The sequence below is a fragment of the Thermobia domestica genome, chromosome 3, assembly GCF_964235325.1.
Source record: "Thermobia domestica chromosome 3, izTheDome1.hap1.1, whole genome shotgun sequence".
NCBI classification, from domain to species: Eukaryota; Metazoa; Arthropoda; class Insecta; order Zygentoma; family Lepismatidae; genus Thermobia; species Thermobia domestica.
Window position 1 is genome coordinate 38,712,939 of NC_137456.1, and position 67,511 is coordinate 38,780,449.

The 67,511-nt window shown below is 36.0% G+C and overlaps 1 protein-coding gene across 1 annotated transcript; it reads left to right on the forward strand.

Moving 5' to 3' along the window:
• The first annotated feature begins 213 nt into the window (after positions 1–213).
• Positions 214–28,359, forward strand: LOC145681751 (ketimine reductase mu-crystallin). Its single transcript, XM_081753360.1, has 2 exons — positions 214–489; positions 28,185–28,359. The coding sequence occupies exons 1-2, from the start codon at positions 314–316 to the stop codon at positions 28,357–28,359; spliced, it is 351 nt and encodes a 116-aa protein (XP_081609486.1). The 5' UTR covers positions 214–313.
• Positions 28,360–67,511: the final 39,152 nt, after the last annotated feature.

Below are 67,511 nucleotides of genomic sequence, written 5' to 3' on the forward strand. Positions count from 1 at the left end.
GAACAAGCAATTCTAAATGCTATACTGCTTATTTTAAGCTAAAACATATGCTTTGTGTTGCGTTGAGGCATACCCTTACGGAACGATAGGCCTAAGGATTCAAATAAGAATCACAAAAATGAAATTATTGTTGAACGAACTATTCCAGAGATCATGACTGTATTTAATTCGGTAGCTGACAACTTACTGCAACCGTATCATTTGGCTACAGTACAAACATGATTCATTCAATGGAATCACTGGTGAAATAGTAGTCTTGCCGGTGATTCCATTCAATAGACTTTGAACTGTATAATTTTATCAGTTTTGCAGCATGGAAGGTGAAACTAGCAGGCCACTTTACTTATCTGACAATGTGGTTGCTGAGCTTTTGGATTGGGATAAATTAGTGTCTGGAATGGAGAGAGCTTTATCTACTGTATCTAAGGGGCCCATGGGAGGAGTAATACAGCCACCTAGAACAATAATGGAACTTCCATTTAGAAAAGGGTAAGAATATATCTAAGGCATTAATTGTTTGGTTTTATTACTGGGATTTATAATGTTCCTTCATTGAAAATATATGAGTCAGAGCCAATTTTTAAAGCGGGATCCGAATCATTAATTGAGTTCGAGTGACAAGTTCCTTTCAGGGGTGTATCCAGAACTTGAGCGGATAGGTCTAGGGTTGCCAACTCTGGAAAATAAAATTACCGGTATCCCCTCAAAATTCCCTGAAGTATCTCTTTGGACTCATTCATGAGAAGGAAACGTAATATCGTGGACAAAAGTGCAGTAGCACTTGTATTCTACATATCCTTAGTATATTCACTAATAAGCTTAATAGATACATTGTAATAAAAATAAACTGAAGTCGGTATTGATCATTTTGTTGTATTTGCCAGTAACTCACTACTTTAAAATTATCGAAACAAAAGTATATTAATCCTTACATGGCAATTTTGGATTTACAAAATGAAATTTACTCTTTAAACTTATACTTCAAAATACGAAATTCAAAAAATGATATATATACAGGATGTTAATGAACTATACCGACGAGTGATTCCTCTCATCAAAATAAGAGAAAATGTTCATATGGACCTATAGCGAAAAGTGCGTAGTTTCAGAGCTAGGGCTGTCCAAAATTGCGAAAAAGCCAAATTTTAAAAGGCCCTATTTCGAATTCGAGACTGTGGATGGTGGTTCTTATCAGTGTAAAGGAAGCCACGCATACATATAGGACCGTACTGCAATCCAGTAGCCCACCGGAAAGATTACTTTCTAGGGAGCCCACTCACATGTACGTACTGCCCCCTCACCTGACAATAAAAGGGAATCCCGGAGTATCACTGCGATCGAGTTTTCATTTTTTGATTCAGACTCCGTAACCAAGGGGGTCTCAAAATATTAAAAAAATTACTGAAAACATTTTCACCATAAAGAGTAAAAAATATGACATGAGTCACTCGTATATAATTCATGGACCCTTTTGAACATGATGAGAGAGGACCCATCATAGACGTGTTTTCCTGCTCCAGGGCCTCCAATGATCATAATCCGACTCTGTATATTTCCTAAACGGGAAACAAGTGCTGTAAAACGTTTCAAGTTATGGAATCATTTGAGATTTAATTTAGTTGAATATTTCAATATTAGCAAAATTATAAAGCAGAGTGGGAAATCAGGAACCTTTCAAGTGTTGAACTACAAAAAATGTGAAAGATTGTTTTCGCAACATTATGGGCTTGCAACACTAGTCTTAAATTAACTGATTTGCATTGCCGGTAATCGTCCTCCGTTTCGTTTACTCTCATGTGCAAGGAGTGCATGACGTGTGTGCCTTTTTTGTACATATCCTGCTACTTGCAACACAAGACGGAGGGCCCAGGGAAATTTCCCGGTTTCCCGCCTGGCCAGTACGGCCCTGCATACATAATCCAAAAGTGCATATTTCATCAACTGTCAATAGGTGTAGAGGGTATTCCCTACAGGGTGTAATTCTCAGATATGTTTTCAATATAGTTTTCAAATATACCCTGATTTCAAGAAGGGTCCAAAGTAGCCAGGAGGTAAACCTTGACAACAATCTACATCCAATGCTTCGGAGGGAAGTCGGAAGAGTTAGGAACCGACAGCTCCATGTTTTTTGTGTGTGTGTGGTGTTTGTGTGTGTGTGTGTGTGTGTGTGTGTAAACGTGTGATGATATGTATTTCGTCACGGTATATTTCACGATTTCTTCACTTATAAACCAGAAAGAAAACATCGCACCAAGCGTTTTTGCGAGTACCAGAAACCCTGCTGCTGACGACCCTTAACACTTCCGACATCACGCCAAAGGATTCTGTGTTCACTGCTATCAAGGCTTACTCTTTGCCTACTTTGGACCAATCATAAAGTCAGAGCATATCTCAAAATTCAGTTGATGGTATGTCTCTGAATTTCACCCTGCAGGGAATAATCTGTACACCCGTTGCACATTAATGAGATATGCACTTTTGGATTGCGTATGCATGACTTCCTTTATGCTGGTAAGGACCATCATCCACAGTCTCTCGAATTCCGAATAGGGCCTTTTGAAATGTCTTTTTCGAAATTTTGGAAGCCTTAGCTCTGAAACTATGCACTTTTCACCATAGGTCCATATGAACTTTTTCTCCTATTTTGATGTGAGGAATCACTCTTAAAGTTTGTCGGTATAGTTCATTAACACCCGATATATATATATATATATATAATGGTGCTATTCAGCCGGTTCGCGAGAACCGGTTGTTAAAATATTTCGAGTTCGCAGAACCGTTTACCCAAACACACACACACGTAAGAAGACCTAGCCAAAAGTGAAAGAAAGAAGCCAAACAAATTTTTGAAAACACCTCTTTATTTTCCCGCTCGCTTGCATTGTTGTGAAAGCAAGCAACTTTGAATTTATTTTAATTCAATGGGCAGACAGAAATTTGAATACTAATTCCGGAATTTCGTCCGGAATATTGAGACTTGTGAGTGTAATGAATCTGATACGTATATAATGTTTATTACGTGTGCTACCTATTTGTTTTTGTATGATTCCGATATCTTCATCAGTTCCGGAGATATGTATCCTCGAAGCAATGTATACGAAATATTGGTCTTTTTATCAATATCTCGAACGATTGCTTGTCATGACCCATACTGTCATTCCTCAAAACATGGCCCATTCCTGGTGGGACACCATATATATCTATATCTATCTATCTATCTATATATATATATATATATATATATATATATATATATATATATATATATATATATATATATATATATATATATATATATATATATATATATACAAGGCATATTCCAAAAGTCCGTTTGATGATTTAAAAAAACATACTCGTACGGAACGGTATTTATTGCCAGAAATAGATGCCTACGGACGGAGCTACTTCAGTTTCCACATAATCACCATGTCGTTCCAAACACTTTTCGTAACGTTGCATCATCTTCCGTAAACCCTTTGAATGGAAGTTTGTCGCCTGGGATTGGAACCAGTTGCCAACGACAGTCTTGAGATTCTCGTCGTCTTCAAACCGTTGTCCATCAAGCCACCGTTTCAAATGCAAGAAGAGGAAGTAATCGTTCGGGGCAAGGTCGGTACTGTATGGAAGGTAGGGATGGGCAAAACCGTTTATATATATATATATATATATATATAAACGGGAAACTGGTTTCTAGAAAAACCAAAACCCGAAAAACCGACATTTCGGTTTTCTCCAAAACCGGTTCAATTTCTTACCGAAACCAGTTTCGGTGAAAACTTTTGGAAAACATAAATCTATTTCTGTGGAAACAGATTCGGTTTCCGGAGAACAACGAAACACTATTCTGGTCAGAAATAGAACAAATTTTGGAGAAAACCGGAACCGGTTTTGAAGAAAACCGAATCCGATAAAAAACCGAACCGGTTTTGAAGAAAACCGATAACAGGTTTCAAAGAAAACTGAAACCGGTTTTGAAAAAAAACAAAACCGGTTAACTGAACTGACGACGGCAGCGGTATGAGGACGTGCATTGTCGTGAACGAGGGTGATTTCGGACGATAAGTTGCCCGCGGCTTTGATTTTGAATCGCAGTACACGTTACTGTAACTGTTGTTCCACGTTCCAAGAAATCAACCAACAGGATGCCCTTGTCTTCCCAAAAGACGGTAGCCATCAGTTTGTGACTCGAGTGCGGCGATTACATAAACCTTTTTGGTTTGGGGGAACCTGAATGGCGCCACTGCATGTATTGTTGTTTGGATTTGGCGTTGGTGTATGAGATCCACGTCTCGTCGCCCGTCACAATGTGGGAAAACAAATCTGTCGTCGATAGCGATCTACCTGTTGTCGATAGCGATCCAAATCTGTCGGGCACTGCACATTCGTTGCTTTTTGTGCTGGTCCATTAGCATTTTCGACATCCACCTTGCACTCAACTTGTGATATCCAAGCGTTTCTGTGAAAATCCTGTAGATGGTGGTTCGTGCAATGTGGGAAAAGTCATGAGCCAGACCACTGATTGTTAATTGCCGATCACTTCGCAGTTTTTGGTTCACTTGCCCCATAAGGTCATCCGTCTGAACACTAGGCCTGCGATCCGGTCTTTATATTGCACGTTGGTGCGACCATTTTGAAACTCGCGACACCATTTGCGAACCTTTCCTGCACTCATTACTGTAGGTTCATAAACTAAGCACAATTCCCGATGAATATCAGCAGCAGAAGTTCCTTTTGCAAACAAAAATCATATCACACCGCGCACTTCTCAACTAGCAGGAGGAACAATTCTTGCGGCCATTGCGATCTGCCATCCACGACTGCCAAACTCCTATTGACTCAAGACAACCACTGAGTGGCTTCGCCAATAGTCTGTCATTGGTGTTGCATGCTTGAAATTGTGTTCCAGCCTATCTCCATTTCACTATACGTCGACGGCCTTTGTTTCTAGAATACGCCTCGTGTATATATATATACATATATTAGGGATGGCCAATTCCGGAATTTTTACTTTCCGGAATCCGGAAAGTAAAATCGGAAAATTTCGGAATTCGGAAAATTTCCGGAATTTGAAAAAATACGGATTTCGGAAAAATTCTGGAATTCAGAAAAATTCCGGATTTCGGAAAAAATCCGGAATTCGGAAAAATTTTTTCTTTTTGTAATCCTAAGAATTTTGTTCAAATGCAAACGAACAAATTTCCTTTTTGTAATCCTAAGATTGTATGATGCAAGTTAAGCTGAAACTTACATCCTAAAGTATACACTACTCAATCTTCCCATGGTTAATGAGATGTAGTCCAAAAGTACGATGTACTCCTAATATTTAATTTTTGTTTTACTGTGATATTGTCCAGAGGTAAGACATATATCACACTGAGATGAACAACTTGACATAATGAAGATGTTATCATACGTAGTTTTCCAGAAAATCGTGAGAAATGAATTTTTATGAAGTTAAAATATGCGTCGCTTGTTGCCAGTGTGATGCAATTGATAACTTTTATGCTGGAACAGTCTTATTATTATTATTATTATTATTATTATTATTATTATTATTATTATTATTATTATTATTATTATTATTATTAATCGTTTATGTACTGTAAAAGAAAAATATGAACCGTTAAGTAGTAGATTTTATCTGTTGTTTATTGATATCTTCTAACAGTAATAACAAATTGCTTGTAAATACGCACTGATTATCAAGGACAATGGCATATTAATGTAAGGACTACTCTGCAGACTAGCAATAAACAATAAACAATAACAGATAAACAATAGTTGCAAAAAAAAGTAACTAACTTGGGCACGTCAGAGGACATCCACATTGCGCATTATTTCGCGAGAATATAGAGACGCATTGAGACTCTAGCAAAGAGCGTGGTGTTATTATTACTCAAAGGGCCGTACGATGGAGGCATTAACGTTAATGTTAATGGCACTAATGAGCACTTACTTGCTCTAACGGTTAACCTCATTTTTGAGATGATTCTTAGAAGTGGGCGTGTTGGCATGCAGTTAGAAGACTTATATCCATTATTTAAAAAGCACACGTTATCTGTGGAGTACTAACGATTTGCGTCACTATCGAACACTAACGTAGCACTAGCGACGTTTAAAGTCGAAATTGGGGTCTGACATAAGTGGCTTGTCAACTTCACGGACATTATATTTTCCTTGAATGAGAGAAATTTGCGCCCTACCACAAAAATAGGGGAAAATGCGCTCGCAATATATTTGCACTGGGATGTTTGCGCCCTACCCCAAAAAGAGGGGAAAATGCGCCGGCTATATATTTGCACTGGGATGTTAGCGCCCTACAATTCAACTTATTTTTGTATTGTGTAAAGTAACTTCCACTCACACTTGAACTAGGCTTGCCTCTCATCGTCTCAGTGAGTTACTCCATTCGTTATAATATTTCGACCAAATGAAAAAAATACAATTTTAGTTCACTAAAGGGCAATCCATACAAATACATTTTTTCATTATACTACAAAATTTACAATAAAAGTATAAATGACTGATATATTATTATTTTTTAATATAATCAAAGAGTATAATTTAATCTACAAAAGGCTGTTTGGCTGTACCCAGATATCTCTGTTCACAATCCTTGCGAGTTGTTTGGCTTTTCAGGACACAAAATATAGAAAAGAAAATGTAAAGTGAATGTAAAATCAGGTCAGTAATATTATCAAGAAAACTATGTACAGTGTGTTTACTTGCTGGGATTACACTTCAAACACACAATTGCGTTCAGTCGTTCTTTCAGAAAAAACGTTCCGGGGGGCACACTTAGTATTCCGGAGGGGGGTCACTGCTGGTACTATTCTATTTATTATTATATTATAGACGTATTATTTTGGTCTTCTCCGAGGGGGCACTCTAAGAGCTCTGGGGAGGCCAGTGTTCCCCCAAAATCATCTCTGGAAGAAGTAGTGATTACGTTGATCTGTTGTGTTCTTTTGGCTTATATTGAAGTTTATTCTCCCCTTATATAGCCACAATGAAAATAAATCACAAATGGCATGGTTGTGGGGGGAGGATTGTTTATGCTGTAATGTCAGCCCCTCCGAGCAAATGCGTAAGCTCGAATAGGTTCTTTTATTTCACAGGGCTCAAACTTCCCGGTGGAGGTACACCGCAGGCGCAATTTTCCCTGTTCATCAGGTAGGGCGCAAATTTCCCAGGCGCAAAATTCTCGACACCGTTCGAATGACCTCGGAATACTATATCTTTTTCAATACTTTTTTATATTCTTTTACTCGAGATTTCTTCATAGCTTCTTATTAAAATACTTACTAACATATCCTCATTTTATTGTCCTAACCAATCAATATGGGTATGTTGTCAGTAAAATATTTAGATTGATCGAGCCCCTGGTGTGTAACCACAGTATTTCATATCATCCTCCCCATTATAAATCTTGGCTAAACGAACCAATATATGTTGCCAATAAAATAGTTTAGAATGATTGAGCCCAGGGGCGGATCCAGGGGGGCGATCGCCCCCCCTCCCAGCATAGGAAACTTTCTTATTTTATATATATAAATAAAACGCATCTCAAAGTTTGGAGCCCTTAAAAGTAGCAGTATGACAACCCACCGCCCCACAGAAGTCGGTCCTGGATCCGCCCCTGATTGAGCCCCTGGTAAATAATCACAGTATTTAGTGACAGACCCCCCTTCCTATTACCATATTCTAGCTACGTGCCTGACTCAGCTAATTCTCTACATTCTTTACCAAGCACAGATTTTCTAAAGCGGAAAATGCTCTCTAAATACCTAAGCTCATTATTTTCAGCAGATGCACAAGTTGGGTAACATTCTATCTACATGAATGTTATATATGTCGATTACTGGAAACCGCTTCTCGCTATCTATTACCATATTTACTATATAATGATTAACTTTAAAACCGGAAATGGTTGGTTTGTACCGCTTCCGGTTTGAGTATTACATTCATCACGGAACTCGATTCTTAACTATTGACTCTGTACATCATGGCCAAAATTGATGGTAATCCATCAGATAGTTCTTGAGACTGTTTGTTTCACTGACGGACAGAATGAATATATGGCTATAGAGTTTTGATAAACTAAATTCGTTAATGAGTGATGATGGAACAAATATAAGAAAGGGAACCAAGAGTACCACCGGGAAAATTTTCGAACACAAAATTAGCCATCGAAAACCCACATGTCCTGGGTTAGAATACCATAGATGAAAACTCGACCACTGAGTCACCAATCACCAGCTTATTAGTTTTATTAATTATTATATTAATATAAATTAATGAATGCCTGCTTATGTTAATTATTGAACAATTACATTGTATACTTCGTAAAGTCAAAAATTATAAATTTGTATTTACTGTATATAGGTATGTTGACAATAAGCGAATGTTATTAGAATATTTGTTGAGATTTCTTTTCCTTCACTGTCTTTCGTCTGGTTAAAAAGTAGTTTGCAGTGCTTTGGAACAGCTGCAGGTGGGAACGCGATAATGTTTGAGACATACCGGCGACTTTTTTGTGTGTGAAAATAAGATCTTCCTCATAAAGCAGTAAATAACTGCAGTAGCAATTCTCTACGTAAGTGATAAAGACATATCCAACTACAAGAAACTAATACAGTATATATATTCATTATTGTTTTTCTTTTAACACCTACTAGCTAGGGATGGCCAATTCCAGAATTTTTACTTTCCGGAATCCGGAAAGTAAAATCGGAAAATTTCCTGATTTCGGAAAAATTCCGATTTTTTTCTAAATTCCGGATTTTTCCGAATGTCGGAATTTTTCCGAATTCCGGAAAGTAAATTTTCCGACTCCGGAAAACAAAATTTCCGGAATCCGGAAAATTTTGGCCATCCCTAATATATATATATATATATATATATATATATATATATATATATATATATATATATATATATATATATTAGGGATGGCCAAAATTTTCCGGAAAGGAAACTTTCTTATTTTATATATATAAATAAAACCCATCCCAAAGTTTGGAGCCCTTAAAAGTAGCAGTATGATAACCCACCGCCCCCTCAGAAGACGGTCCTGGATCCGCCCCTATATAGGGGCGGACAAAAAATCTAAAAGCACTTCATACAAGACACGTAAGTTTGGCCCTCCACTGTACAACACGTGTTGCGGTTGCCGATTGTTTTTCGTTTTCATTGTGTCATGTGGACCTTCCTCTTCCGTCAGCAGTAACCAGTTCACCTGTGAGTGTCGTGGTGTGAATAGGTGCGGTAAAATGGGCGACCTGACAGACTTCCAAAGAGGCATGACCGTTGGTGCCTGTCTGGTTGGAGCTTCAGTGGCAACAGTGGCGAATATTGTGGGGGTATCGTAAGGCACTGTGTCCAAATGTCACGAGGGTATACACAATTCATGGGCATACGACGTCTGCAAAGCACAACAATTGTCGAAAGACAATCCTGTCAGATAGGGACCGGAGGGGTTTAAACCGAATTGTAGCAGCTAAAAAGAAGACCACTGCAATGAAAATTACGTCTGAAGTCAATTCCGACCTACAGAATCTGGTTTCATCCGCTATCGCCAAACCCCTGGTCACAGCAGTAAATGCGAAGAGGCGTATCCAGTGGTACAAGAACCACAAGGCGTGGACTCACGAGCAGTGGAAACACGTTATGTGTTTCGATGAATCGACCTTCACCTTGTTTCCAACAACCGGTCGTGTTTATGTATGGAGAACACCGTCGCAGGCCTATAATACAGACTGTCTGCTCCCAATTATAAAGCATGGGGGTGGTTCTGTTATAGTATGGGCAGTGATATCGTGGTTTTCTGCAGGTCCCATCATAGCCCTTCATGGAATAATGAATGCTATGACGTATGAGGCCATTTTGGGGGACTAGGTTCTACCATGGCCCAAATATTGTTCCCTAATGGTAATGGCATCTACCAAGATGATTTCACGCTACAAAAACGGTGAAATCATGGTTTGAAGAGCATGACCAGGACCTATCACACTTCCCCTGGATCCCACAATCACCCATCTGAACATCATTGAACCATTGTGGTCTGAGTTAGAAAGGCGTGTTCGGTCTCATTACCCTCCACCAGCATTCCTTATGGTACTGGAGCATGTTTTGGAATACATTGGTACAAAATTCCACACACCACGATTCAGGAGCTGTATACGTCGATTCCACGTCGAATCCAAGCTGTTTTGGACGCAAAAGGAGGCCCCACACCATACTAGGTATGATTTTCCCACTTTTGCAAACGTTTTAGATTTTTTGTCTAACCCCTATATATATATATATATATATATATATATATATATATATATATATATATATATATATATATATATATATACCGTAAACTTGGTATACTTTGGCCCGTTTTTTAATTTCCAAAGTTCCCATTCTAATATCTCCGAAGATTAAGGAGGTAATTTAATGTCATTTCCCCTTGTTAAAATGCAGTCCTTTGGCTGTCTTTTGAAAGCAGTGAACACTCAGTGTGACCAAAAATGATGATTATAGTTCCAATTTTTTTGATGCCATGCAAGACTTTTCATGATTGGGGTAACTTTAGCCCATTTGTCAAAATGACTAATTAATACACGACAGGGGCGGATCCAGCGGGAAAACCCATCCCAGAGTTTGGAGCTCTTAAAAGTAGCTCTAAGTAGCAGTATTAGAACTCACCGCCCCCGCCCCAGAAGTCCGTCCTGGATCCGCCCCTGATACATGAACATATTGTAGCACTGCATTTAAGAAGCAGAAAAGAAGAACAGGGTATTATAAACATATTGGTGAAATTATTAATGCTTTTACTTAATTTCAATCGAACGAGAAATATCGTCTCATGAAAATATTTGTATTCTACTTGGGTGAAACGAGGAGATAATGACAAGAAGTCCTCGAAAGTCAACCAGGAGATTGAGTCAAAAGGTTCATGCGAGTGAGAGAAGTTGCAGACGTGTTTTAAGAGGACTGAAGTTAAAACCGTACCGGATAATTGTTGTGCAAGAACTGAAGGAGACTGACCTGCAGAAGAGGGTGCATTTCTGTTCATGGCTGTTGAGCAATGTTGCCAGTGGTTTCTTGGATCCACTAATGCTCATCATGAGTGACGAGGCGTGGTTCCACCTGTCTGGGTACGTAAATTCCCAAAACAACCGGTATTGGTCGACAGAAAATCCACACGCAATCCACCAGGTACCCTTGCATGATGAGAAGATTGGTGTTTGGTGTGCCATTTCCGCCACACGCGTTATTGGGCCCATATTCTTTGAGACGACAGTGAACAGTGACGTGTATATGGGAATCCTGGAGGAGTTTTATACACACTTGACCGAAGAGGAGCGTCAGTTATGTTACTTTCAGCAGGACGGTGCAACATGCCACACATCAGCTGCATCATTGTCCCTTGTGCATGAGATGTTTACACCAGAGAGGACAATCAGCAAAGGCTTGTGGCCTCCTCGGTCACCAGACTTGTCCACGTGTGACTTTTACTTATGGGGACTGTTAAAGGGAAGAGTATACGAAACAAATCCACACACAATTGAAGAACTCAAGACCAGGATCCAGGATGTCACCAATAGCATTACAACACAAGAACTGACAAGGGTATGAATCTCCTCAATCGTGCTCACATGTGTGTTGAAGTGGGCGGAGGACACTTTCAGCACCTGCTGTGAAGGTGAGTAGTCATATTCAATACATTACATTTCATTTATGTGTTGTAGTTAATCATATTCAATACATTACATTTCAATTTTATGTGTTCACTTTACGGGCCGGTTTTACGTGCCGCACCCTGTACTTACTTATGCATTCAGGATATGTCACTTTAATGCAATGAACAAAAGTTGTGGAACTTCAAATATGATAAATATTTACCTGCTATCAACTGCTAGCATTTTGCTTCCCACGTTCTGGAAACAAATCACTAGCGCCAATATGCATGTGTTCTCAACGTTGTAATACTTTGATCCACAACTTTTCTTAGTGATAGGAACTATAATAACCATGTAGAAAGAAATCAAATCTTTCTCTTCCTTTGGGCCAAAGTTGCCTTTAAAGAGCCAAAGTATACTCAGTTTACGGTGTATATACAGTGGCGGATACAGGATATGATCAAGGGAGGGGCTAAACTATAGTTTGCCGCTTTAGTGTAAAGCAGGATTGAAGCCCATTTTATCCAGTGTATACCTGAGCGTCAAAGAGGGGCTATAGCCCTCCTTAGATCCGCCCATATTTATATATATCGTTTAATATATGATACAACGGAAATGTATAATTGTAAAGGCAGTGCTGAAGAATTTCGATGTTCAATGTTTTATTCTGGATTACATATTTCAAAATACCGGTCATAAAGGGCTGGTACCGGTCAGCGGCCTTAATCAAAATAACAGCAATAATTCCGCCCAGGCCTGTGAAATACCGGACAGTTAGGAATCCTACACAGATCTGGAAAATGAAAATGAAATGAAATCTTTTAGTTTCACTTCCCACGTTTATGCCCTTTAGACTAAGGGAGACGGAAGATTAAAGCAACTGAATGATGATGGAAGAATTGGTGGAATGACAATATGGGAGGAAATGGGAGTATCCCGAGAAAATCCATTGACATGATATCCACCACAAACTTACTTGGCCGAAGGTCGAATCCGGAACCTCAATCATCAGATGTAAACACAGATCTTGGAATAGAGGAATTTTTTTATATATCTCTGAGGATAAATGTCTTAAAGTAGCCACACCTTGTAGCTTCTAAACTAATTAAAAGTTGAAATTTTGTAGCAAGAAAATAACGAGAGATGGAAATAGTTTGAGATACTCGGCAATGCCACAGATTAAAGAACTATCAAATATAACCTATAATATAACATATCTCTTCGCAGCAGTGACGACGCCAGCTTTAAGTTCATAGGGGGGGCAAAGGAGGGGAAGATACATTTTCGGGGAGCGGCTATTTGCCATACCAAAAATGAGATTTATTACGTTTGACTTATTTTACATTACATTGTGTGTTTCGTTGCTGTTTTTATATTAGACCTATATGATTATAAATTAAACTTATTTCAAGCAAAATTTGTAACTAATAAATAAGTAACGTCTGCACATGAAATATTTTTCAATAAAACTTTTGAAGCCTAAACATAAATTGAATTACTTTTGCGTATGCTACAAGTAACGCATTCGTCTAGCAGAGAGAGAGAGAGAGGAGGGAAAGAATTTACGAGGAGAATGGTGAAAATGTCGTGGTCCAATCCAGAAGAAGTGTAGGTACTAGGTAGAAAAATGAAACCGTAGTTTAGAAAAGCATATCTCTGTATGTGCAAATACAAATTTTCATATTAATAATGAAATTCTTATTGTTTCTCAGGTCTCTAAAGTGATTATGTGTGCCCAAACAGATAATTTCACGAACATCCATATCCTAACTGTTATAACATTTTTGTTCCACCATGGAAAGTCACCGAAGTAAATTAATTAGGAAATCAGTGAAATACCACGGAACTCTCCTCCGCATATACAGTGGTGAAGAAGTGAGTGGCTTAGTTTAAACGTGGCGATTTCTCAACAAATTATGCTTTACATCCAGGATGATTAAAAGCAATGACTCTTCCCGAAATCATGGATGCAATTTGTGACATTATTCTTGAAAATTGCAGCACTTCAGCCAGTGGTGGATATAGCCCGGGGCCGGAGGGCCTAGGCCACTTCAGTTTTTGAATGACAAAAATAATTTAAGCTACTATTTATAGTTTTTCAAGTGTATAGTAAACTCACGATATACTTATTATAGTCTGAGGTCTGACTGCACCCCGCTTTCTCAGTTCAGGGCATTTCTTTGGAACTCGTCGGTAGCATAATTCAGAATGGCTTGGGTATGCGCAAGTTCTCGGCATAATGGATTCCCAAAATATCTGTCAGGAAAATAAAAGAGTGACGGCATTAAGAGAAGTCTTATTGCAATTTGACCGTAATGCTGATCAATTTCGCTCACGAATAGTAACCATAGATGAAATACGGTTGTATCACTATGATCCTGAATCGAAACAACAGTCAATGGAGTAGTAGCACTCATTTCTCCATCGCCCCAAGAAGTTCAAGACACAGAAGTAGGTTGAGAAACTGTTTGCAACATTCTTCTGGGATAAGTATGGAGTAGTAGTCATAGACTACCTCCGCAACGGTCAGATATTTAATCCAGAATCTCTACATTACATACAAAACTGAAAGAAAAATTGAAAGTTCAACGCCGCGGAAAATGAAAAGAAAGAAATTCTGTTCCTTCAGGAGAATACACCTGTCCATCAAGCCCCTGCGAACACAACTCACATTGCATAATCTAGGATTTCAATGCCTAGATCATCATTCTTATTCCGCAGATTTAGCTCCGTCTAACTATTACATGTACTTATTTTCCAAACTTAAATAACATTTGAAAGGACGCCATTTTAGATCTGATAGGGGTAGTGCTACGAACAGTGGTGCGAGGAAATCTTCAGATTTTTTAACTTTTCTGCAAAAACTGGAGCACTGTACAAGGTAGTATATTGACTCTCGGGGAAAGTGTAGAAGAAGTAAAACTTCACCATTCCACGTGCACTCCTTCTGGGTTGGGGTACGAATTTTTCAGCAGTTCCTAGGCAATATGGTAGACGTCACGTCAGTACTTTGAAACAAAATAAGTAAGGGAGCACTAGTATATATCAATTACTAACGAAAGATCAGCACTCTGACAATACGTTTTATTGGGAATCAATTTAATTCCACAAATTTATTATTATCATTTGCAGGAAGGGAAAACACAACTCTTTTTATCCCCTTCAAAAAATTAAGCCCTGCAAACTAAGCTGTTGTAAGCACATCCTCTGAATATTGAAAGCCGAGAATAATGTTTCAGAAAAAAGAAGTATAGAACCTTTAAATAAAACAAAATATGAAACTGAAAACTTCAAACCTGGATAAATACAAACAAGTTACGTAACTGGTTTACGTAACTGGTAACTGATTATTCACTACATACAGTAATTACAATACCGCACGAAAGGCTAATTACATTTAATGTTTCTGAAGAACTTGCTCGTACACTAAATTACACTGACCTTGTAAGTCACACTTAAAACTTATAGGCCTAAGAGAAAATATAAAATAAAATATGTATGACAAACAATTACGTATAGATGAACTTCTGTAAAAACACTGACTTCACACAACGTCCACGGGCACACTATTGTTTGTTTATCGCTAGCGTTATATTAAGACAAAATGTAAAAAGCTTTTAAGGGCCGCGTTCGGATTATCGACGTCCTACTGTATATACAATGTATTTCGCTAACGGAAAAATACTTAAAGCAACAAGATTTTATTCTACTTTTTAGTTTACTGATTTCTGGTAAAATCCCTCTTTATTCTTTGTATATTTTTCGAATAACTCAAAAAGAGAGATGATCTTATTTACATATACACACATATACCGCATAAGTGAGTAAATTTGAGCAGCGAGAAATATATTAAAGGGTTGAGTATGTGAAACTTCCGTTAGTTATTATTACCGACTAACAGAATACCCGTTCTTCGCACGTGGAGAATACGTTTCATTTTGGACACAAAGGGAACTAAAACTGTCACCAATGAACTTATGGAGCCCCAAAACTATGAATTCGACATTAATATCCGTAATTTGCAATTATCTTTACATGTCACCCTTCCCCCTTAGAGTACTAATGGGACTAAATTTGGATGTAAACAGCCGGATGTGTCATTGTTTATCTCAGCGACCCCGAAGACTATCGATTCGACACTAATGTCTGTCATTTTCCCCTCTCCCCTTCCTTCAAGTTGCACCTTCAAAGTGAAATAATAATTAAAAAAACATCCCGAACCTCATCTATGTTGAAAATTTTATCGAGATCGGTAAAATTTTCAAAAATTTTGAAGCCATTAATAAAAAATAATTTATTCGGAAATACTAGCAAAAACCGGAAAATATAATTTAAAAACTATTTCTTCGTTTGATGCTAGTAATCTTACTTGCTGTAACATGTTTGCAGCATTATACAATGTATTTTGCTAAAGGGGAAAAATAGTTAAAGCAACAGGTTTTAATTTTACTTTTTTAGTTTTCGGATTTCTGGTAAAATTCTCCCTCTTTATTATTTGTATGTTTTTCGAATAACTCAAAAAGAGATATGAGAGCAAGACAAGTGAGTAAATTTGAGCAGCAACAAATATACTAAAGGGTTGAATATGTGAATATTAAAAGGTTCGTTATTATTACAGACTAGCCGAATAGCTTGCACGGGGAGAATACGTTTCATTTTGGACATAAAGGGCACCAAAACTGTCACCAATGAACTTATCGAGCCCCAAAACTATTAATTCGACACTAATGTCGGTAATTTTCAATTACCTTTACCTATTCCCGTCCCGTCTTAGGAGTAGAGGAAGTTTGGGTATTATGGAACAGTCGGGTAATATGGAATACCTCATTATCTCGCCTGTGATGTGTTGCTTTCAAGCGGAGAGGAAAGAAACTACTGCCTCACGTCCCCATGATGCTCTACAGTCAGTCTCCTTGTGATTACGACATTCGTTGTGTTGGTAGACATGAAAATCTGATTTCATATTCGTGAAAACTTTTACAGGTAAGGATTTTACAACCTGTATTTTCCTATTGAAATGTAATTGAACAACAATTCTTTGTTCACTATGACGTTGGATATACAGAATGGTACTTTGATAAGCGCCATTATCCTATACATTTTCGAATGCGTTTAACAGTTCTTTTGTTTTCAATTTGGCGTGGAGGGCAATATGGAATGCCCCAAGAAAAGCATGGTATTCCGTATTCCGTATGGTATTCCGATTACAAAAACATCTGTCGGTATTGGGCAATTGAACATACATTTATGATGACAATGCTAAGTGCATTTTTTAATTTTTCACAGCAAATTTTTTGATGGTACAAGAGGTGAGCTTGGGTCCAGCGTTTATCATGTTTAATGTGAGCGCACAATGACTGTGCCGATCCTGAAGGAGGGTATTATATTTATGACTTTTGCAAGTAATCACATTCAGTGATGACTTGGCATTCAGAATTTTCATATATTGTCACCGTTTTTTTTTTTTTTGTTTAACAGAAAACTATTTTCTTTTTTATATGGCATTTGTATTCCATATTACCCGACTATTTCATATTACCCTCCAAAGTGGTTTCTTTACAAGTTATAAATTTTGCTCAGCCCTGTAACGAAACTTCTTTATCAACATACGCATAAATAAAGCCGAACATATAAAGCGTATACTAGTTTTCCTTTTTGTTTCAATGTACAATTATTAATCGAGTTACAAGCGAAACAAAAATGGTTCCATAATACCCGAACTTCCTCTACTAATGGGACTGAATTTGTGGATTTAAACGGTATCTTCTGTTCATTTCAGGGACCCCGAAAAGTATGGATTCGACCGCCATTTTCGATCATGTATATACCTATATCTATCTTCCTTTCTCTCTCTCTGATTAGACCCTAAAAAGTTGGAAAGTTGGTTGCATACCTTTCAGGGTAATAATAATAATAATAATAATAATAATAATAATAATAATAATAATAATAATAATAATAATAATAATAATAATAAATAATGAGCAACAATATATAGCACAATTAGCTCCCAATGTTCAGACTTCAAACCCTACACTTTTGAGTAGAACAGCATTTTCATAAAAGATAATTGAAATATAAGCACGTACGCAGCAATTTTTGGGATGAAAAGTGAAATGAAATCTTTAAGTTTTACGTCCCACGGTTATGCTGGTTAGGCTAAAGGAGACGGTGATAATGAGAAATGAATGAAGAAAGTGGAAGGAAACGGGAGAATCCCGAGAAAACCCACGAGCGCGATGTTTGTCTACAACAAAGTCCACACGGCGCTAGCTGGGATCGAACCAGCGACCCCAAGCACCGGAGATGAACGCTATACCACTGAGACACCGCGCCCCCTATTTATTTCGGAAGGGTCAAAGGTATTCGGGTGGGTCAAGTTCAATTTGAGGATAAATTTTATTAAAATTTGTAAATTTGGCCCTAAAATTAGACTAAATTTGAACAAAAATCCGGATTTCGGAGGGTCCGGACCCAAAAATTCACCCCCTGCGTTCGTCCCTGTTGAAATATCTACGTTTTATAGCCTATTCCAGACAGCAACGTAAATTACGAAAAGACAGCATAATATTTTAAAACATGATTCATAGGATAAGAAATGTACTCACATGGTCCTTGGCAATTTTAGAAAAGCGACTATATTTTTTGTCATATCTGGAGATAACTACTCGACGTTCCTCTACACACTACACACTTATACTTACTTTTAAGATTCAATTAGAATTTTCATAATTCGAACATATTTACAGCTTTCTTGTCTACCACACTACGGAACAAATCCAACCACCAACTAAATGAAAGATACTTCATTGCAGAAAATTCGTCCCACGACGTTTTAGTGTCCCCGAAACCGAAGCCGCTTGCAAAATGTTCAGATTCACAGGATCTCTTGAGCTGCTGTGGTCGGAACTTCAATCTTTTCCTCTTGTAATTGAGCACAAACTCGAGAACGTGACGAGTTGAAGTTGCTTCTCAATGAGAAATGTTTCGATATCCAAAGAAGGTTCTGCCAAAGCATACAAAGAAACAATAGCACGATGTGGTCCTTCGGTAGGCTACACATCCCGTAAGAAGCTCAATCCTAAATTGTAAAATTGGTAGGAGGAAAGGGTAGTTTGGACTACACCCACGGCCAAAACAAAAGACTCGTGGCCGGCTTGTATAGATAATTGAATGCTGCATCTTGAATGCACATTTCCATTTACTGAATGTCCATTTGTGAAAGAGAGAGAGAAAGTCAGATTTTTGCTCGCCGTCCACTTTTGCCTTATTGCTTTATTTATCTCAGGAATTCAACCCTCAACTTTCCATCTCTAATGGCCATTGAATTAGCGACAGACAAAATTGTTGGGAGACATCAGTCTTTTCAGGAAAAAAATCTGGTCGGTTCAGAGCCTTTATGGTTTATATTACTGTGCAAAAAAGGAATGAACAAAGGGAAGCTCGAACACGTACCAGCGAGAGAAAGATCCCTGAATATTATTAACTAGCTTCAAGAAGGAACAAAGATTCGCAGCTCTTTCTCCTGAAAGAAAAAAGGAAAACGAAAAGAAACGAACAAACAAACAAAAAACTCTGATTTTCAATAAATCTATACATATACTATTTGGTATTTTCTCTTCTCCCTTTCCCTCAAGTTGCACCTTCAAACTAAAATGATAAAAACCATCCCGAACCTCATCTATGTTGAAAATTTTATCGAGGTCGGTCTGATGATTCAAGACTTATTAAGTTAGAAACATAGTCACTTTCATTTTGATTGTAATAGATAATCTGTTGCACTAGAAAACATGTATTTGTTTACATACAGGATTTTACACATAAAGTTTAAATAATAGTAATTATATGTTTTAGTGCATGAGTATTAGTGAAATTTGCCTACTATTCTTTCTCTTAAGAAGTAATTTGGTTAAAATTAACAAAATTTCACCAGACCAAAAAGCATATTGAGAACTCAGTTTTATTCAAGAGACCTATTTGTTGCAACAGAACACTTCATGATGGTAGGCTTGTATGTAACTGTAATTAATGCATGTAACTGTATGTAACTGTAACTATAACTTCTGTAATTAATGCACATCCACAAATAAAGGGCATAACATAAATAAGTGCAGACTATTATTTTTCAACTAGATGAACCTGCGCTCTCTACACAGCGCATCATTCACATATGAGCATGAATCTCCTTGTCATTCCCCATATCTGTACATGTCCCTTCACAGATACAAGTGAAGAACACCTTCATAAAAATCGGCAAGGGGTATCATAAAGGGGAAAGTTTTTCGACTATTTTTTTCAATATCTCGCACCGTTTGCAAGATTTGAGCCGATTTGTGGTTGGAATTTCTAATTTATATATGACCAGTGTTTTTTTTTTCTTTTTGCATGCATTATGTAATAAGTAAATAAATTACACACACAATTAATTATGTCAGTTATATACGGAGTTCATTAAAAAAATCTCTCCAAACAATGAAGATTCATCTTAGACTGGAGAAATGGTTATCCTTCGTTTTCTTATAATTTGGCTATTATCATGATACAAACACCTGAGAGATATACATCCTCTATATACAACTATGTGATGTTGGAATATATAACTCGTAGGGTATGAAGCTTTACTTTTAAAAAATTTCAGTACTTCCAGTGTACCCCTAAAAATTTAATAAAGAGCTAATGGCCATATGTTTTTTAAATATTTCAGTAAATTAGAACTGGACAATTTACACAAAATTTGGAATCGACCAATGAAAATGGCACGTTTCTAGCGCTTGTCGGTTCAATATCTCATTGTCGAAACGACTGGAGACAAACATAAACTTTTCTTTGGGGACAAACATATACGCGTAAATCTAGTATTTTAATTCAGATAAAAATTGGAATAGTTTTATTTTCGAGTGCTATATTTTAATATTCGCGTTTAAAAAAAAAAGAATCATTACTAGTAAAATTAACCTAATACAAACATTTTTTATTTTTTCAATGTTTCCAATTTTTTCGGAAAGAAATCGAAAAAACGGTTTTTTACCAACAGGTTCAAAATTTCCGGAAATTTTACAACACTAGTTCAGACACACTTGTACTTAGCCCAGCATTAAACTCTGATGTTAGTTCCGACGCAGTTCGTTGCCTGTCCTGTTTTACCAGTCTGCTCAGCCTACAATGTCCGACATATGTATTGAGGTGGGGGGCACCCAACACCTCGACGTTTGGACGTCGTTTCTCCTTGGTTTCACCACTTGTTGAAGAAACTCACCACAGCACTCCCCGAAGACTTGACAAGTCCTGCAGTTTCCGAAATTCTCGTGCCGAGTGTTTCTGAATGAGTACTTTCTTCAAAATAGTATTAAAAATTATAGAAAGATTTTCGAGACATTCGAGTCGAGTCGAGATTTTTACGAGCTGTCTCGACTCGAAAATTCGAGTCGAGAAATACGTTTGTCTCGACTTGTCTCGAATTTACCAAAGTGTTTCTCGACTCGAATTCGAGTCGAGATTCGATACATGTCTCGACTCGTGCGCATCCCTATAAGCTAGTTAAATTTTATTACTTAATTATTTAATCGTATCCGTTTCAAATTGCAAACCAGTTGAGAATGCTCCAAGAGCATTGCCAGAACGAACTTAAAATAAATGGAGAGATGGAGCGGGAAGGATAACTGTCATTGTTCCTAGATGTAAGTCTTTTTTATCCGCACCTTCTCTTTCTCGCAAAAAATAGCAAAATATCATCTCTCTGTGACTTACAGTTCTCGAGATATGGCTGCTTAGCTATCTAGAAATTCGAACTTTTTTTGGTCAATATCTGGGGAACGATGGCCAGTTGGCCAGTAGACAATTAATTAGTAGCCAGCGGTTACTATTTAGTACCAAAATGTTCAGCATCCTCTTAGTATTGGTCAATACCAATATGATCTCTGTGTGACTTATGGTTCCCGAGATTTGGGAAAATAAACACACTGCTGAACAAGACTGCACTTATTTAATATAAAAACACATTTACACGTGACGTTTCGATCTTCTAGCCAAGATCCTCATCAGACGTACACTTTTTTTTTTTTTTTTTTTTTTTTTTTTTTTTTTTTTGAACAAGACTGCACTTATTTAATATAAAAACACATTTACACGTGACGTTTCGATCTTCTAGCCAAGATCCTCATCAGACGTACACTGAGTGATACAAAAAATTACTCAAGTATATATACACAATTCATCTCCCTATCTGCTCTCTCATTGGCCCGTTCATACAGCCAATCAGAAGCGTGGAAATCTATCTGAACTGACCAATGGGACAACATTTTACAAGAAAGAAACAACAAGGAGCAAGCAACCATTGAATACATTAATTCATATACATATTTCTGTATTTATCAATAATATTTCTCCATTCTTTATTAATGGTGATACCTTTGGTCCAATTCATTAAGTTTACATCCCCTTCCTTTTCTATCCACCAGGCCTCTTTCCACTTTCTCGGCCACAATCTTTTTTCCCGTTCTAGTACAATAACTTCTTCCCAGTTAACATCATGTCCCTTTTCTTTTACATGTTTAAAGATTGCGTTAGTTTCCCTGCCATATTTCACATCACTTTTATGTTGTTTAATTCTTTCTTTCAATAATTTCCCCGTCTCACCAATATATTTCATATCGCAATCCTTACAATTTATACAATAAATGACACCTTTCTGATCTCTCTTTTCTTTTTTCTTCCCTTTGCTTTTGACCATGTCCAACAACGTTCTGCTACCTTTTCTATACACTTTGACCCCTTGCTTTCTTAACATCTTCTTTAAAATCTCGGTATCTTCTCCTAACCCTATAATGCCTTTCCATACCCCCTCATTGTCCTCCCCACTTTTACATTTCCCCGAGACCACAGATGCTTTAACGATATCCCGTTTACTATAACCATTCTCATAGAGCTGTCTTTTAAAGATTTCCACATTCTCTTCTACATTTTTGTTACAAATTTTGGAAATTCTTTCTAACATATTTCTTATGAAATTAACTTTTGTACTTCTATCTACATCACTTCTCTTATTACAATAAATACCAGCACTACATTCTTTTTGATACCATTGAGTCTTAATGCTCTTCCCTTCCTTACTCATTAAAATGTCAAGATAACATAATACACCTCCCTGCTCTGTCTCTAGTTCTAATTCTATTCCCTTCTCCTTATCTTCAATACTGCCAACGAACTCTCTCAACTCTTCTTTTGATCCTTCCCATATCCCAAAACAATCATCAACGTATCTACATAAAAATCGAATCTTTTCTTTCCCCTTTTCTATCACATCCTTCTCCCACACATTCATAATGATATCAGACAATACCGGACTTATCTTAGATCCTATACTTAAACCATCCTTAATCTTATATATGTCATTCTTAACTTTACAGAAACCAAACTCCCATATTAAGTTGAGGGCTTTTCTAACTTTCTCCCATTTCCAGCCTTTAACACATTCTCCCCCCATAACTCTCTTAATCGTATCAAGTATAGCACTTCTCTTTAGACTAGGGAACATGGCTTTAACATCTAAACTAAACAAAATACAATCATTATTAATTTCAGCATTACTGGTGTAGTTTATTACTTCTCTGTAGTCTTTAATTGCCAAAGTCTTTTGTCTGTCTCTTACCCACTCTAACACTGGTTTCAATTCACTTTCTAGCGGTTCCAAATAATTATTCCTACAGTCCATAACTGGCCTAAGCTTTACTTCCTTTTTGTGTATTTTTGGAAAACCCTTTAACACGGGCACTCTTCCATCTTCATTCATCCATTTCTTAAGTCCCTTCCTTTTACATTCTTCTTTTAATTCTTCTATAATTTCTTCTTTCTTCTTGTCAACTAATTCATATTGTCCATCCACCAAATCCTTCACCTTGTCCTCATACCACGTTTTATTCATTACCACTGTCGCCCCTCCTTTGTCAGCTCTCTCTACCACTATGTCATTCCTTTTCCTAATGCTATCATATCCTCTTCTTTCTTCTTTTGTCAAATTCGAAGATCTTCTATGGATTTCTTTCTTTACCAAAACCATTGCCTTCCTTCTTAACCTATCTCTGTCCTCTTCTTCTTTAACTTCGTTCAACGCTTCTTCTACAGAATAGACTATGTCATCAACCCTGCTCGTTCCGTCTTTCACTTTAAATTTACAACCCAATGAAAGAAAAGATTTCTCTTCTTCTGACACTTGCACTTCCCCTATCACCACTACCCTTTCTTTGGTCTTCTCCTCGCTTATGCCCAACGCTATTAATTTGTTTCTAAGTCTTTCTTCCACTTTGCCACTAAAACACATTTCCCATTCTCTTAAATATTGCACTAACCAGTCTCTTACAAAAATAGATGCCAAATCTACACATTCTACTTCTAATTTCTGTGTAAAAGCCTTACTCACGTTTAGTCTCTTCTTCAAACCAGCTGTCAAGCTCCTCACGTTCTCCATCTCTGTTCTCCTTATAAGCGTCCTTAACCTCACTGACTGTCCTTTTATGTTACTCCTTTGGATTCTCAAACTCCTCGGTATTACTTTCTTCTCCATACACTTCTGCAAAAAACCCACTTGCTGCTCCATGTTGATTTCTCTCCTTCTTCTGTTCTTCCACTTCTCAACAGCCCTTTTCAGCTTCGGGCCCATTTCAAACTGACACACAAACATAGTCAACGTCTTGCGAATGAAATCAGAAAAATAAACACACTGCTGAACAAGACTGCACTTATTTAATATAAAAACACATATAAAAACACATGAGTGTACGTCTGATGAGGATCTTGGCTAGAAGATCGAAACGTCACGTGTAAATGTGTTTTTATATTAAATAAGTGCAGTCTTGTTCAGCAGTGTGTTTATTTTTCTGATTTCATTCGCAAGACGTTGACTATGTTTGTGTGTCAGTTCCCGAGATTTGGCTTCTTAAATCTCCCGAAAATGGAACTATCTTTTGGCCAATATCACGGAAACGGTAAGTCAGAGAGATGTTGGTGTTAATCAATACCTAATAGAATGTTAAACATTTTCGTGCCGGTATTATTTGATGGCCACTATTTGGTACCAAATATTTACTATCCTCTTAGGTATTGATCAACATCAATATTATCTCTCTAAAACTTATGGTTCCCCAGCTATGGCTCCTTCAATATCTAGAAATTGGCCATTTTTGGCCAATATCACGGGAACGGTACGTCTAGAGAGATTATATTGGTGTTAATCAATACCTAAGAGTATTGTAAACATTTTGGTACCAATAACAATTGGTGACCAGTGCCCAACTGACGATTGACCAAACCAGTGGCCAGTTGGACAGTGGCGACTGTTTACCAAAATATTTGCCATCCTTTTAGATATTGATCAACACCAATATGATTACTCTATGACTTACGGTTCTCCAGATATGGCTCCTTAAATCTCTGGAAATCGGCCATTTTTAGCCAATATCTCGGGAACGATAAGAGTGACGCGAAAAATTCAATCACTTTCTCTGATAGTTTGTGATGCTCTATCGAATGCAGGGTTCAAAATTGAAAAAATCGCAAATAACAGACAGACAGACAGACAGGCAGACACACAACATAGAGAATTCAGTAACGAACTTTTTAAAGTTTGTTGATAACTAGGTATGTATGCTAATGAATAAGTAACCGATTGATTTTACAGAATTGATTGGAAGGGGAGTGTAACAATTTTGTGGTAGATCGCTCATCGTTGGTGCGAAGGATACCTCCTTTGATTTCCGCTCATGGGAGTTTGTGATGAACAATATCATGTCCGTGGTTTTCTCTGGGTTTTTCTACTTTCTTTAAGTACTCTCTTTGCACTAATTACTTCATAATTCAGTTTCATTAATTCATCCATCTCCTTTGGCCTAAGGGCAATACCATGGAACTTAAAACAAGAAATTTTATTCAATTTACAGAATCGATTGAGAAAAAATTCAATTTAAGAAATAGATTGAGTGGTGCCGGCAATATCAATTGTTTTTCACTTCTTGAACAACTTGATTTCTTTGTGTTGTCAAGTTATAAAGCTAACTTAAATAATTCTGTATGTAAGACAGAGGCGGCTCGAGGGAAGTCACATCGGTATATTTTTTCGCTTGCAACTCAAGGAAGGAAATGTGTAAATTATTGTATACAACAATTAGTACATTAGACAACTTTTATATCTTTAGTTTTAAACGATAAACCTTGGATCTTTAGCAATGTCACGTCACTCACGAGACGCCTCTGGTAAGTCACATACGATTGTATATACGATGGCAAATTTTTCCTGTAACCTTTGCATCTAATATCAGAATTTAAAGAATGTCTTCAAAGTAAAACAACTATAATACATCATTGGAGGCTCCAAAATCGAGGAATCAAAAAATCAACCGATTTTCAAAATTATTTTCGGTTTCAAAACCAATTTTCGATTGTTTTTCAAAATCGATTTTAAGTTTTCAAATACGAAGATCAGTTTCGGTTTTTAAAATCAATTTTCGTTCTTTTTTCAAAACCGATTTTTAGTTTCAGTTTTTAAAATCGATTTATAACTTTACTTATCGAAACAAAATTTGATTTTTTTCTATCTACACTGTGCAAACATTATTTAAGGTAAATATGAACGGAAATGCCCGGTTTAAAGGACTAGGAACCTTATTCTGAACCAGTATTCGCGAATATTGCGGCGCGTAACGCAACATAAGGCTTGCAAAAATCAGTTATGACTGCTAAGTCAATTATCGCAAACTAAAATTAAAACTTTGCGTTGCGTTGACGTTAACCGTAATGAAATATAACCGAGAAACTTCTGCTTCTCGTGAATATTCCGTTTTTCCTTTACTGGTCCCACAATTACCTACTAGAGATGGGAAAAAATCGGAAATTCAGATATTTATTTTCTGTAACTTTTTTTAAAAAAAAACTTTCTTACGAATTTCAAAGAAAACCTACATTTCGGAAAATTGCTATTTTATAAACAATTCGAATATAAAATTATATTTACTCTTCAGTTTTTTTTAACTTTCTTACGAATTTCAAAGAAAATCTACATTTCGGAAAATTGCTATTTTATAAACAATTCGAATATAAAATTATATTTACTCTTCAGTATAGCTGGGCGAACTAAAATTTATAATTAGATCTCCTATTTGTTTTTTTCTAATAAACTAAGACAATATACGTGGCTTGAATAACCGAAGTTATTAAATTTGTATTAGAAAATTCTCATTCTTGCAATGAAGTGCTAAATTAAATAATTAAAAAGTAGCAAACGTAATCGTTACGGCAGCGTAAAATTCTTTCTAAGTTGACAAGTATCGTTGAGTAGCTTTAGATCTGTGGAATGGGGAGAGGAAAGAAAAATTTTAAGAAGGGGCTTTGTTGCGCAATAAAACATCCTTGGCCTTATGGAGAGTCGTTCTGACGCTTGATTAGTACCGTACTAAAGAGTTCGTTGTTTCCTGCAGTAGTCAGGTCTTTAGACCTAGTATGACGCTAATCATACGTCAAAACGATTCTGCATAAGGCCCCTTCTGTCTTAAGAGATCAATTAATACGAAGTATATAATGACAAATAGTCTCATTTTTTAAGTTTACATTTTATTTCAAATAATAAAGTATTTTGAGAATTTATTTAACGGCTAATAAGAAAGGCCAAAAATGACAAAAAACTATTTAAGGCTATAAGCATTTCGTAGATCTGTATGGCTAAGTGCCTCTCCAAATATGCTAGATTTAGCCAAAATATGCCAAATTGGCATCACTGATTCCAGGGCTAATGCATCAGCTTGCAATGCCATACTTCTGACCTCTTTAGGCCGGTATAGGCTACATAATACCACAAAATCATAAGAAACGAAAAGCTGAATGTCCATTTATCATAATTTATTACCAAAGTGACCTAGTTTTGTCAGAAAACGGCTTAGCTTCCCCTCCCCCATCATCTTAGAAGGGCTCTATTTTGATCTCAATATGTTGTTAAATCTCCCTTAGGAAACCCGACGTTTCCCTGTAGATCTAACCTTATTACCGGAGACTGGGCATAGAATCGACAGTAAAAGGACCATGCTCACTTCGACACGTTGGAAATAAAGCGTCTCAGTGGGCTTCCATATTGGAAGATCTCAGCTTACTTTTCGAAAATTAGATAACTAGCGAAAACACTGAACTAACACAAGGGACTCTTTTCTGCCCTTAGGTATATGTGTGTTCAAGCTCTGGTAACAAATTCATATCTATATAGTTTCATAGCATTAGCAGAGAAATAATCATTTTGTTACGGCCTATTACTTTTCATCCAAATGGTGAAAGAAAAGTAAAGTCCGATTTACAAATAATAATAATAATAATAATAATAATAATAATAATAATAATAATAATAATAATAATAATAATAATAATAATAATAATAATAATAATAATAACTGTGTATGTTGTTATCACTTCATAGTAGATCAATGATTATTTTTTATATAAAAATAAGAAGTTTTTTTTTAATTTTTTCTCCAGGATTATATTAACAATGCCAGCGTACAGTGATACAGAAAAAGCACTGGCCTGTAAATTAGCCACATCCTTTCCCGGAAATAAGGGCCGTGGACTACCATCTATTATGGCGACAATTCTACTGTTTGACGAAGAAACTGGAAAAATATTGGTTGTACGTACTCATTCTATTTCATGATTTTTTAAAATCTTATTTAGAAGTAAAGTTTTTAACTATAAACATGTTAAACTTCTAAATTATGCTATGCTGAAGTATCAGAAATCTTATGGGATGGCTATGTCTGTCTTTCTGTTGACAGGTATCAGAGCGAAAACAGTAAGAGATATTCAGGAAGACTATTTTTTAGTTTTTAATCGATTCAGTGTTTAAGAATAGGTTGTATCTTATCTGTTAACTACAGTGTTTCTTTCAGACATAATGTTCCGGGGGGGTGGGCACACTTAGTATTCCGGAGGGCACTGCTGGTACTATTCTATTTATTATTATAAATGTGTCATTTTGGTCTTTTCGGGGGGCCTCTCAGAGCTTCCGTCGGGGAACAGTGCGCCCCAAAAAACGTGTCTGGAAGAAACACTGGTTAACCATCTATTCAAACCGGAAGTAGGAGAAATTAATCATTTTTGATTTCATAGAACAAAAACGGTAAAAGAAAGCAACAAGTGTTTTTCTTTTAAAATCGATTCAGTGTCTGGAGAAGATATACCATCTTCACCCGCATCTCTCTGATGAAACCGAAAGTGGTTCAAATTTATTAGTACTTCCGGTTTCAAATTCGAGCTCCATTGAGCCAAAACAGTAAGAGGTAATGGTCTTTAATATGAATTCAGTATCCGAGGAATAGGATTTGTTTTTAATCTTATCACCCTATTGCAACCAGAAGTTATAGACGAGCTACTCAATTTCAGTATTGAATTTGCATGGTTTGGAAGTCTATCGGAGTTCCATATTGTGAAATGGAAATCGTTTGGTCAGGGTTTGTACGCATGTTAGAAAACATAGATTTTTTTTTCAGCTACTGGAAATGTCATGAAGTTTCAATTTTTCAAGAGGTTAAGGATGGTACATAGTGGCTCAATAGTAGTCGGTGTGGTTTTGTCGAATGCTCTGAAGCGTTCTCTAACAGCACAAGATGTGCTAGGCATGTGCCATTTAGGTATCCCAGCTACTTTTTACGTACTCGACACTTGGCACATATGATATTCATGTGTTAAGTATGTACTTCAGCTACTTACAGTTTTAGGTACTTGTTATACTTAATTGATATTTGCAACTATATACCACAAATATAGCATTTATATACCTGGCTCAGTTTCGCGTTCTAACAGTCATTTGTTTTTATGTCGTTACTTGGGACATATGTACGTTCTTTTGGTACACTCATGTCCAAAATGATTTTTCATATCTATAACTGTCTTCTTGTAAAAATATAGTTTGATCATGATTTTGCAGGGTAATTTAATACTGATATTATGTGTATAATCGGGAAATGCATATTTTCGGTAAATTTCATAGGAAAAGAATCATAAATACGAAAATTAGAATGAGTAAAACAAAATGTTGCTAAATGGACAAAAAAGTTTTATTTTCTTTTTATTGTCCCTATTTACTGCTCCTTTGACATGAATTTTGTCACATACATGTCTCTGCCGATTATACACATACTAATATTATAAAAAATACCGGGCGAAATCGTTATCAAATTATATTCCTAGATCAACATATTTATAGACATGCGATAATAATTTTGGACATGAGTGTACATACTGATTCAGACACTCTAACAGCACAGGATGTGCTAGACATTTAGGTGTTCTAAATTCATCTTCCACATTTGATGCACTGTTGCTTCTTTTTCTAAGACTAATTTTAGACGGAAGCATTTATCGTAGCATTTCTCGTAGCAGATGTTCTGCCAAAAATCTCGTATAATATTCTATGGTATCAAAAGTACATCGTGCTTTTACACTTTAGCATTTTGATAAGCATCTTGTCGTAACGTAGCAAACACATCACTGGAGAAGAGCGCAATTGTGACTCCGAAACTAAAGCGTGAGGTAGCTAAAGCTATAGTGGTTGTAAGAACAGTTTTCGCCGGTTATATTAAAAAATGAAAACCACAAAGATGGATGTGGGCAAAAGCATCCCTATTTCAACTCATTTTTCTTTACTACAATTCAATTTCCCACACAAAACAAAGAGCATCGATATTTGACACTAAATCTTTCGCTTCCTTTTAACAACACGGCGATACAATCGGACCAGAAATGCTACGAAATAGAGCAGGTTCTATCGACCAGAAATGCCATGGCATGGGAAATGCTATAGCATTTGCTACTTTACACGGTAGGATATCGATGATACGATTTTTGCTACGATAAATGCTCTCGTCTAAAACTAGCCTAAGAGATTGTGTACTAGAAGCAACAAACGCATCAACTTTATTAGATGGCAACTGTCGCTGATCATTTGAAAGTAAATGTGGAAGAAAGTAGACACTCGTCATTTTGTTATAAGATTACATGGCGAGCAGATTTTATCTGATCCCAAACGGCTAATCAGAGTGCGGTTAAAGGAGCACTCTGATTAGCCAAATTCAAAAGACCTTAACAATTCATCCCTCTACAAGCGACTAGAGACCTGCACGGGCCGGGCTCAGCCCGAGGCCCGAAGCCCGGCCCGGCCCGCGGGCCGGGCTTGGGCGGGCCGACTCTGTTATGTCTTTGAGCCGGGCCGGGCTTGGGCGGGCCGACACTGATTTCTCTTCAGGTCGGGCCGGGCTGAGGCCGATTAATTGCAATTCTTTAGTAATTATTGACTTTCGTTAAACGATAATTGGAATAAATCTAAACATTGAAGAAGTGTGCCCGTGAAAAATGTTACAAAGAATGCAATAGTTATTTACAGTTTGTGTTACTTAGCGGCTCCACTTTCACTATAGAGGATTGCAGGCATTGCGCGGTAAATTGAGCTCTGACCTTGATTTTTACTGGACCCAAAACATGACAAGAAGGGGTGGGAAAGTTTTGCTTGTCGCTAAAATATTGCCATCGTCACTTTATGCTAAAATCAATTAAGTTAGATTTTTGTTACAGGAAATGGAGTTTTTGTTCTCTTGATGACAGGCAAAGTTCTAGGAGGCAATGGTACCATTCAGGAGGCAAGCGTCAGGTTGTAAACCAGAGTTTAGAAAATGTTTCTGAGGGTTAGGTCAAGTTTAATACTAAATTTTGAGAAAGATTGGGGCTCGAGCTAATTTTTTTAAAATTTATCGGGCCGGGCCGGGCTTAGGCCAAGAATTTTAAAGAACTTATCGGGCCGAAAATCTCCAAAACTTTTCGGGCCCGGGCTGGGCCGGGCCTAGATACATTCGAGCTGGATTGGGCTCGGGCCGAAAAATTCGGCCCGTGCAGGTCTCTACAAGCGACATTCTCTTCATCGCCTCCGTGGCGAAGTCGGAAGAGCACGCGGCTAGTCATTCAAAGGTTGGTATACTTCTGTAAAATATATATATATATTTTTAGACTCACCTTAATGTAAATACATTACGCATATTGGCAATTTAACAAATTTGGAGGAGTAATTTTGTGGTTCATTGACGCTTACGGCATGAGAATCATACCTGGAACATACTAGGCACGTTCCCCAGGTACTACCATGAGCAAAATAAATGACGCGTCTCTTTATTTTGAAGTTTTTTGAAAATATCTCCGTTTTCTTTATATGTTCGAAATTTCGGAAGGTTTCCCCAGCAGGACAGGTTAATAACAAACCCGTTTTTAATATTTGTGTTAGATATTAGCTTAAAATAAAGAAATTAGAAGCAAAAAACATTAAATCGACAGAAATCTCGAGAATTACCAACTCTGCTAAAGTGGGAAATTTTCAAGAACGCGAGGGAATTCTGCATTTCAACACGAAGCAGCGACATCTATGTCATTGAGAGAAATGTGGATTAAATCTACAAACTAAACTTTTAACGAATATTTCTAGTATGTCTTATTATATGCATTATCTGCAAACTCCAAATATATGAATATATGCTAAGTATTAACATAAAGATAGAGCAAATAGTGGAAATTATCTACGGAAAAGGACGAATTGGTAGGACGATCGTAATGAAATATCGTCTTTATCGGAACAGGCTCAGTTCACGTAAAAAAACAAATAGCTCAGTTAGTTAAAGCAACGAATCTGTATGCTGAAAGTAGCGGGTTCGATCCCGTGGAAGTGCCGTTATCATTTTTATCACTACACTACGGTTATTTTTTTATTTTTTTTATTTGGGAAAGAATCAAATTGTAACGTATGTGTAAAACTCATGACGATACCAAAAAAAGAAAAAATGCTGTTGTCGCACTTGCATTAGCGTCCCTAATTTTGTTTGCAAACAGTTTCGTAATTATTTCCCCTGTGCTCACTGCTCACCATATGCTCGCTGGCGCATAACGAATGTTTCCCAGTAAATGTTAATTCTAATTTGGAGAATTTTATAAAGTTTCACAATATTTCTCACTAGATAGTCTTCTATCTACGTGTTTGGATATTTTGATAACAGATTTCCCTATTAAATGTTTAATTTTCCCTAGATGTTTAATTACGGAAAAGTTTTACAATGTATTTGTATTGAATTGAAATTGTTTTGAATTTACTACATAAGGTAAGTAGACCGAAGGAGGAGAACTCAAGTAATTGATATTTCTACGTAAAAGCAACCTATTGTAGAATGATGATGCTTCTTACCTTCAGCACATAATCTTAACGTTAGAGAGTCAGACAGAGAAAAATCCTGGTTTTTCCTCCTCTATGACCACCCATCTTAAACCTCTACATATCATTGTTCGTCTCACAAAATTTCGGTGCTCCAAAAACATTCAAATAATAATAATAATAATAATAATAATAATAATAATAATAATAATAATAATAATAATAATAATAATAATAATAATAATAATCCTGAATATGCCATCCTTACATAATGTAGGATATCTTAGTTTCCTAGTTTAAATCTTAAATATCTTAGTTTAAAATGCTTTCTTTAGTACTTATTTGAGCAACCATGTAGGAGGGGGTACGACTTTTTATTTTGCCCCTCTCATTTCAGTAGCCTTCCAACAGAAAGTAATTTTTGATAAGCAGGACAGACAAAATGAATAAGAAATATATTTACAGCATCCTCTCCCCTTTCATGATTGGAATATCACGTAATATTTTTTATTCTACGAAAGATGGCCCTGTGCGGTTAGGGGTAGGTAACTAAAAAAATACCTAATATATAGCGCCCCTTGATTGTAATATTACCGCTTCTTTATTTGTACGAGGGAGCCCCTACACAATCAAGGGTGACAAAAAGAATAGGAAGAGTGTCTATTGATTCCAGTGGTGGATCCAGCACGAACTCCTGGGGGAGGGGAGGGGAAGTGAAACATTCTTTTGATGATGTGAAGCTGTCAGAAATTACCACTTAACTAAACTAAACAATAGTGGGGGGAACCGGAACCCAGTCAGTTTAAATTGATGTAAAAGTTTAATTTTTGGCTTCATATTAAAGTTTTGGTTTCAAATGAGAATTTCAGTCCAAGTGGTCAATGATCAAATCTCGTGGGGCCCTTCAGTGTAGGCTAATACGGCCCCCTTATGAGAAAAGGCAAAATTATTAACATATTTATAACTCGAATTTTTCGTCTATTTTAAAGAAATATTTTGCTTCGTATTAAAGTGTTGGTTCCAAATGACAAATTCAGTCCGAGTGGACAATGATCAAATCTCCAGGGGGGGGTCTTCAGTATAGGGGGCTACGGCTCCCTTATGGGAAAAGGCAAAAATATGAAAATGCTTATAACTTCCGAATTTTCCGTCTATTTTAAAGAAATTATTGGCTTCATATTAAAGTCTTGGCTTCAAATGACAATTTCAGTCCGTGTGGACAATGATCAAATCTCGGAGGGCTCTTCGGTGTGGGGGTTTCGGCTTCTTTATGGGACAAGATTCACGTAGTTGATATTGCAAAATTGTTTTGTATATATAAGTGGAAACTTGCACCATTTGGTTAATTTTACCTCTTATGTTTTGCAGATTCATATTCCAAGCAATAGTTACTTCGCAGAGCTAAAAGAAGGCACTTACTAGTTTCATTAAAATGAAATGTCTTTTATGAGAGGAGCAGACGAACGAACAGGCACCCAAACGTTGGTTGAGTCGTACGGTTGAAACTCGTTAAGCTTGCTTCAATTATTATTATTATTATTATTATTATTATTATTATTATTATTATTATTATTATTAATAATAATAATAATAATAATAATAATAATAATAATAATAATAATAATAATAATAATAATAATAATAATAAAGCATTGCAGGGACCTTTGGTGCAGGGGGTCCGTGCCTCGATTCCACTTCGTGCCAAGTGAAATTTGAGGTGGACAAATACCGTGTGCATGGGTATGTGTTTTCTTGAGATTTTCCATTTTCCTCCCACTTTCTTCATTTCACCATTTCATTCATCATCATTCTCCCTTAGCGTAGGTGCATAATCGTCCAACGTTAAACTAGATATTGCAATTTCAATAATAATAATAATAATAATAAAAATTAATTCAACTGAAAGGACTGTAATTTATGTGGACAGCAATTATCATAAATATGCAACCATTATAAAAACAATGCTTTGAGTAGAAAGATAATCCTTCCCAAGTGTTAACGAATGCGCACGAGATAAGACATGTCTCGAGAAAGAGACAAGACGCGCTTTGTGACATCCAAGATAATACGAGGCAAATGTTTTGGACACGAGATAGCTTGTAAAATGTCTCGTCTTGTCTGGAATGTCTCGAAAACAAAAGTCTAAGTTTTAAAATTATTTTTCAAGATCTATTCTCTCAGAAGTAGTTCTCTGCCTTAAAATTAATAACGACATTTGTGATTTAAAAAAAGATAAACAATGCCTAAAGTTAATAGTTAACTTTTCGAAAAGAAGCTTCATTAAGGGTGAACCTGAAAGATGTCCACAAACTTCGGGAGGTGATTCGTGACATCAAAAGGAGACAAATGGTCCTCTTGCAGTTTTCGAATTCAGCTTCGTTGTCGAGATACAGGGTTGCCAACTGGTCGTGTTTGAGAAACTCACTGGGAATAAATTTAAGTCCAAGAATAAACTACTACTCATATATTTTTCAGGTCAATTGACTTATACCATGTTGTAAGGTCAAATATTTATTTATGAAGTGTGTACAAAATTCACCAGGATCTTTTCTGAGAAAATCGTCGAGAAAAAGTCACCTCCAAGAATAAACTACCCCTCGTAAATTTTTCTAAGAGAAATATCTGATACTGCAATATAGGGTTGTTAATTAAATATTGATTAATGAAAAATAAACAAAATTGTTAAAACCATTTTTGAGAAAATAGCGTTTTTCGATTTTCGGCTGTTTGTAAACCACACTTATTTTAGGTGGTAGGAAAAAATGGAAAAGCTCCTGTAAGAATACTAAGTAAACCCTAAGTTTAAAATTTGGTGTAGATAAGTTGAACGGTATGGCCTCTAGGCAAGTGCATATAAAAGTGTGCCGAACGGACGGACCGGAAGGACGGGTGTCGAAAAGTCACATTTTCGGTATATAGACGCCATGAAACATGTAAATCCGTTGAAATCTGAATTTGATATTATTTTCACAATCACTATATTTTCTTCTCTCTTTTGTCGCTCGAAAAAGAAAAGCCTGAGTTTACCACAAAAAGCTAGGGAGTTTCTCAAAAAATATTCAATTACAGGGCCACCGCACTAAACTTTCTCAATTCAATTTCTTAACTGTGTTAGGCCGCAGTTGTTACTGAAGTGTGTATTTGGATAATATGAATAAAATTATCGTATTATTCAAATACATCGAATGTCAGATTATCGAATAAAAAACTTCGATTGAAGAAAATCCATACTACAAAACTAACTCACACTTTGAGCACATTTTCATTAGACATATAATAGACCAATTAATGCAATCATTGTTTATAAAATATGAAAAAAAAATCAAATGAGTCACTTGGGGAAAGTCGTTCAAAAAGAACACGTCAGGAGTAACCTACCTCTTGTGAATTGTTTCGAACAATGAGTTAAGATATACTTTTGGTTATTAATGAAATATTTATTTGCGAAATTTGAACAAAATCGCCTGTCGTTCGAGAAAATTGTCGGGGAAACAACCTTGACCCCAAAAATAAACTATCCGTTGTAATTGTTTTTCATAGAAATGACTTATACTAAAATATAGGGTTATTAATGAAATACTTATTTATGAATTATCAATAAAATTGTCCGAGTAATTTTTGAGAAAATCGTGAGGGAAAAATGACTCCCCGAATAAACTATCTCTTGAGGATTCTTTCAGGGTAAGCGAGTTATTCCATATTACTAGGTTTTTAATGAAATATTTATTTCTGAGTACGAACAAAATTGCTTGACTCATTTTTTAGAAAACCGTGGAGGAAAAACACCCCCAAGAGTAAACTACCCCTCGCATATTTTTTCAGGACAAACGAGTTTTGCCATATTGTTCGGTTATTAACGAAATATTTATTTTTGAAATATGAATAAACTCTTTTGAGTCGTTTTTGAGAAAATCGCCCAGACAACACTCCACCAAGAATAAACTACCCCTCGCATTTTTTTAGGACAAACGAGTTATGCCATATTGATAAGTTATTAATGAAATCTTTATTTATGAAATATGAACGAAAACATTTGAGTCCATTTTGAGAAAATCATTGAGAAAAAACTCACTCCCTTAGTATAAACTACCCCTTGTAGATTTTTCTCAGATAAATGCCTTATACCACAAAATAGGGTTGCTAATTAAATATTGATTTATAAAAAAAGAAAGAAAACAAGATCGTTAGAGCCGTTATGAGAAAATATCTTTTTTTTTTATTTTCATCGTACAGGAAACTACCCTTGTTTTGGGAGTAGGAGGGAAATAAAAAAAACTATAGGAAATACTATGAAAATCTTAAACTAAAATTTGGTGCAGATAAGTTGAACGGTATGGCTTCTAGGCGAGTGCACAGAAAAGTGTAGCGAACGGACAGACGAACTGATGGACATGTATCGAAAAATAACTTTTTCGGTGTTAGGGGCTATAATATGTGTAAATTCGTCGAAATCTCAAATTTGATTTTTTTTTTCGAACACCATACTTTCTTCTCTCATTTGTCACTTCAAAGTAAAAGGAACTCAGAACTACAGATAAAAGACACCTACTTTTACACATAAACATTTATTGATTTAAAACTGTTTTAGTTTGTGTCATTTCACTTCCAATTGAAAGGTTTTACAATGATTAACGGCATATCAATGACGAGACGGAAGTTTTCAGGAAGTAAATGCATTCAGAAGTCTAGACTGCATTACAGCCTGTTTTTATTTCTGCAATTGTTAACAGCTGTAATTTCGTCCAAACGCTACATGAAATAATTTTTGGTTGACGTCATTGTATTACTATTTTAGTATTGTTCTCTTCAGACTTGGTTGAAGTTTTGTCTTAACGGTTATACATTTTTTCTTTCTTATTTCATCGTTACACATAAGAACAAAATGTTATGGTGAGTGGATAGATTCGAACCTACGAACATTGAGTTTATATTCTTCCAACACTTTACCAATGGACCAAGCTTTGTCTTCACGTTAACGCCCGGTTACAGGGTTTACTACGATTTAAATAAAATGGCTGGCTGTTAGAATTCCCTGCTCACATATTTCGATAAATAATTTTCATTGCTTCGTAGATACGTAGCAATGTTTAGATACACATTTTAGGAGAGTGAATTTTGGTGTATATAATAATTTCATGCCAGGTAAAAGCTAGATAAGTTTTGATAAAATGTTTCATATGTAGTTCTCAATAATAAGCTTGCTGTTCGGAGTGAAGTTCCAAGGTTCAGCATTGCCTAGCAGTTTTTGCTATTAATATCCCTCCTAACAATATTGGCAGTGGACAAAAGTTAGTCCGTGTTGAAGCTTTTTGCTCCTAATTTAGTTATTTTACTTATTTAAGGAATATATTGAAAATTGTCAGCAGGCACGTATGCAGTAATTTATTTCGGGAGAAGTCCGACTTCAATATTAGGATAAATTATAATAAAATTTAAAATATAATCCTTAAATTTAGGCTAAATTTACAGAGAAGTTGGGATTTCAGAGGGGAGTCCGGACCACCTGGACCCACCCCTAAATGCGTCCTTGTTTGTCAGTAACGTTTCCTCATTTTGAAACCCTCAAAAACTTCGGATATATAAAGGAAAACGAGTTATTTTCGATAAAATATCACTTCAGAAGACGCGACAGTTTTATTGCACATGGTGGTATCCAAGTTCACAAGGGCAAGAATTCATTAATTTTGATTCTCTGTCATTGTGCTCTATCGAAAGGTTAGGTTTGTAACATATTACTCCTAGGAACAAGCATGACTGGCAGATAGGAATACTGAACACAACTCCAGAGAAATGCATGCTGAACTTACGTTTATAGCTACGCTTTCGTGATTTGCCCTCAAGGTCAATCGAGTGGTAATTCAGTTCCGTCTCTTTTCTTAAGCCATGTTCGTATTACTTCGAACAGTTTTGATAATGAAAAGCATGCCTCTTAATATAACAGACTTCTTTCGCGTAAGAAATCGAAACTCAGTTGGTCAGAGCAACTAGTCTGTAAGAATTAGGTTGTTAGTTAGTTAGGAGCCCAGTACGAGTAAGGGTTTTTATTACTATTGTTTTTATCTTTTTTATGTGAGGAAAAATCAAATTGTGACATCGCGATATCAAATGTATTTGATTAGGTAGCTTTGTCTTAGCTAAACTTTAAACATCAGTAACCGTCGAAATTATTTCACCAACTGATCACTTACTGAACATTTCAAACACGTCAAACCAGTGGCATAACATGAAGGTTAACCTCTCCTCCGCAGTCTTTAGTTATGCGTCCGTACTTTCAAGGGCGGACTAAGGGCCGGGCGACTGCCCGGGGCGCCAGAGAAGGAGGGGCACCAAAACGAACCTCAAAAAGTAAATTTTATAATGTGCTTTCTACTGACGTTTTTGGTTTATATTCTTGTAAAGTAGTGGCAATTATATGATCTTTTTCCATTTCACTATGGAAGAAGAGAGTTTCATAGTACTAAGGGGGCTGTATCGAAAAATTGAGAGATGGCATGTAGAATAAAGAGTGCCGGGAATTAAGTATTGTTTGTTTGTTTGCTTGAGTTTAGCGTTCCACGGTTATGCCTTAATGGGCAAGGGAGATGTGGATACTAATTATAGTGGAATCCGAACCACTTTTATCGTTCAACAGTAATCCACCGGGAATTGGACCCGGTACCACAGAAGGCAGGCGGGCTAGCCACTAGACCAGGGGGGGTGGAGTTGGTATTGTTTATAGCGGGCCATATTCTTTGTGAACTTTTCCTAGGTAATGGATTTCTTTTTGAAAATGGGTTTAAAACAGGGGCGTCATTTAGGGAGGGCAGGGAGAGGCATTTGCCCCCCGTGAGTTTGAGATGTATATAGATTTTATCATTAGAATAGTAGTAAATCAGTGAAAAACGCGAAATTTTACTTATATCAAGAGGTCTTGCCCCTCCCCCCCCAAAGCAAAATCTGAAATGACGCTTCTGGTTTAAACTATTAAAAACACTATGATAAAATGTAAAATATAGGCTACTACTAGGGGAAGGGCGCCAAGTCACTTTGCCCGTGTGAAAATTTGGCCTGCTCCGCCCCTGCGTACTTTCTGTATATTTTTTGGCCTTGCAGCTTGTGCGGTCCCCACGCCACATTGTTGCGGGGGCGCTATTTACGCCTACCCTTCGAACGTAATTCAATAACTGTTTAAGAAATTCTACCATCAGCGTGAAAACGGGAATATATTTTTCTAATAGTCCCATAGAACTTTCACTCAGAATGCCAGATGCAATTTTTCAGAGTGGGCTCTGGCTAAGTAGAAGGAAGATCTGTTTCCTAAGTAAGTTCCTTTCAGAAAGTTTGCTATTTCTTTAACAGTGATGTAAATAAATATACTTATTGTTATTAGCTCGACACCAAACCATCCTGGACAAATCCCTCTAGAACAATGATCGGCAAAAGTTATTCTGCATAATTTTATAAGCGACTCAAGGGTGAAACACTTGTTAAAGAAAGCAATGTTGTGTATATACTGCCTTGTTTCTGACAAAATATAAAGTCTTTTGTAATCTTTAGACACTTTTCCTATTCTTTTTGTCACCCTTGGCTGTGTAGGGAAGCCTCGAACAAATAAAGAAGAGGTAATATTACAGTTAAGGGGCGCTATAAATATATTAGGTATTTCTTTTGTTACCTAACCATAACGGCCTAGGGTCGTCTTCAGTAGAATAAAAAATGCTACGTGATATTACATTCACGAAGGAGGAAAGGATGCTCTAAATATATTTCTCATTCATTTTGTCTGCCCTGCTTCTCAGAAATTATATACCTTCTGTTGGAGGGTGCTGAAAAGAGAGGAGGGGAAATAAAACGTCGTGCCCCCTCATACATTTTAAATTTTGTGACGTGGTTGCTCAAATTATTACTAAAGAATGCACTTTCAACTATGATGTCTAAAGTTACAACATTATGTAAGGGTGGCATATTCATTAATAATAATAATAATAATAATAATAATAATAATAATAATAATAATAATAATAATAATAATAATAATAAATATGAATGTCTTTGGAGAGCCGAAATTATGTGAGACGAACAATGATATGTAGAGGTTTAAGATGGGTGGTCATAGAGGAGGAAAACCCAGGATTTTTCTCTCTCTGACTCTCTAACGTTAAGATTATGTGCTGAAGGTAAGAAGCATCATCATTCTACAATAGGTTGCTTTTACGTAGAATATCTATTATTTGAGCTCCTCTCCTTCGGGCAACTTTGCTTATGTAGTAAATTCAAAACAATTTCAATATAAGACAAATATTTATAGAGAAAATTAAACATTTAATAGGGAAATCTGTTATCAAAATATCCAAACACGTAGATAGAAGACTATGTAGTGAGAAACATTGTGAAACTATAAAATTCTCCAAATTAGAATTAACATTTACTGGAAAACATTCGTTATGAATCAGTGAACACAGGGGAAATAATTACGAATCTGTTTGCAAACAAAAATTAGAGACACTAATGCAAATGCGACGATATTTTCTCTTTTTTTTTTTTTTTTTTTTGGTATCGTCATGAGTTTTACACATATGTTACAATTTGATTCTTTCCCAAATAAAAAATAAATAAAATAACCTTAGTGATAAAAATGACAACAGTACTTCCACGGGATTCGAACCGTCTACCTTCGGTATACAAACTCGTTGCTTTACCTAACTGAGCTATTTGCTCTCTTACGTAAACTGAACCTGTTCTACAGTAAAGACGATTTTTCATTACGATTGGGCTAACAATTCGTCTTTTTCCATAGGTAATTTCCACTATTTGCACTATCTATACGTTAATACTTAGCATAGATTCATATATTTGAAGTTCGCTGATAATGCATATAATAAGACATACTAGAAATATTCCGTTAAAATTTTCGTTTGTAGATCTAATCCACGCTTCTCTCAATGACATAGATGTCGCTGCTTCGTGTTGAAATGCAGAATTCCCTCGCGTTCTTGAAAATTTCCCACTTTAGCAGAGTTGGTAATTCTCGAGATTTCTGTCGATTTAATGGTTTTTGCTTCTAATTTCTTTATTTTAAGCTAATATCTAACACAAATATTAAAAACGGGTTTGTTATTAACCTGTCCTGCTGGGGAAACCTTCCGAAATTTCGAACATATAAAGAAAACGGAGATATTTTGAAAAAACTTCAAAATAAAGAGACGCGTCATTTATTTTGCTCATGGTAGTACATGTCAGGCATGTGCCTAGAAGCAGACATAGACTGTGACTATAACTTGCCATCCATGTGATTTCTCTCTCAGAGGTATGATCTGTCAGGAAAGTAAATGTACACCTATTTTTCGAGTCTGGCATTCCTGCGCTCCATCCGTGGAGAGTATGAGAATTAAATCAATCAAATGTTTACTGAGGGGCAAAAAGAAAAGCTTAATCTGAATAAGACATTGCAGAGGGGCGCAAGCTGTGAATACGAATAGTGCATTGTGTAAATAAAGGACGACACCGAAAGAGAAAGCCAGAAACAGCTGTTAAACTTACAAAAAAAAGAGTAAAAATTGTCGAAGTGGGAACATAAAACACAAATACAACAAATACGCCGACAACTAAACGGTCACCATGCCATGATCTTGGTGTAGTGGTTAAGGTGCTGGCTTACAAATGCAAAGGACGCAAGTTCGAATCCTCGGCAAGGACATTTTTAAAAAATTTTGTTAATAATACATACAACTCATGAGAGATGGTAAAAGAGGTCGTATTTAGTTTTTCGTAGCAATTATTATTGGTAATGTTTAGTACTGATAATACTTTTTGTCTTTGCGTATTGCTTTTGTTCTTGTCTTCATTTCGAAAGAGAAGAATATCCGAACAAATGCCACCAAAATTCCTCATATTTTGAATGTAAACGCCATTTGCAATTAGTAAAGAATAAAAATTGAACGCTCCGAAGTAGCTGCAAAAAATAAAAGGAAAAACATGGAAGTCGACCATACTCATGGTTACTAAAAATACAATTTCTACATGCCTTACACCTCCCGACCACGTTTCTACGTTAGCAAGTAAGAGGCTTGTGTTTAGGTTAGGCTCGTCAATACGTTTTGCAAAGGGGCCCGGTTCAGCTCTGACGCACCACAGGTGCGAGAAGGGAGAAAAACACTTTTTCTCTCTCCCTCTGTGTGTCTATTTATCTATCTATTTGTATATATATAACGCTATTTGTGAATGCCATAACCACCCTAATTTTCAGCGGATTGAGACGAAACTTGGCACAAACATTAATTGTTGAAATATCTTGATGAGTTCGTTAACCAGAATAATCAGATGAAAATGTTCAAAATGGTGGCCCTTCAAACTCTTAAAAAGTTCCAAGGGAACCAAATTTCGCCCGTAGATAGGTACTCAGAAAGTTTGAATAAATTTTCCTCTTTTACGGAAATATTTGTGTGCAGAAACTTATTGAAATATTGGACCCGATTAATCGCCTAAAGAAGGTTCACGCCCTTTCGCTACGGTCAGGGTTTTTTTTTTTTTTTTTTTTTTTTTTTTTGCAGGAGGGGGTTATCTTCCTATTGGAACCAGATGATTGTTACTGATGATATGAAATTACACATTGAAAGTGAAGTAACTTGTGTAACGTGTTATTTGAAAGAATAATATAATAAATGTGCATTCCTCTAACACAGAGAACTGTAAATCATGTTTTTCGAGTTCGGGAGCCTGAATGGCGAGGAGTGTTATTTGATTTGCTTTTTAGTAACACATTGCATTGCAAATAAAGGTAGGCAACATTAGTGGTAAGTAAAACAACGACAACAACAACAATAATAATAATAATAATAATAATAATAATAATAATAATAATAATAATAGGTGTTGTTTGTGGCAAGGCAATATCTTCCTCAGTTCTTCTTCAAACGTAATGATTGTAGCGCCATATCTCCCTTACAAACAAAATATTAGCAATTTATATCGAGAGAACGAGAAACTGTAGAGCGATGGGACCAACGTTGGACAGTATGCACTCATAGTACTCAGAAAAGTAAGCGATTTCAATGCAAAATGAACGAAGAGTCATTGTCATGGGTACTCATGGGGCCACGGCAGAGCCCTCTTTAGGCAAAATGTCGATAGCTTATATCGAGAAAACAGGAGGTGATACTGGGATGGGACCAACGTTGGACACCGTGGACCCATAAGGCGCATCGAAAAAATTAGGGAGGCGGGCGCCAGCCAGCCTTACTTATTTCCACATAATAATATAAAATTATATTGTCGAAATACACACACGAGTTAGCTACTAATATTTCATATTATTATTATTATTATTATTTTATTATTATTATTATTATCATCATCATCATCATCATCATCATCATCTACAGCGTCTTTTCATTACGTGAGCATGTTTGACATGAAACCGAAGAGAAAATCCATCCTGTAGCGAAAAGAAACAATACTTTCTCTCAAATGGATAAAATATCAAGCCGAGATTGATTCGAACTCGCATGGACGGCGCGAAAAGCCAGTGCTTTGTCCACTATTTTTTTAACTGACTCACCGAACGCGTTTCAGTAACTTCCCACACAGCAATGAAATATTTTCAAAACGTTTCTAAAACGTGCCATCATTTTCCTTCAGAAAATGTATCCTACTTCCCTTAAGGAAATATATTCCATATGTTTTTGAAAACATTTTCCACATAATACTGAAAACATTCTCTGAATATACTCAAAAACGTTGTAGAAATATTTTATACGCCGTTAGAGAAGATTTCCAAAAAATGTTTCCTGTACGATTTCCAAACATTACTGAAAATGTATTTGAAACGTTTTATACAATGTTAACGGAATGGTTTTTAAAATGTTTCTCATGGAATATTTTAAAATTATTTACCAGTAACACAGACAATATTTTCCTACATATGCCAAAATATATTTAGTGAATATTTTTTGTACATCTCAGAAAATATTTAGAGAATAGTTTCTGTGCATGACAAAATATTTAGGGAATATTTTCTGTACATGACAAAATATTTACAGAATATTTTCTGTACATGATAGAATGCGAAGCCCATAGGCCAACCCGGTTACCATTGCAGATACGGAAACAAGGTAAGATATAGAAGGAAATTTTTAAAATGCAGCAAGTTTTGTATTTATATTAGTATACTGCCCAATAGTAACGAGAAGTACAAAGCTGCCACTGTTGGATAACACTGAATGAAAGAAAGTGTGGTTTGAAATTATTTGGACCAAAGGGAACGGAAAGACACAATGAAAAATATAGTGCAAGACCCAATTTCGCGTCCTTCGTATCTGCTCTTCCTCCCCCCCCCAACACCGTGGTTGCTACGCCACTGGCGTAGATATTGCATTTGCATGTTTATTCTTCACTGTGTCTCCTTTCAATTCTTCTCGGTGTAGCTAATTTTAAACCACACATTATTTCATTCGTGTAGCCCAACATGATGTATGGTAACGCATTTTCTTTATTGAGCGGTACACTAGTACAAAAACAAAAGTGTTGCTGGAATTTAAAAGTGTCCTTACATATCTAACCTTGTTTTCATATCTGCAATAGTAACCGAGTTGGCCTATGGGCTCCAGCCTTTTCCATCATTGTGTATATATAATGGCTTCTTGCTGGGAACAAATAGTGGGTCGAAAACAAGGCGGCCATACTGTGACATAGCAGCTGGAAGAAAACATAATATTCTTCTGTCCAATTTTACCTGCTTAGACGCCTTTGCCTCACTCTGTCTTCATGACGAAAAACCATTGCGGCCCACAGACTCACACAAAATAAATAAATAAATTAATAAATAAAAATAAAATAAAAAAAATAATAATAATAATAAAGAGTGTAAATTGTAACTACAATAATGTTAGCTTATTCTCATAATTTTAAGCATTATTTTTTACTCAAAATCTTATTTATACAAATGGCTTCTGGGTGTTCCACTGGTGCTACTGGTATATGGCCACGTCGTGCATATATGTTGGGGTGTCTTATGTGACTTACGAGATTCAAACTGGATATCAGTGTGTTCATAATCGTCGCCTGCCAGTTTTGAAAGCGGCTGTATTGGATCCATAAAAAAAAAAAAATTGAGGTTTAGACATCTAATTCAAGAAACAATTGTTGGCAAACCTTTTCCTATCCTAAAAATAATAAATTCAATATAGCCGCTTTGAAAACTGGCACGCGATGATTGTGAAGACTAATTTGCAGTCTGAACCTCGCAATATGACATAAGACACCCCAACATACATACACGGCGTGGCCACATACCAGTAGTAGCAGTGGAACACCCAGAAACATTCTTTGCATAAATAAGATTTTGAGGAGAAAAAAAATATGAGAGCAAGCTAATATTATGTAGTTATAATTTACACTGTCCACTATAATAAATATGCATATATATCAGTTTATATCGGTTAGTAGTTAAATAAAAATATAAATGTACACTATTCTGGTTTTATTTATTTAAATTCTCTTCAGCAGAATCTTCATGCTGTTCGTATTATTTGTTTCTATACATTAAGAACAATCTTCTCAAATATCAGAAATTCACATTTTAACTTGTAAAAACTTGTTCCAGGAAATTATGTCACTGACACGCTAATTCAATAAAAATCAACAACAACAATATTTATGGATGTTGCAAAAAATATGTTCCACAAATCTACGGCGCATGGGGAATAGATCTTTTCACGAAATGTCACTTTTTTGCTACTTTCAAGAAATATCACATTGCTGAATAACAAGAAATACTCATTTGCTTCTGTATAATCTCACTTTTGATTACCACAACTAACTCTAATTTCGACGCTGGGAATTGTCACTCCAAGTTCTGTGGAACTGCAGCTGAATTCTTAACTGATTTTCTTGTTCGTCTCTGTATGGCATGTTGAAGCCAAATCCCAATAATCTACGCGATCTCATCGTTAGTTACGTTTCTCTCGTGTTGCAGTTTCTGAAAATAAAAATAATAGGCAGTGTTTAATAACATAATAACAGCAGGGAATGATTAGAGATCAATTATTACATCTTAAACTTACAAAAATATTTAAAATGTTTGTGTAGGACCTACAGCAGGTTGTGAAGACAATAATGTGTTACAAAAGTAACATCCTGAAGAAAGTGTAAAGGGCAAGGAAGACAACAGCTAAAGCTGAAGGTGACATACCTCAGACTGTAGCTTAATTACGGTCGTTTTAACATGTTGAAGTTGTCGCACTTTTATTTTTAAAAAGTATAGCATTTTATAAATATTAAACCTAATATTAAAAATAATAATAATTTGAAAACATGTGGCAGCATTTGAGTTGATGAAGAACTAGCGTCTCATTCCGAAGGCTCCGATCTCAAATCTGGGCCTGATCATTCTTTTTCCCTCAGTCGCACAAGATGAATGCCGAGATGGTTACTAAGGCTTTGATGACCGCTACCTTGCTCGATTTCTTTGCCACGGAGCAGGCCATACATATTACTTTGCCTTATACAAATGAATAATTTTGATAATGTAGGAATTAATCATGAAATACTCAAGAAAACTACCAACATGACAGAACAATTCAGTAAAAAGATGAAATATATTTTATACATATTCAGCTCTCTCTTCCACGGACACTTAAATGTAACGTGTCATTTGAGGACAGGAAAATTGCACATTTTGCTAAAATAAGGATTTCCAAAGCCTTTTAAATGTTATAACAGCGGTTGCAGTATATGCTTTTGGGAAATAAAGTTCACAGGAAGATGGTTCTGAGAAGTATTCATGGCACAATAGTAAGTATTTAAAGCGAAGAAAATAAAAAGGGCACCAGAATTTTTTTTATATATACAATATTTTAAACATAGTGTATCCCTCTTCAAATGACAACTTCTATATTTTGTTTTCCACTCTGAAAATGAGATTAAAGAACAGTAGGGAGAGTTTCTTACCTATTATTGTGTTAGTGGTTAACGAGGAAAGCTCTTTCCTTTTGCAACGTGCCAATTAAATTGCTCAGCTATTGCACTTGTCTTTTTCATGATGTTTCTTGTGATGGCTTCTAAGCTGTGACCTCCCAGTTTTTCATTTCTTAGACCTGTAATGAAATACACATTAAGCACTCAAGTAATAGTAATGGAAATTTAGAGCATACAACTGATGCCCTTAAACAAATTACATTGATTTTAGACGACAGTCTCACCGAGTCAGTTGCAATTGGCGCATCCTCAAAAATTAATATTTGCACTGACGTTTTATTTTTCCAATAAAAGAAAAATTACATACTAATTTTCAAGCAGTTGTACAGGTTTGGCAAAAACCATGGTTTTTATTGAAAAAAAAGTTTTTTTTGTTTAAATAATTTACTCTATGTATTTATATTAGATATGGACAGAAATTAATTTGTTTCGTCTTGGTGTTATTATGCAACAACAAGGTTATGCTGAAAGGGAATCCAAACCGCTTCTCGGGTTACATCCAAGAGAAATTGTCCATTTCGACACGAAACCGGGACTAATTGGTCACAAGTGAGATTGTCGACTCACTCACGAAGGACTCCTGATAAAAATACGTTATACTGATCTTTACATAGGCCTAGTTGTTAATATAATTGTCAAGAGTCATTTCGGAAGGACAAAAAGATAAGTAGATACAGAAGTAAAAACATTATACAGAATTACATATAAATCAAGAAACTCCCGCCTTAGCCATTGGGAAAATCCTATTATTAGTTTAAATGTATTTGTATGTAAAATTTTAAGTTCAACGTATCATATTAAATGACAAATTTATTATGTAGATAACATTCAACAAAATTAAAACAAAGTCGAATCCAAGCTGATGTTGGAAGCTACGTAGGCAGTTGATACATTTTGCCAATTTCTATCAATATATTTAAGCAACCTTGGCTTCTTTATAAAACAACAGGCATTCAGGCAAGTAGAAATATACAATTTGGTTCGTTTCGTATGTTTATCCTTAACATCCTTATGAAATACAAAAGTTATCACGAAGAAGACTTTCGCTTAAAGGGACACCTAATCGCTACTTGGTTTACACTTGAAAGATGGGTTGTGGTTCGACCGAGAATTGAACACGGGACCCCTTGATTAAAAGATGAAAAGTAGATAAACATAATGCAGATGGTGTGATATGTGGAAACGTCACCATGAAGTTCACACGATTTAAAGCATTTTTCGTTCTTTTTTTCTTTTTTTTTTTTGGTTTAAACCTGTTGGGTTTTTTGAAGAAAAAAAACAGCTGTTTAAACCAGCCAACCCTGCCGTTGTAAATTAGAAATTGATGAAAGCAACGTTTCTATAAAAAATATTATGAAATCTACAGGAAGACGAGGAATAATTTAACAGTTTTAGAATATACACGGTGGTTGTAAAGTCAATACCTATTTTTAATCTAGATTATCCTAGAAACTGGCATCAGCTTAGCTGGCCAGTTAACATTTTAGAAGTTGTGGAAAATGCGGGTGCATACGTTGCAATGTAACTTAATAACCAAATGGTGCACTCTAATAATGTATTCGATGAAAATAAAACTGTGATAAGTTGTTTAGTTTTAGAAATATTCATTGTTACAAATAAGAACTGACTTTACACCCACGCTGTATTCAGGGAGTAGTAATGCAGAAAACAATCTATTCGCGAACATGGATGAGAGATACTTTCTAGCATGCATTGTTTAACAAGTCACGTATTTCCAAACTACTTCCAAAGCAAAGCCTACACGAAGTTGTTCTATCAGAATTCATAAATATCAAATTCTGCGGAGAATTGTAGGTACTATAACGTCAGCAACCTATATTAATACACTAGTTTAGCACAGATTGAAAATATTATGTATAACTCAAGAAGCAGGTATTGTACATGGAAATTAAGATGAAATGAAACATTTAGTTTAACGTCCCACGTTTATGCATCCAGGGTGAGACGCTGATGATGAGAAATGAATGAAATAGTGGAATAAAGTAAGTGGGAGGAAACGGGACAGCCCCGAGAAAACACACGCACACGGTTTGTCTACCACAAAGACCGCTTGGCGCTAGCTGGGATCGAACCAAGGACCCCATGCAGCAGAGATGAACTACGTACTTTCTAAACGTTTCAACTAGTTCTAAACGAACTCGCTTCACTGTCAGACCAACAATTGAGCCTCTTTCACTCTAATATACGGAATTTTCAAAAACTCCGGTCCGATACGGTTTAGTGTATATATATTTTTGCATATGTATAATGTAATGCTTTATTAACTGTTATATTGTTTCATATCGTTGTATGCAAATTAGAATAATGAAAAATTGTACCTCTCTTACTTAAATTGACGCTATTTTACTATCGGATGTAGATTTAAATGTATAAATATGTACACATTCAATGTTCTTGTGACGTGTCCAACTCATACGTTCATGTTGTGAACAATTTGTATGAAAACGTGTGAAAATAAATACAATACAATCAGTGTTTGAAAAACCCGGACTTTTTTGAAAAAGCCCAACACACCTGGACCCATATGGGGTTTTTCGGGATTAATTGTTTTTCTTCGTGTTTGAGGTTTTTTTTTTTAAAATATTCCAATGCCTTTAGGGTAAAAGTGTTAAAATGTGATTTATATTTCAAGATTATGATTGTCACAACTTGCAACAATTTCACTGCTGGTTTGAAAAATGACTGTCATTTTGAAATTTTACGTTGGATCGCCGCCAAAATATATACAGTTAATTTAGAGTGTCTTGTGCTTCTACTCTGAAAATTTCAACTTGAAAAACTGAAAATTGCGGCGTGGATACCCGCTATTTTGAAATTTTAGGTTGGTATGCCGCCAAAATCTGAACATGAGAAATTTAGTTTGTCTCGTACTTGTACCCTGAAAATTTAAACTTAAAAGACGGAAAGTGGTACCCTGTTGTACGCGTGGTACAGGCAGACGAACGAACAAATATAGAACGAATCAGCCTAATACCCTCACTGACATTCGCCAAATGTATTAATTGAGAACAAATATATTAATTTAATTTAAACAAATCAATCTGTAACTCATGTTTTATAAAATAAAAGTTTCAAAATGTCTTAAATAAAATTAAATATTTTCTAGCGTAAAATAAATGGTTCTATTGTTGAAGTTCACTTTTTGCGTTGAATTACGGGAATTTCCCGAGCACTTGTTGCAAGACCGTTCTCCCAGAAAATTAATTTAAAACAATTAACATATATGTAGGGTGTTTTAAAACAACACCGACACCGGTTTGGGAGGTGATACCTGACACCAACGTAAGACAAAAAGTATAGATCAACCTAGGTGAACAAATGCTTCCTTTCGGAGTTATAAGCTGCCGAAAACATGAACAAGAGGTAGTTGGCCAGTACTCCAAATTATATGCCAGTAGCAAGGCTAGCTCTATAAAAATTGTTGCGTGAGTACCGCAGGATTCTGAAACGCGTATTTTTGGAGAGTGCACATCTCAGTTTTTAAGTGAAGTCTCGACACGACTACGGTAGGTACCACAGTTTTGGCGCTATAGACCTTCAAAGTTTATCTTTTCATATTTTCGGCAGCCTACAAGTCCGAAAGGAAGCAATTGTGCACCCAGGTTGGTCTATACTTTTTATCTTATTTTGCTGTCAGGAATCATCTCAAAAACGTTGTCGATGTTGTTTTGAAACACCCTGTATAATTCAATTTCATAAAGTAAATGTTTCAATATGTCTTAAATGAAACTAAATATCTTACAGCGTAAAATAAACAGTTTTTTTAGGGACGCGGTGGCTCAGTGATAGAGCGTTCACCTCCGGTGCTTGGGGTCCCTGGTTCGATTCCAGCTCGCGCCGTGTCGACTTCTTGGTGGATAAACACCGTGCTCGTGAGTTTTCTCGGGTTCTTCCGTTTCCTCTCACTTGGTTCATTCCACCATTTCATTCATTTCTCATAATCACGGTCTCCTTTAGCCTAACAGGCATAACCGTGGGACGTAAAACTGAAAGATTTCATTTCATTTTTTTCAAATAGTTTTATTGTTCAAGTATTCAGTTCCAATGCTTTGTGCGTTTAATTGCTGAAAATTCCCGAGCACTTATTTCGCGACGAAGGTTTATTATTATTTTCCGAAAATGCAAGCTTTCTTTACTGTACATCGAAACTTCCACTAGTACAAAGTTTGAATTCAGGACTTGAAATAGTAAGCGTTACGCACCCTTCGAAACTCCGAGCACTAAGATTCTTAAATTTGACACGAATTTTTACGCTATTGCTGGTGTTGATTCTACAGAAAGCTAGTTGAAAAGCAGCAACAAATAACTAAACTAAACTGTTGTTGGAAAACCAAACTCTACTGAAGAATACCAGTGTTACCATCAAAGATAATAAAAAATAATACTAATAGTTTTATTAATACACTACATATTTACTAGTAGTACCAGCACCTATAGCACTAAACCCATCAGATGTATGAGGGATAATGTCCTTCGGCGTCGCTAAGTAAGCGAGCACACTGTTCACGGAAAGTATTTTCTAAAATATAAAATTGCATATTTTACTTGAAATAGGATATAAGCACATTCCATAAATTAATTTGTTCTATAATTATCTCAATCTAAGGTACGGCTTTTTAAAATGCATTCAGTGCATTAAGAACTTTATAAAGGCCTCACTTTGGATGTTGTATACCTTAACGTGAAAGCACCTAATTTGCCCAAGGAAAGTCCAAAATCTGATAAGAATCACTTCCAATGTGATCACGTTAATTGCACCAATAATATACTAACGAAAATCTCAAAAACCCAGGTGGGTCCAACCCGAAAAAACCCGGTGTTTTTTTCCGGGCTGGACCCACTTGGGCAAACCCTGAATACAATACAATACAATACAAGAATAATTGTAATTTTTCGGCAAATCTAGTCTGATGGCCCCCTTGAATTTTATATATGCTAGGTGAAATATTTACATTCGCCTGCCACAAATCACTTAAGAGACAATAACAAAATTAGCGAAAGAATTATAACTTTTCAACAAATATTTCGAGCGGCACGCCAATAGTAAACCTGCACACAGAATTAGGCAATACTCTAGCAGGCTGTTGTACCAAATTTTGACGCATTTCTTGCATCTTCCAGTTTCTTTTTGCAGAACATGCACTAAATGAAAAATCCTTAAGTTTCACGTCCCACGCTTATGCCGCTTAGGCTAAAGAAGACGGTGATAATGAGAAATGAGTGAAATGAAGAAAGTGGGGGGAAACGGGAGAACCCCGAGAAAACCCACGAGCACGACGTTTGTTCACCACAAAGTCGACACGGCTCGAGCTGGCATCGAACCAGGGACCCCAAGAACCGGAGGTGAACGCTCTAGCACTAAGCAACCGCGCCTCCCTATGCACTAAATGAGGAGCTCTAAAAGAAAAGGCGAAACAACTTGTGCTAGGTGGCCAGTAAAAAAACAAGAACTCTATTTAACCAAGTCAGGGCAGAAGCACAGCAGGGGGGCCCGAGCGACAGCGTAGGGAGCAGGAACATCAGCGACAGGGGGTGGGGGGTACGCATAAAAGAGGATGGTCATTCACAATATTTGTAATTATTCTTACCTTCAAAAACATTAAATTTCGATCCTTTTAAAAAAAACACCTTTCACAGCTAGTACACGTGTGTTACACCCCCTTTCTTTCTCACCTTTACGACTGAAAATAGTGTATGCAGGGCTATTGCCTCTGTTCTGAATTTTTCTTCGTGAATACATCTTTTCCACACTTTGCGCAGTTGATTTTACGCGCTTCACCATACCATGACTCTGCATAAACTTTATAATCCTTCTCTCTTTACTACACAATTCTTTAAAAAAATAAAAATCACATTACGGCCATCGCAGATGTTCACAACTGACGTATGAACCGGAAATTCCCGTCGCTTACTCTTACCCTATTTGCATTCAAAATCCACTTCAATAAGCTGTGCAATGACAGAAATAACTTACATTCACACTCTTATTCCTTCACGAAAAATACTTCACATTTTACCTATAAATTTTGCTCTCGATGTAAACGTCTGCTCGAATGAACCGCACAATTATTATAACCCAGTGGTGTATTTAAGGGGGGCTTCCGGGTTTAAGCCCATTGAAATTGTACTTACTATATTAAAGTAAATAAATTATCTTTCAGAATTTTTTCATCTCCAGGAACAAAGTTAGCCAAGCGTCTGTCCCCTAAAAAAAATCGTGAATACGTCATTAAAATGGTAATATACGCGCCATTATCCCTTGATCAAAATAGAAGAGTACGTGCCTGCTCCCTTCGGAAGCACCCCCTTGGGCCCCCGCCTTCACCCTCCATGACTCGGTTAGATGGTATTCGTGCTTTTTAGTAGCCCCCTAACACAGATTGATTTCTATTTTTTGTACTGTACTTCTTATCCACACATCAGGACTCACAAGTAAACCTTACGTTTGGGTGAATCGAGTTGCTGACTGAGACACATATGGGAAAGTAGTACTAAATGTGGTTAGTATTTCAGTGAAGTTGTAGGTGCGAAGCTCCAGGGGTTTAGGAGATACAGCTACCAGAACATCACATGGAAATACAGAATAGTCTTCATACAGTTGGAGGTAAAAGCTCTGTAAGACCTCTTGTAACGACAAAAGGTGAATAACAAATATATGGGTATATATTAGGACTAGGGGAAAGTCATATAGTAAGGGTATACCTGGCGGCGGCCATCTTGAAATCCGCCATTTTGAATTAAGGTTAAGTTTTTAAAATAGGAATAGGGTCATGTGATACATGATTTAAGGCGCAAATTTAATCAGAAGAACAATGGTCACGTTAATTTTGAGTTACGCACAATTGGTAAAAAGTTACAAGGAAATTAAATATTGTTGCAGCATATGTATTAGTCCTTTACCCCACCTTGTAAATTTTGTTTTAATGATAATAATTAAATAAAAAGCAGGTGGATAAATATTAGGTCTATGGTAAGAGTGGCCTTGATGGCGGTTATCTTCAAATCCGCCATTTTGAAGCAGACAAAAGTTTTAAACAAAACTCATAACATTGACACCTTATTAATAGCAAATTTTACCATAACTCCAACGGTATAACCATTTTTGCTTTATCAAGAACCAGCATTTGTTATCGCATAAACAAGTTGCTAATTTAAGGAAAAATGACCAAAGAGGAATTGATTCATAATTGAACTTGGGTCTTTTTTCCAGAAATGTCATCAATTAATAGAATCAATATGTAGTTCAGAAGAGAGTGCACGACTTGCACAAATGCTCTGCTCACAGTGAGCACACATGACAAAGGCAATCGAGTTACACTTGACACATCTGTCGTTAACAATTCCGTCAAAGCAGTAGTCGTAAGGAGCGATCCATTTAATTTTTGCTGGTTAATGATAAAGTAAAAATGGTTATACCGTTGGAGTTATGGTAAAATTTGCTATTAATAAGCTATTACTGTTATGCGTTTTGTTTAAAAATTTTGTCTGCTTCAAAAAGTCGGATTTGAGCATGGCCGCCATCAAGGCAACTCTTATCATAGACCTAATATTTATCCACCTGCTTTTTATTTAATTATTATCATTAAAACAAAATTTACACGGTGGGGTAAAGGACTAATACATATGCTGCTACAATATTTAATTTCCCTGTAACTTTTTACCAATTGTGCGTAACTCAAAATTAACGTGACCATTGTTCTTCTGATTAAATTTGCGCCTTAAATCATGTATCACATGACCCTATTCCTATTTTAAAAACTTAACCTTAATTCAAAATGGCGGATTTCAAGATGGCCGCCGCCAGGTATACCCTTACTATATGACTTCCCCCTAGTCCTAATATATACCCATATATTTGTTATTCACCTTTTGTCGTTACAAGAGGTCTTACAGAGCTTTTACCTCCAACTGTATGAAGACTATTCTGTATTTCCATGTGATGTTCTGGTAGCTGTATCTCCTAAACCCCTGGAGCTTCGCACCTACAACTTCACTGAAATACTAACCACATTTAGTACTACTTTCTCATATGTGTCTCAGTCAGCAACTCGATTCACCCAAACGTAAGGTTTACTTGTCAGTATAAATACGCAAATCGTAAAAGAATTGCAACTTTTCGACAATTAATTCTGACGGTCTCCTTGAATTTTATCTATGCCAAGTGAAAAATTTATACTTCGCTTGGCGAAAATCATTGAATACACAACAAGAAAGGAAGTGGCGAAAGAATTATATCTCAGTAAGTATTTCGAGCAGTGTTTCTTCCAGACCTGTTTTTGGGAGGGCAGTGCCCCCCAGAGCATCCAAAACAATACGTTTACAATAATAACTAGAATAGTATTAGCAATGCCCCCGGAACATTACTTCTGAAAGAAACAGAGATTTCGAGTGGCACGCCAGAAGTAAATCTACACGCAGAATTATTATAACCTGGCATTAAAATGGTAATATACGCCTGGTAACTCTTTACTTTGGGCAAGGTAGTAATATTATAAAATACAAATCGCCGAGCGGGCGTTAGCGATTGAAGGCGGATTAGAGCCCCGTAGGGCACGTTATCTTCTGTCTTTCCTTCTTGAGAACTGTAACTAACTGCAGGAACAGGTTCAGATGAATGGTTTATTGCCACTGCCTTGCCTAAAGTAAAGACTTGCCCACATCTTTTCCCTTTGGAAAGCATCTACTCGCTCCTGTTGTTCTCCACCTTCGCCCTGTTCTGATTCAGATAGTATTGTTGCGGGAAGTTTCTAGAACACAGGTCCCCATATAGGTTAACAGATTTCTTTCTCTGTACCAAAGTAAAGTATTTAATTCACATAGTATTGCCGAGCGAGCGTTAGCAAGAAAGCGGGTTAGAGCCCCGCAGGGCATGTTGATTTCTGTCTATATTACATATAAATGGGAAGGGAGACCTGTGTTCTAGAGCCCTGCCTATTGGTGCTTTTTAGTGGCCACGTAGGCTGATTTGTATTTTTTGCACTGTAGTTTTTACGTGATACATCCGGCCCCGTATATATATACGCAAATCATAAAATAATAACTGTAATTTTTCGACAATTACTTCTGACGCTCCCTTAGAATCTCATCTATGCCATGTGACGTATTTCAAATCGCCTATCGAAAATCACTTAGGAGACAATAAAAAGAAAGTTATTAAAATAATTCATTTTTCAGCAATTATTTCGAATGGTGAGCCAAAAGAAACCTGCACGGTATTTTATGTATAATCATAAACAATGGAAATCTAGCCTCCCACATGAATTTATTACAGACAATAAAGCTAAATTTTACAGACAATAAAGCTAAATTATTTTATGTAATCGTTCTACTTACCGACTTTTGTTGTAAGCTTCATTTCATTTCATTTCGGCCTCCAATTGGACACCTTCATAGGCACGACCGTTCAGATCCAGATGCCTTCTTCCTATTTATATAATAAATATAACTAAAATGGTAACATTCGAATTAGTGTTTCACATGAATCTTTGATCTTTAGAATTGCCGGGATTCTGTCACAACTTCACAGGAACAGATCAACATTCAAATTCAACATATCGCGCAAGGAATGCTGGTACTTTTGAGAAACAAATGACGGTTGATGTAGCGATGCTATTTTGCGATCTGAAATAAATGCCTGTGCGATGTCACCAAGATATTATAAATTTCAAATTTTTAACAAATATATTTATTTGATGCTGCTATAATTAGTATAATGATTGGTAATAATGCTACTACGATACTCTTGAGAGAATTGATTCAACATTCGATAAAATATTCTGGAAATAATTCTGAAATATTGCATGAAAATATTTCATTTAAGTTACAGGACAAGGTAACAAAAACATTTCCATACAAAATTAATAGGCGTTTTAAAAATATTTCTGAAAAATATTTCTCATATTACGAACGAATTTATTTTTAAAATATTCGAAATATTTTAAAAATTATATTTCATATGTTTTCTTGTAAGAATAGAAAAGATTGCATATGACATGTTGGAAAACATTTTATTCTGTTCACAGGCCTATTCTGTTTTCTTTATCATGTAGGCCCCATGTAAAACATTTTTAGTGTTACTTCGAAAACATTTTCTCTTTCAACTAGAGGTAAAAAGTGCGGGGGGATGCCGCCCCCACCTGTCAAAAATATGTACGGCGTCTCCCCAGTTCCTAAAAAAATACAATGGTCAAAGATAGTCAGGGGCAATGGCGTGGCGTCATCCGCTACCTACCGTCCCCCCACCTTTTCAAATCCACTTTTACCCCTGCTCTCAACATTGAAAACATATTACATTCAACACAATATTTCTATTACAATTTGTGAAAATTTTCCTTACATTATTTTCTACTAACGTTCTAAAAATGCGCATCCTGTCAGTGGCGTATTTACGATTTTGTTTCGTGGAGGGAATTTTTGCTAACTTTATTCCTGGACATGTGAAAATTGTGCAGGATATTTTATTTACTTTAATATAGTAAAACAAATTTTGGTGGGACTTAAGCCCGGAAAGCTTATTTAACGCCACTGCTTCCTGTACTTCATTAAATGTTCTCCAAACACATTTTAAAAAATATTTCCGGCAAATATTTGGGATACTTCTCAGATCTAACAAGGAATATGTTTTCTCTAATAACGGAAGAGTATATTCTGAAAACAATGTAAAAATGTTTCTATAATAGACCTGTATCAGAAAATGTTGTTCACTAAAGACAAAATATTTTCCAAAACAGAATGGAAAACATTTCTCTATTCATTTGTAATGTTTTCTTTTATCTGCTTTAAAGTTTTATATTCAAAATTTGATAAAATATTCTGGAAATAATACTAAAATATCATACGAAAATATTTAATTTAAGTTATAGAAGAAGATTACCAAAATACTTTTGTAAAAATTAAGTAAACCTTTTAAAATCATTTCTGAAAAATATTTCTTATATTACGATTTTTTAAATATTCTAAATGTTTTTATAATATATATTTAATACGTTTTCTCGTAAAAATAGAAAATATTGCAAATAACGTATTAGAAAACATTTTTTAAATATGTGGAGTATATTTCGTTTCATTGATTTCCGTATGACATATGGAAAACATTTTTAGTATCATTTCAAAAATATTTCCCTTCTCAACAGTGAAAATATATTAAATTAGATCCAAAACAATATTTCTAATATATTTTGTGAATATTTTCCTGGATTTACTTTCCGGCAAGCATTCTCAAAATGTACTCCAGGTAATTTCTGAAATGTTTTACAAACATTTTTGGGAAAATATTTTCGGGAAATATTTGGAATACATTGGGGAAACCAGCATGGAAATGTACAGAGAAGGAAAATCTTTTGGAAACCAAGGAAAATATTTTCTTTTGATTGAGGAAATATTCCTTGCTGTGTGGGATTATTGCTAATTTTACTTGCTTCACTCGTTTAACTTGCTTTTTCTAATAACTTATAACGACAGGGACACGAACACAGAAACATCGAGAACAGTTAAAAATGATAGATGCTCTCCCGCCGAGAATCGAACCCGAGACTCCATACACCCAAGGCTCACGTGCTAGCCTCTAGACCAGCGGCGATGGCAACGCTCACTTCCTGTGTCGTTAGGGATTACGACCACTGTATTGCCAGCTATCACTTCTGTGGGTTGTATACTATGATCACATGTTTCTTCTTTGCTGGAAGAGTAAAACCTACATTATATGTAATACATGAGGTATTTAGACCTACATGCTCTTCATATAATGTAATAAAAGGGTCATGGTGTCGGATTTTAATACATAACGTATTGCAGTATACAACATGCTTTGCATTACTTGTTTGTTTGTAGACAGCTACTAGCTTAGTGTTCTGAAAGGTTGTGTATAAACTAGGGATAGCCCGTTCCGGAATTATTAGTTTTCGGACTCCCGAAAGTAAAGCCGGATAAATTCCGGAATTCGGAAAATTCCAATTTTGTAATAATTTCGGAATTCGGAAAAATCCGGAATTTAGAAATTTCTGATTTCGTTAACATTCCGGAATTCGGAAAATCCGGATTTTTTCGAAAGTCGGAGTTTTTCTCAATTCCGGAATTTTCTAAATTCCGGATTCTTTCCGAGTTCCGAAATTCTTCTGAATTCCGGAGTATAACTGAATTCCATAATTTTGCGAAATCCGGAAAGTGAAAGTTCCGCTTCCGAAAAATGAATTACTTTGGTTAATATGAATCGTGGCGGAAATAAGTCTTTGACCAGGTAATGGCGACTGCTTTGAAAGAAATGGAGAGTATGAGAATTCAATCTGTCATATTTGTAGTTTCGTGTGGAGAAAGAACGAACTTGTGAACCAGTGGTTTAAGAAAAACTCAAGTTATTAATATAAACTTTGCCGACTTCATAAAAGAAATACGAAAGACATTTTGAATCGAAAAATATAACATACAAGTTTGCAAGCGGAGACAAAGAAACCTAACGTAACCAGACTAAAGACGGATCGTTTACCGCGTAGCGATCGCGGTTCAGTGGTCAAGGTGCTTCTGCGAATGCACGTTGCATTTTTTTTTCTTACTTTAGAATTTTTGATGGCGATTGATCAGCGATAACATACGTTTTATTATATTCAGATATTTGAATACTCGGATGTTTCAATACTTGAACTATCAAATCTTCAGGAATAATAATAGTAATAATAATAATTATTATTATCTCGTAGAAGATTAAAAGCTAGAAGCTAAATTATCGCTCAGGTCATACCATTACAAGGAGAAACGTGACATTTGGAAAGAATATTTCGGTTTGGTTTAATGTTGCTCACGAGAAGAGGAGTTTCTCATCTCGTTTCTAAAACAAATAAAATAACATGAGAATTAACATTTTACATTCGAGACGGGTCAGGGCTAAATCAAAATTTTCGTCTCTCTTTGGAGATGAGAATCGAGACGAGACGAAAAGTATCGTAAACATTTCCCGTCTTGTCTCGATTCTCGAAATAGTGTATGTCCATTCTTTAAGTAACAATTGCTCTGTAGACTGAATCTCATAGGCTATTTCGTTACATTGTATTTCAGAGCTCATTGAATTATGCTCTGTGTAGGTATTTTTGTAGCAAAGCTTTTATATTTACCTCTGCATATTCTAAAAATTAGTTTATTATATGCCTTACTGTCGCATGATATTCAGTTATATTTATTACAGTTATTTTCCTCAAAACATACTTTCTACATGAAACTTCAATAAAAGGTTCTAGTTTAAAATGTTGGTAGTTGCAGAGGTGTGTCTTGAAGGTACGGAACCCTTTCCCCGAAATCTCTACTTTTAAGTAAGTTTTGCCAAATTTCAGGGCAAGTTTAAAACTATTATTATTATTATTATTATTATTATTATTATTATTATTATTATTATTATTATTATTATTATTATTATTATTATTATTATATCAACTCCATGTATAATCTTTAAAAGATATACGGTTTGTATCTGAATAGTAAAAGCTAATTGACTGTCGATCTCGGTCGTCTGGAAGTCTTCAGGAGGCAAGGACATCGGTCACGTTCTGGGTTTGAGTTCCGAATGGGCAAGTATTCGGGCTCGAGCAAAAAAATGTTAAAAGTTATAGGCTTCATCCAAACATATTCAAAACAGCTGGGACCGGGTTTGGGCTTCTCAACGGCTCGAGCGGCTCGGCTTACAGCTCATTCAATATCGAACCGAATCGAGAAGTGAGCCGAGCCAACAGCTAACCACACCGAGCCGATTTGAGCCATCGGCTTAGTTGAGCTGAGTCGAAACGTGCTGATGAACTAGTTTCAACTTAGCTGGCTCGAACCGGTTCACATGAGCCGAGTAGGTGACCCATCCCAACCGAGAAAGCTCGAGCCATCGGCTCAATTGAGCTGAGTCGATGGCTTGTTCCAACTAAGCCGGCTCGGGTCATCGGTTCATCCCAACCGAGCCGACTCGAGCTGTTCGCTCAGTTGATACGAGCCGAGCCGGTTGATATCACTACCCGAGTTGGTCTTCTGCTTGGGCTCAAGAATTCGACCGTGCAGATCTCAGCCTTGATTTTAAGAACTACAATATATACTTATATTGGTGATTACGATATTTGAGGCTGTCTCGTAATAATAATAATAATAAACTCTTGTCTTCTCGTTATCTAGACGAGACGAGATACACTAAAATTGCCCCACGAGATGCACTAAAATTACGAGATGAGACGCACCTCTGTCGTGAGCAACACTAAAAGTATTCCACATTACTGCTTACATTTCTCATGGCTTTTGCTTTCCAGTCTGATCAGGCCAATATTTCAAAACGAGTTAAAACGAGCTGAACGAGCGAGAGAGCCATTATCAAACTCAACTCAACTCGAAACTAGACCTCGAAAACAGCGACTTGGCTCGGAACTCAATTCAAGAAAATTACCTTTGACTCGACTCAAATTGTACTCGAGTTGAATTGAATTTTGGCTCGACTTGTGCTCATTCCTATTCGTGTTTGTATTTTATGTTTCCACTTCAACAATGTCTACTCTTTTTTCTCCTTTTACCTGCTGTTTCTGGATTTCTCTTTCGGTGTCGTCCTTTATTTACACCGTGCACTATTCTTATTCCCAGCTTGTGACCCGCTTCAATGTATGACAGTATCAGGGTTCGTTTCCTGGTACGTTCCCGTGAGAAAACCATATAGTACAGTCCTGGGCTCGATTCTCGTCCATCCCTGTCTGTTTCATATATAACTGTACTGGGTTCGATCCAGGTACGTCTCACTCCCTATCGGGATAAACCCTTTTGTTACTGTACGTGGTTCGTGTCCTACGGTCCCAAAGTGGGCTTACGCTTTTACTATGGTCTGGGGTTCGATTCTCCACCGCTCGAATGTCTTCTTTAGCATTATCTAGTGGGTTTGATCGACCATTGCAACTGACCATATAGCCGTCGGACAACAGGTTCAGAGTTCGGTCAGAACGTTACGGGAAACCGGCACAAAGTTAACTTCAATTGTATTATATAGCGCTAATGCAATTCATTAATGTATGAATTATTAAGTTGCATGGGCGCTACTCACTCGTGCTGTAAAGAAAAATGAATTAAGTTGTTCCTTAAAATTAATATATGTAAATTTAAACCATAATTATCATATTGAAAGGATACTCAACTTTTAGATTTTCTTGGTTTTTAATTTAGAACACTAAAACTTTATGAACATATAACAGATCACTTTGGCACTTCAAATGAATACTTGATAATAATGATTATATTTTAATTAAATTTAGCCCATTGATTATCGAAGACGCGGTTGACACGAATTATTCGTTATTTTTCGTCACTCGGTAGATTTTCGTAATTCACTAACACTCCTTACTCACTTTGACACTGGAAAGGGATACTGTATTGGATATCCAGGGGTGTTGTCCTGCAGGTTGCGGGTTGCTCTCTTCTTATCCTCCTTGCAGCGAGTTGAATGGTATGCCGTTCTCCAGATCCATACTGTTAAAATAACATTCAGTTGCACTTAATAAAATATTACTTGACGTTTCTCATGCTTTATAATTGTTCGTTCAGGTTTCTAAATAAGAGTTTACTAAACGTATGTAACAAATACTTCATTTTTGTCGTATATTCGTTTCAGCTAATTCATTCGTGGTTGCTTCCCCGTGTACGTAAGTCAGACTAAAGCACCTTTTCTTTCCGTCTCGTCTTGTTGCTAGGCAAAAGAATCAGTTTGCTACGCAGTTTGGTGATGTCAAGAGCTAAAAATAGCCATGACAGCCCATAGACAAGAATGTTTTGAGACGACGATTGTTCTTTGTGCTGAATTTTAGTTCCTTATATGGGAAGGAGAGAGGAACTCTGTGATTTCCGTTGGAGTCGAGACGTGCATACATATATGCACATTCGTTTGTTGGCTGGGAGAAAAATTCTTGGAAACACTTTTATGCGAGGTTCATTTAAAAAGTTAAAATTTTCTTCTTAAAAATTGACTGAGCCAAACCGTATAGTTACATTGGCGCTCGGCAGGACATTTGTTTTGAGGGAGAGAGAAAAACAAATAGAACCCTGCAACACTGATCACTTCACTAGTGTCACCAAATTTCATCCATTGGTCTTCAAAGGGTTAACATCACTTAACTCTTCTCGTGACGATATAACGAAAAATTTTCAAAGTCCTTTCGGAAATACGGTAACGAACACGTGGGCCATACGAAACGAAATTCGGATTACGGTTGGGCCATAATTTCAATAAAGTTTATCAATGTCTTTCATTATCTTATTATCTGTTATTTCAAAATATTTAAGTGCCACAATTTCAAACACATCAAAACATGAACAAAATTATTATTATTTTCCTTTAAAATAACATGTTTAATAATTGGAGTAATTAATCACTGGCATTGTTTACCATTAAACACAAAACGTTACAAGTATATTAAATAATCATTGTAACCTAAAATATTTACTAATGTAGTGCCTTATACTCTTAAATGTACCTTGAATTAATTATCTAACTATTATCGAAAACCATTTATTTTCAATATTTACTTTCATTGAAAACAACTTCTAATATTCTTGAAAACTAATACAATGACTGTATATCTGCTTTTATTTATCAATATTATTATTAGTAGTATTCTTATTTTAATTCTCATTGCTACTATAAATCAAATATATAGCACACAAATTAAATTCAAGTATCAGCACACGTAAATATTTTTAAAATATTGGTTACGGTATAAAAATTCTTACTTAAATCTGCAACAACATTCAATATCATAATATTTACAATTATTACATTCCGGTTAGAAATTAACCAAGAATGGACTGAGCAGTGGATGGTTTGTTAAACCATTACACTTTTCAAAGTGTCTGCCCTCCGAAATTTCGAAGATACCTACCCACAACAAAATATCATTTATTTCCATCCCCGAAGCAAAGTGAAAAGATAGGATATTTGGGTAAAGTTCAAAAATAATATAGAAGGGACTAATAAGAAAATTGCCTACTCCGGGCATTACATAATATGAGTAACCCATAATATTGGAGGAACCTTTGCTTCAATGTCTTCAAGTACTACTTGAAATGTTTTCGTATTCAACGAAAAAATTACTACAAAGTGAATGCAACAATAGTTGCTAACAATTAACATGTACACAACTTACTTGGTACTGATTTATAGTAAGATGTCTCATTATATATTCTTTTTAACTTAACAACGCGCCTGAAGGTGGGTACAAGTGTAAACCCATACTACTACAATAACTTACCACACCAAAATTCAAGTATCCTCAGCTGATTACTAATCCCAGAGGCATACTGATTGGTTAAAACAAATAAATTGATACAACACATCGTAAGTATACATTACTATTAATTGACGCATGGTTGTTGTTTAAAATTGAAATCTTTAATTCGTTAATTTAAAGTATGCTTATTCAGGTTTTATTATCAAAAGATTTCTTACCAAAATATTTAAATTCGTGGTTCAAAACATTTTAATTTTGTAAAATTGCAACACTGTAATAAAATATTTTGTATAGATTTTCTACGTCTTCACCATTTAAACTTATTTCCTTTCACTGTATTTGAGAATTTTCACTACGCAAATTTACTCTTGCACTTCGAAAAGAAACACCATATTTTCTATGATTCAAAAACTAAGATTTTGTTGTAAATACGTTAACGAAAAAATATACTATTACAAGTAACTTCGTATTACGTGTTTGAAATATCAAGATTTTTTTTTTTTTTTTGAAATATCAAAACCATTGCAAGTGTCGGTTTCATACAATACAAGCAGTCCGGCTTAACGAACTTGTTCGTTTATCCTACACCTACTCGAGGTTTTTTCAACACAAAAACAATTTTCAAAGGTTTCATTTGCCAATAAACAAATAGCATGAATGGTTTCTCAACATGTATGACTGCTGCATAGCACAAGAAATTGACTAATTTATCACTTTTTGAGTTGCAATTACTTTTCTTTTGTGATAATTTTCGCTGTGCACCAGTTTTACGGTATTCAGAGTATATCCTAGATTGCATTTTTTGATTCACTAGGTTTTTCCATTTACCTGTATGCTTAGCTTTTGTTATGACGTCACGATCAGCTGATGGCACATCACTGACAATAGTTGGTGATTGACATTTAATTTTACTGTTACGTTCACTTTCAGATCGCTTAGACGTAAAAGATTTATTCACCCGATTACCACATTCTTCCTGAAAAGGTTCATGATATTTGTTTGTAGGTAATAAGTGGTCAGCACCTGACCCCTTTACTACGTCATGGATCGCTAAGTTACTAGTGTAATTTGATTTGGAATTTTGATCACCGTGATGCGACGACACAATTTGACATTTACAGCTACTTGACTGAGCATTGGTGCGACTGTTACATTTATTTCTGGAAGAACATTTACGAACATACTTGGAAAATTTTGAAAAACAATACAGCATTCGTTTAATTCTTTTTAATTTCCGTCTGACTTTACGTACTTTCTTTTTATGTTGCCGGTGCTTTTTGCCACATTGAACCTGTAAACTATATTTTCTTGCCCTTTGACAAACAACATTTCGTAATTTACTAAAATATTCTTGACAGGTTTTTAATTTCTCTTCCCACGTTACTGAGTTATGGTTACTACTATGAGGCCTACAAGACACAAAGCCATTTTTACTTCCTTCTAAATACACAATTTGAATGCAAGTAACTATGCAAAAGATGACATAGTTCATTTGTTTCATCTGTATGTTTTTGACTTTCAACTCACAGCTTGAAAAACTACTCTTCTCTTGGCAAATCTCTACCACCCTAACATACACAAAAAATAAACAAGTTTTGTGAAACGGAACGCATTCTAATTTACTGGTTAGCAAGGTGCCATAGAGGCGATTTTCCTCTAATAAACATACACTACAAGACTGCGTGGGCAGGCCGCTTTTGCCTTCATCCTCAACACAATTTATTACAACTCTAGTAAACCTTTCTGTAGTGAAGCACGCATCGCATCCATGAATGCATTTTTTTGTTCCTTTACAAAACAAACAAATGACGGCTGGGACAGCTGATCGCTCGCTCACACACGGAGCTACGCTAGACGTGATCGACTTGATTGGTAGGGTTTGCAAGACAGCTGGGTTGTTATTCTTTTTTCTTCCTGTTTCTTTTCTTTCTGAAACGCTATTCGACAGAGACAAAACAAATTCTTTGGCTTGGCCTAACTCAATGTTAACGTGATTAACAACAGGAATGATTTGTTTTTCTATCTTTAATTCACACTCAGATATTTCTTTAACCTGTTCAAATTCATTGTCAAGAAATTCAATATTGGCTTGATTTACTACAATAGGTGGTGACTGAGACCTAACACATGGCAAAATAGTACAAGTTTCAACACACTCATTTTTCACTGTTCGTGCGTATGCTTTCTGAGCTACGAGGGCAAAGTCCCACAAAATACCTTCAAACTCACGTTCAACAAATTCTAAATTACTTTCAGCAAGTTCTGTTTTTAATGGTACTATTTTTCTTTGACAATTTTCGTAATTTTGAGTATTTTCTAACTCATTAACCTTTACAAAAGGATGCGCAAAAATTGCAGTTTCGAGAGGATCAGCAAACCTAACCCGTTTCGGTGGTACAACTTGACAATTTATTTTCTGATTATCAC

What these genes read in the sequence shown, in the direction of transcription:
- LOC145681751 (XM_081753360.1), top strand. Translation starts at nt 314, where the DNA reads ATGGAAGGTGAAACTAGCAGGCCACTTTACTTATCTGACAATGTGGTT. An exon ending in GAACTTCCATTTAGAAAAGG is followed by an intron (nt 490 to 28,184) that starts GTAAGAATATAT and finishes TTTTTTCTCCAG; the next exon opens with GATTATATTAACAATGCCAG.